Source organism: Eurypyga helias, unplaced genomic scaffold (genome assembly GCF_000690775.1).
Source record: "Eurypyga helias isolate BGI_N326 unplaced genomic scaffold, ASM69077v1 scaffold12162, whole genome shotgun sequence".
NCBI lineage: Eukaryota > Metazoa > Chordata > Aves > Eurypygiformes > Eurypygidae > Eurypyga > Eurypyga helias.
The window spans coordinates 54,510-117,118 of NW_010235348.1; the positions used below are offsets into that span (position 1 = coordinate 54,510).

Here is a 62,609-nt window from a genome sequence, read left to right on the forward strand (position 1 = left end):
AGTCTGACTTATAGAAATTCCATTCCTACTATTTCAGGTGAATTTTAAATCAACAGTCTGAAAAAAAACATCTAATTAAATCACTCTTATACCAAACAGCAAATTAAATCGACCTTAAACCTATGGCCCTGCTGCCTGGTGGATGAACTTAACATTTTCTTGTATTTTGTTGGAGAAATTGTAAAACATGCCTCCTTTGGAGACAGGAATCTGTACACTCTGTTCTCCAGTGGGTAATCACAGAAAACACCAAACAGCACCTCAACTCCCTCATCAGGGATAGAGGGTTCAGAGGATTCAGTTCTGCCAGGTAAACAAGCACTATCAGTTCCCATTGAGAAATTTCTAGGTGACAAGATGCATTGTTTCAACATGATGGCAACTCACAAGCTGCAGTCTCTCCTCACTGACAATGTCTTTTTATCTGTTTTTTTCCATGGGCAAGTGCTGTTGCACTTGCAGCATTTTAGTGCGTATAAGATTTCACACTAGCATGTAAAATATTTGGCAACTGCAATATATCTTTTTTTTTCAGTTACATTACCACTATGTGCTGGCAGTCACTGCACAATCAGTAACACAAATAAAGCTGGTTAAATAGAATGTAGTAGTTTTTTACTGAAAAAATTAATTTTGTCAACACAGCTTAAGGGTGGGAAAAGAAATATTTGATTGCAACCTTGATTCAACTTCATATGTTGGATTTAAATTGTTGTTGCACGTAATTTATGTGTAATGTGAATTTGTAATGCCAAGTAAATATTAAGAAAAAAAAAAACTTAGACTAGTTAATATTTCTTTCCTAGGAAAAGATGTAGTCGTTTGCTTCTGCAAGTGAAGTTTAATTTTGAAGAACTTCAAAGTCAACTCTGCTATAAGTTACTCTCCTTACTACAGTTCACCCACCATTACAGTTGCACTGATGGTGTATTTGAAAAGTACAAAGATCTGCGATCTTAAATGAGCAGTAATAGCGTTGCTACTATTTGAATAAACTCCTTCTCAGTCCCTACACTTTATGGTTCAGGTAGATGCAAATGATATTGGGATTCAAAAAGCAATAGGGATATATACAGAAATTTCGAGTGGAAGACCAGATTATTTCCTCCCCTCCCCCAGATCCCGGGAACCCATTTCACTGTGAGGGTTGGGTTGTTTGTTTTGGTTTTGGGGGTTTTGTTTGTTTTGGGTTTTTTATTAGTTTCCATCTGATACTGTCTAGTGTTTTGGTCTGCTTTGTTCTAGGAATAGGTACTTTGGTCGTGAAGAAAGCTGCAGTTGTTATTCTAGTATCGACATGATGCACTAATGGCTAGGAAGGCTGGGTTCAAGATCGTTAAACACTGACTTTCTTAAATGGCTTATTACCTGTGCTTATCAATAAGTCTAGGAGATGATTTAGCATCCAAATGCCCAAGTTTTTCTTAGATGCCTCTATGCTCAACTGCATTACAGATTAACTTTTTTTTGTAGCTATAAATATTGTATGCAGTAAAGCATTTTTGCTGTCAGACCAAATACTGTTGTAAAGTGGAAGGTTGATATCTTAGCTGCTCAATTCAGAACCTTTCTGCATAGTGGGAATTCATTTGGCAAGGCAGGTTAAATGGGAGCTATTGCAACTCACCCTTGAGCTGAGTCCATAGAGCTGGGTTCTTCAAATATTGTTTTGTACTCTGAATTCGTAACTGTTACCCAATTTTATGAATACATTTCCTTGTCAGCCTTTATTTGAAATTATTTGGCCAATTAAATCAATTATATAGCTTACAGTGACGGTTCCTTTGTTCATCAGTCTGTACTTGTAGTCTATTATGCAATAGTTCTATCTTTCACTGAACTACTGTAAATTCACTGAAATATAGGATTTTTATTAGTGAACAGTGGGAAAAGGTACCAATATGCTCAAATTTCTTTCTTTCTGACTCACCTAGATCAGGATAAATCTTAACCTTGCATTAGTGGCCCAGTTAACTGCACTGAGATTTTCAAGAGGAACTTTAATATTTGGAAGTCTATGCATTATAAAATCATCTTGGTCTCAACCACATTCAAAGGACAGTAGTTGGTAAATGAGCTTGAACTCTAATTAAATTCACTTGCATCTAAATGTCCTGACATAAAGCTAAATGTTTTCTTATGCTGTTTTACTCATTCAGTTAAGTAGTCCTAAAAGTTAATGTGGTCATGTTCTCTGCAAGAGTAATTAGCCTGAACCCACTCTTGTTAAGTTGTCCATGTAGGAACTGTGGAATCAAACCTAAATGTAGTAAATCCTTTCATCCAGAAGAATAATGACTGTTCTCCATTTGATAGAGTAACTATGTGAGTCACTTGTTTAATTAATGCAGCTTCCTTGATTGCTAGGGATTTTTTTTTTCTTTTGTAGGTTTTTTAATCCTTCTTTTTTAATTCATAGATAACAATGTTTAGAATTAGAATGCTGGTTGGCTGTCCTCAGTTGAACAAGAAGTCAGATAGAGGTTTTCTTTACTGATGAAGACTTGCAGAAACAATGTGGACTTTGAAAAGAACCATTACAAGAACTGGGGAAGTACAATGATGGGATTTATAGCAGACGTAACTACGGTATTAAAGCAAAAACCTTTTTGCCATTTTTTGCTAAATAAGGTCACAGTAAGATTTATCAAGGAAATGCTGAGTTCAATTGTAACATGGTGTCATTACAAACAGTCAGATAACCTGTGTGCATGACTTGATAGCTTTTTTGCTTTAATTATCTCAATTCTAAAACTCTGCCATGCAATATTTAATGAACCTGTCTCTCTGTAACAGGTGGCATGTGATATAAATTTGTTCTGTTTCTTAGGGTGCAATTTTGGGTTATCAGGTCATTGAAAAAGGGCAATGGTGTCTAAAACCCTAAAACAGAAGGTGTGGTTGTCATGGTTTGGTTCAGCTTTTGTTTAATTGTCTTGAGGTTTATGCTATGTGTCTGGCAGAGGTTTTTAGAAACCATGTGAGTCTTCTGTTGATACAATCTCCAATATGTCCCAGTGTTTGAAGCAAATGGAGGCATGCAAGCTTCTAATGTACTTCCTTCAAACTTTCATGTGAAATGGGTCATCTCATCATATAAAATGAGCTTAAAGGAAAAGAAGCATAGTTGAAACAAATATGCTTTTAAATTTAGCTAAAGAGTTGTGGAATACTGCTGTCATATTCATCCATCTCTACTGGCTTCTTGGGACTTCTTGTCCCATCTTTAACAGAAGGTTTTTAAATCATCCTTTACGTATCACACAGAGGCTTAAACATACAACCAAGTGTTTTTATACAAAGCTAATAAACAAATACATAATCTGAATATCTTTATTTTTCGTAGACTCACAGCACTTAAATTTCTGAGCTGAAGAATGCTATTCATGGTTTTGTGAAAATCTGTTCTTCCAGCTTGTATGCAAATTTGTAGCACTTCTCTTGTTGCAAATGTCCTGTACTTTTTAACAGTTCTAAAGGCTCAAAGGTACATATTTCTTGATAGATCATAAATTTAGCTTGGATGTGTTTTCTTGTCTAAATAAAAACCCAAACCAACCAAACAAAAAAAAACCACACAAAAAAACAACCAACAAAAAAAACCACCAAAACAAAACACACAAACCCCACCACCATCCTACCAGTAATTTAGTACTGTCTCCTGATCAATCAACCTGCATAAAATAACGTAATATTCAGGCTGATGTGTTGAAAAAATAATATGGGGTTCAACATCATCTTTATTATTATGGAAGTGTAACAGTCGACAAATAAATGCATACCAGAACATACAGACCAATATTTTTGTATCACTCACAGAAATTTTCCTGTTTTAAGTTTAAAGATAAGCAGAAGTGCTGTATTCCAGTATATAAAAACTTCTAATTATTATTCTAAGCAAAATCTCATTCTTCTTACTCTGGATTTTAAGATCTAGCTAGCTATCACTGACAAACATAGAATTAAAGGCTGGGCTTGTTTTGTGTCACACTGAAGCCTCAATGATATAAATTACAACCTCAGTTCTTGGGTGGTGGGGATTTTTGTTTTGCTTTGGTTTTTTGGTTTTGTTGGTTTTAATTTTTTTTTATATTTTACGATGCTTTATGTGCATTAGGAATATCAAGTGATATTAAAGATTCCAATCTATGAAACAGGTAATTATTGGACAAAATTATGTTGTTTGTTCCTTCAATATTGCAGGGATTATTTTTTTTTTTTAATAGTTAACTATGTCCCTTAGTCTATTAGTTTGGGATTACAGGTGCATCTTTAATAATTTTATTTGAACTTCAAGATCAAGAAAAACAGAATTATGATTATATTTTCCTGAATCAGTTTCTTTACTGTTGTATTCAAAAAGTGCAGCAAAATTAGGCTTAAGAGTCTTATCAGATATATGATGATATTAATGGAAAGATTGCCTCTAATTCTAGCCAGCACTGGATTGAGTTTTACAAGTAAATGAATGTTAAAGTAACCAAAGGTACTTTGGATTTATTTTGAGAAACAGTAGAGTTTGGTCATTTAAAATTTTTCATAAAATCATTATGTACTTGGTAAGGTCCAGTGTATTCCTGTTCATAACGTATCCTGCTTCATGCAATTCACAACAATCAGAATTAAAAAAAAAAATAATTAAAAAAAAAAACCCACCTTTGCATCATGTAATTATATCTTAAACAATAAGAAACCCAGGTATAAATAAATTTGATAGCTACAGATGCATTTGGAATGTATCTGCAGGTCTTACAGTGTAACACTATCATTAAACTGCACTGCAAGCATATGATTTTAATAACTCTGGCAGTGTGGGGATTTAGTTCTGTGTTGACAGGGGGAACAGCATGTCAGTGCATGAATGGCAATGATACATATTCCCTAGTTAGACAAATAATTACTGGCTAAGTCAAGCACTGCACTGAACCAGAACGCATTTTCAAATTGCATTGTTTGGTAAATGAGAGAAGTCTGGTTTAATAATACAATCATTTATAGTAGGACTTTAATTAGAATTAAGCAAAAGGTGAGTTACTGAAACAAAGTCTTAATAAACCTCAGGATTGTCTTTAAAATACTGAAATCTTAGCAGTATCCACCATAGGATTTTATCCTTTGGGTAAATAAAGAGTAATGCAGCTGAAGTTGTTAGAATTTCATGGATGTAGAACCTCGTGACAGTTCAGACTGAAACAAACCTGGTTTTCCTCTATTTTAGTTTATGAATTCTGTTTCTCCCTTCATGAATAATATATACCTGTGTGGGGATTAGGCATATCAACCTGAGTTTTCCATGAAAATAGTTCATTTTTTCTCTTTAAATTTATGAATATTTATCAAGAGATTCTAGGTTAGTTAATGGTATTTTCCCTTAATATATACACATTAATCCACATGCACATAATTCTGAAAAATGAGAGGTATCTCTTGGTACTAGACTGCTCCTAAGCTCCCGCTAGCAAGCTGTAAGGTAAACACTCCTTAATAAGCAACAGGCAAAAAATAGTCTTTCCTTCCTCGATGTGAAATGTAGGCAGATTCCTTCCCCATCCCCCCACCCCCCCCTTCAAGATAAGGAAACAGGCAAAAGAATTGTATGAGAAAAAACTGTATTATGTGGAAAGGTTCTCCATGCTATTTTTAAAAGAGCATAACGTTCTAGAGCTGTTGATATAAGCTGAAGATGGGAGCTTAAGACGTGAAACCTTCAAAGACTTTTCTGCAAGGGATGGAAATGAACTATTAGTCTGCAACATTTGCCCAAGTCTTGAACTCAGATTAGAACATCAATTTCTGTTGATGTCCATGTCAATATACTATTCTTGAATTTATCAAATATAATAGTTGTATCTTACATACATTGAAAAATCATAAAGTGTGCTAAGGTGTAACAGGATGGTGAATCTTTGATGTGCCTGTTTCATATGGGAGAGGTTTGGTGGTGCTCTGGAAGACAGCTGGTAGTGCTTTTGAATGAAGTCTTTTTCCCTCACAACAAAAAAGGAGAATACAAAGGACAAACAATTCCATGTAGCCCAGGAACGTACCTTGATTCTACTTTTATATATTATATAAAAAAAATATAGAAAAAATTAGTTTGAGTGTTGATAAAGGGCAACATTAGGTTATTCAGAGAATAGAGAGATTAGGGTTTGGGGTTGGTTTTTTTTTTTAATATATAGCTATGTCTCTTTAGACTATAGAGTAGTCTGAGTGGCAGCATAACATAGCACCTTTGAAATTTCTCCAAAGCTTCCATGTTTGTCACCAGTTTTGGTCAAGTGGCTGTTTTAATGTGCTAACATCCATTTCAGAGGCAGTTATAAATTATCCTTGGAGGATGCAATGAGGCAAGATGTACATCGCTATGAGGAACTATGGTATGAAGGTGCTCTGTGAACTGTTAGACTTGATTTCATTTCGGACTAATGGTCTAAAACAGAAGATACATTTTTCCTTGCGGGTAGCTGGGACTGCTTTTAAATATATGTCCAGTTGTGTCGTCCTATGAAGCTAAAGGTAGTACTGTGTCAAATGACAGAGTTCGGATAGTAACTAATGTTTTACTTTTGTGTTCTTCTACAGATAGTAACTTCATCCTTGCAAATGCTCAGGTGGCTAAGGGATTCCCTATTGTTTACTGCTCAGATGGCTTCTGTGAGCTTGCTGGATTTGCACGAACTGAAGTCATGCAGAAGAGCTGCAGCTGTAAATTTTTACTTGGTGCTGAAACAAATGAGCAGATGATTCTTCAAATTGAGAAATCGTTGGAGGAAAAGGTAGAATTCAAAGGAGAAATCATGTTCTATAAGAAGAACGGTAAGTTTTTCTTCCTGTTTTGTTAGTCTCAAAGAATGAAACTTAGCATTAATGCATGTAATATATAGTATATATTTCTATGTAATGATTTTGTATGTCTATAATCAGACCTGCAAGAATAGATTTGAATAAAGACAGTTGGTTACACATTGAGACTACTTTTATATTATTGTTACTGATTTTATTTTATACATGACAAGTTATAAAGCTGCATAGAAGACATTCAAGGTCCTAAACTGCATTGTGAGGTACTGTGTTATCTGCAGTCAGTATGACACTACATTTTCTGCTTTCTTACATTGAAATTCCTACCCTGTATTGCTGAAACTCTAATTAAAAAATTAATACTCACCATATTGTAGGCAGTGGCTGTATAAAAATTTTCAGTCCCATCAACAAAATGCTTAGAACTTTGAATGATCTAAGTGACTAATTCTCTACAGTCCCTCTATATAAATAAAATAATAATATTTTTCAGAAAGGGGTAAGTGCTCTAAGTAAAATTTATATTTAAGTATGCATTGTCACATAAAAATTTTCCAGACATTAAGCAATTCCATAGACTTTAGTAAATTTCAAGTTGCACTACCAAAGCTTTCACTCCTATGGTAGAGCAGTTATACGTACCGATTCAGTCAAGATGAGTGAGCCATGGAAGAAAGCACCCCATGATGTACATTTACTGGCTTGTTTCATTTATATCTGGCTCCTTGAATGTACTTATTCTGTAAGAATTTGTACTGTCCTTGTTCATGTGATCTTCAAACAGGTGACACCAAGTGTGAGATACTGATAGGATTGCACCCATCCCCGTGCTACAGGAGCCTTCACATGTGCTTAGTAATTCATGGGTGCCTGTTGAGTACCACCTTCGGGTTTATTACACAGCTAGATTTTCCAGACATATGGTTAGGGCACATGGTGTTCTAATAGCTACTACTTACATCTTTACTAATGAAATGCTTTCCCCTCAAACATTATTACTATTATATTAAATACTTTAAAAATTAATAATCATGATTTAGAGGGTTAGGAGGCAGCAGTTTCACTTTCCCTGACATACATAAAAGAGGACTGTTGTTTAGTTGGCTTATGTTCATGACTGCTATTTTCACAGTATGTAATTCTGAAGTTATTCTAGAAATACTTCCTCCTTCTTGTCTTTCTAGGGAGGCTTAGGGGTGGGCATGTGTGGTTTTGTTGTTTGATTTTGGCCTTTAGAAGAGACTCCTATCGGGTTTTTTTCAACTCATTTTTAGGAAGATTATTCAAAGTAGTAGTTTCAGTTTTTCAAATTATGTCCAAATATAGGGAAAAAATTATCTTAATCTGGAAGAGTAAGAGCTGGTTTTCTCCAGTATTGTACGGTGATGAGTGGGCACAGTGAGAAGAGATTTCCCTGTATGTAAATGAAAGAAGTAAAGCAAACTTATTCATCTCGCTGTCTGGGTCCTGAATGATAAATTGTGATTCTTTTCCTCTATGAAGGAGTGCTTCAAAACTATAAAAAATGTAATTAGTGTAAGAAAGAGATTCTAGGTCAATTTGCTTATCAGTGAAGTAACTAAACCACAGAAAAACAGATAAAGAAAAAATGTTTAGGATAAAAGAATTGCCACAATCCATTCTATTTGCATCCCTGTGTATAATTTGATTGGAAGCCATTTCAAGACACTTTATGAATAAATTTCCCACACTGCCTATTATATTTTTCATTTTCATGTATTTCTGTACCACTGGGAAAAAGAAATGAATAGGTATTAAAATAACATGAGACTGTTCTTGAATAAAAGCAAAATTTATCTTAAAAAATAATCTTGTTTTTTCAACAGAGCTGCAAAATGCAGACTCCAAATTTGGTAAATCATTTGTCTTAGTGAAATGGTTTGGATTTTTTTTTTTCTTTTTCAGAAGAAAAATTGAACTTCAGAAGTTGTAAGGCTTATTCATCATTGGCAGATAAAAGAAGAAAAAGTCTTTGCAGAAAAATGCTTTTAAAATATTTTAAGATGTAAGAACTTTAGGAATAGTGGCCCCAAAGTGGCTGTATGGATACCTTCAGGCTTACCCAATACTGAAAATAATTGTCAGTCAGGTTAGTGACCAGTGTAAGACAAGGAACATAGGTCAGTGGGAGACAAGTAACTCACAATGTCTAGTTGCCATCAAATTATAGAATGGTTTGGACTGGAAGGGAACTTAAAGACCATCTAGTTCCAACCCCCCTGCCATGGGCAGGGACACCTTCCACTAGGCCAACTTGCTCAAAGCCTCATCCAGCCTTGCCTTGAAGAACAGCTGGGAATTAGGGCATCCACAGCTTCTCTAGGCAACCTGTTCCAGTGCCTCACCACCCTCTTTCTCATAGGGTTACATTTCAGTGTCACATTAGGATTTTGGGGTGTCAGAGTGAACATAGGTATCTGGCTTTAGTCCACTATTCAGAGATGGAGCCTGTAGGTCTAGTTACAAGACCAAATGAACACTTTAAGGGATAACTTCAAAGAGAGAAGTTCAGCTTCAGGAATAATTCTGAGGTCACAGAATAGACTGATGTCCCTCAGCATACTTCTTAAAAGCTTAATAATGAGTACAAGATTAGGATAAGAAGTTACTATGAGGGAAGTGGATCTATGAACAAAGAAATATATTTTTGGTTGTTCTTCAGGATTTGATCTAAAATGCAGAAGCTTGAAATTTGTAATTTTTATTGTCTCCCACTTCCCCCCCATGTTTGTCTCATCTTTCTGGAAAGAAATTCGAGATTCCAAAACTGACTATGATTGGATTTCTGAATTGCCACATTTTTTGATATTTTAATTTTGATTTAATCTCAGTTAAAATGAGTTACTGATTTAGTTTTAATAATTAAATTAGGTTGTTCATTCTAAACAAGTAGTGATTCAAGCTTGGGAATTAAATTGCTTATTAATTTTGATGTGAATTTAGTAAGCTTGAATATGAGGCCTTTCACAGTTACTTAACCATCATTTAAGAACTCGCATAGCACTTCTGATCAGTAAGTGTTAGTTAAGAGAATGATTGTTACAACTAAAGCAACTTCAGCAACCCAGATGCAATTTCATGGAAGTTCCAGGCTGCTCTGATCTGACACTGCAGCATGAAAGCAGTTGGGTAGGGAGCTGAGTAAGATGAATTGCCTGTCTGCAGGATTTCATTGTCTTTTGAGTTGTCATTTGGGTTTGGATCTTAACAGAAGGATGATCTTCGGTGGTTGTATTCTGACCAAACTAGAAAAAAATACTCCTGGAATAAGTAGAAGTGGATAGGAACTTTTCTTTATTTTGACTTTTTAATGAATCCATCGAATGGGATAAACTGGCTGTACCTTCTCATCCAGGATAATTTCTGCTATGTTATCACGGAGTGGAATTAGAACTGTGGTAGCAGCAACAAGCAGCTTCAGAGAGAGATGTCTTTTTCAAAATCCCACACAAAATACACTTTTAATCATTGTTTCAGTATTTATTTTGGTTCCTCAGTCAGTTTCTAACTTTTTATTCCTCAGAGCTATTTTTTTTAAGGACAAACAGAAAACTGTTAAAAGGCAAGGAGCTGTATGATTGTTGTCTTCTTCAAAAAGCTTTAAAATTATACAGATTAGGAACTGATTTTTTAAGTGTTTTTTGGTTTTGGGTTTCTTTTTTTTTTTTTTTACTATTTCATCACTTTCTTTAAAACATCTGCAACAAATTATGTTGTCAGTTATGATAATGTAAATGCAAAGTAACCTTTTTGAATTCAAGTAAGTTCTGAGGAAGAAAAACCCCACACTCCATGGATGTCCTATTTAGAGCAATCTAAAAGCATATGGACACTGTACTGAGGAACTACATTTAGACAAACGCTTCTTTGTCCCCCTAGCAGACCACTGCAGAAATTTATCAAGAGCAAGTACATGTAGTTAAATGAGGTTTTCAGAATCCCCTGGAGTACAAATAAGCAGCAGTGTGGATTTTTTCCTTTACTGTTACAGCCTAAGATGATGCTACAATAAGCCCTATAATCATTGACTTAGTCCAGTCTAAGTTCTCTATTTTCAGCTGCTGAGAATTCCATCCCTTGGTTCCCTTATGATCCCATCAGCCTCATTTCTTGTGTCTCGGAAAACTGGTTTTAGTATTTAAATAGAGGTCTGTTCTTAACACACACCCTCTTAAGTCCTGCAGTAGTCGTACAATCTTCTTAAAGGAAATTGCCCTCTTTCTGTGTTCATGTAACTTGTGTGAAACACTCTGTAATCAGTGATGGCCACTTCTGACTTACGGACATTTGAGAGGCTTTACTATGGTGTTTGTAGTATCTGTGCACTCCGGCAACAGGGCTGTTTGTGCAGGCTTTCGTGGACAAATGCAAATCCTTGCTGTAAGAGGACTGGAGAGAGTGGATGTTGCTGGGGCCACCATTACAGGTTGGCTTAGGACTCAGCTGCAAGCAGAGTTTGCTTCATCTGTGGGAGACCAGGGGACTCAGGCAACAGTTTGTCGTCTTCTATGTGTAAACAGATTTAAACACTTTCTGAGGCATGTGCCTTGTAGTTCTTGCCCCATAAATATTAGGTTAGTAACTTGTAAGGTCAGGAAGGCATGATATAGTTATTTTTTAAATATTTTTAATTTTAAGAGTCATTTGCTTGTCCAAAAATATGCTGTAACAATTTGAAGCATGGGAGTTGTATGGCACCTTTAAAATATGAACTGACTCCCTGCTTCAACAATCTTCTGAAATCCACTATGTCTTTGCAAAATATTAAGCCCAACAGTTAGAGACATTTATTAGAAATTTTTCATTGAAAAAAAGTATTTCCATTCAGAGCCATCAATTTTCTAGTGACGTCAAGGGACTTCCTCTACATTAGTAGCTATACAAGTTGCTTGTCAGGGTAGTTTATAGTAATGTGATCTCACTGCTGTCCCACCGCTGTTCTGCCCTAAAAATGTGGACTAAAAATAAGACAGCTAAAAAGATTTTGTGGTTGGTTTGCTCACATTATCTAAATTATAGTACAAAATACAGCAGGAGGGGAATAAAAACAGCAAGCAACACTGAAAAATGAATCTGATGGTAATATGTAATTACAATTACATGAGCCATAAACAATAATTTGTATCTTTATAAAAGCTTCTTTTTTTTTTTTTAATCTTTTTAACTGTGGGGTTTTTTTTCCCTTTTTCTTCCCTCCTTTCATATAGCTCAGTAGGTATTAGGAAATTTTGTTGATCTTGGGTCTTTCTCTTAGAAAGCAGCATAGTTGTGGATGTAGACAGAAGGCATGTCGTCGTTTTCCTCTGTTTCACAGAGGAGGGAATTTTTTGGCTCCTTTCCTCTCCAGACACTTCATTTGATTTGACCCATGGTCTCTGATGAAAGGTAATGTGTAGCATTGAACTGTGTAGGTGCTTTAGAGACAGTCCCAGCTTCTGAAGCAGCAGAGGAAGATGGGGCAGACTGCTGCTCCTCTGAAGAGCCCTGGCTTAAACTCTGCAGAGCTGAAGCAGTCAGTGAAAGCCTGTGAGGAGATAAAACAAAGGGATGAACTTCACATAGAGGGGAAAAAAAAAAAATCCCGTTTGTAACGTGATCTAAAACATCAGAGGTCTTCTGCTGTAATTTAATAAGACTTCAAAACTGCTACTTACTGACAGTGCTGATACTTTGTTCTGATGGCACTCATGGTGATTTTGGCTAATAGCTTCTTTCAATAGCAACACGATTTATTAAAAGCATAATTCACTGAGAAAAGATTTGCTCTTCTAGAAGCATGTTGTTAAGTAAATAAATCTGTATGAGGGTTTCCTGCTGCTTACTGCACTGTTGCAGTGATGAGCCCTTCATTGCTTACAGATGCTTACAGATTAGTCTTTGCACACAGGCACCTTGGGTTTCCAGCTGCACTTCATATGAATGGCTCTTAGTAATGCTGTATGTACTTTTGAATTTTTTAAAGATATATTTCATTATGTAACTTTTTACACATCTGTTCTTTAGGAAGACATGTAGGTATTTGTTTTGCAAGGGGATGATTGTATGACATCAGACCAGTCACTCTTCTAGTTTTCTCAAAATTCTGTGGGCACACTGAGCCTGCTGATAGGCTGCCCTTTATTTTTATGAGTTTTAAATCAAGATTTAGCCGAAAGCTGACTTGTGTCCCCACATTTCACCATGAGTTAAGCTGTTCTTTGGTTAAAGAAGGATTAAAGTACCATTTTTTCCGATGACTACCTGCATCCCTTCTGCTGACAATTCCTTATTTTATTCATGATCCCCAAATGCACTTACTGGATCATGGTGCAGACTAATTGCTACCTGCTATGCTGACAATTGCAGTGCATTCTTGCATTAGCTCCATGGCTTTTTTGAAAGAGTGACAGGAGACTCATGTTAGCACTGTTTATTGAACCCTCTTACTGATTTGGCTAGGGAATTGCAAAAGCAGCCTGATTTTATAGAGCAGCTAAGTAATTAAAAGGTTAACAACTAGCCGGGTTACTATAAATCTTTTCAGTGGGCAGGCTCAGAATCTGTTTACAGCATGTGCTTACATGGATTCAAGTGGTGAAATGGGAAGATTAATCCTCTCTACAGTGTTACGTAATTCCTCAGTGTGTGTTTCAAAATCCTTCTGTACATACAAATATAAATCTGGCAGGATGGAGGTATCAAACCAGACCCACAAGTCGAGTTCTTCTCTGGTCCCAGCTTTAGCCCCTTCCTTCCAGAAAGGTAACAGTGGTCAACATGTCAAGTGCAAGTTAAAGTTCTTGAATACAGGACTCAACAGAAAATCCTCAAACTTGCTGAAAACTGCTGATTAATATTAGATAAAACTAAAACAGCAGACAGGAACTATAGAGGCACTGATATTCTTGTTAAGCAAAAAACTTTTCTGACCTAACCTTGTGGAACAAGCAACAGAAAATACCACAATGGAGATTTGCAGTGTAAGTGGACAACTAACCAGCAGGATCCCCTCTTTCTCCATGTAATGCCTGTTAAAAGCTTTATCAATAACCATATATATCAATGAGGCTGTGACCAGCACCTTTACCAGAACTGGGAGACATCCCATTTTGCAGACTTCAGACCTTCTGTTTCTAGGGGCTGCCACAGCCAGAGACACCAGAATCAGGGTCACAAAAATATCTTGCACGATGATATACTATAATCACTTGTTATTTGAAACTGAAAAAGTGGTTAATTTTCTTTCTAAGTGTAGTGGTCTGTTTTGGTGTTGGTGCACTTTTGCTAATAGGAAACTGTGTGTCATCTTTGAAGCTTCTTTTTAAGAGAATAAAATAATGAGCTTAAAGGCACAATAACATCATTTGAAAACATGGTTGTGTTCAGACAAATATGGGCTGCACCTCTTCCTGGTGGCAAAATATCAGACACAGTTTCAAGAAGACCAGGTAGCCTACAGGGAGAAACTGAAAGAAAAGAAAAAACGTGTATATATACTTGATTTATATATGTATGTGTATGAATATAAATATATATTGCACCCATACATACAAATGTACAGATGTACCCGTAAATATGAGAGAGCATTCTGGCTTAAGAAAATTTCTTGCCTGTTTTTTTTTTCCCCAAGGCACAAAAGTACATTCCTCAGTAGACTGACATATTTCCTGTTGTGCTTGCATCTACATGTTTGATTAGGAGCTCTGAAAATCCAAAAGGAATAAGGAACATAGTTAATAAATACAGTTCTAATAATAGATTTAAAAAATACAGTAATCAAGAGAAAGCAAAATTGCTCATTTTGTTTTACTTGAGCAAACCCAGTGACAAAAAGTCAGAATTCAAGGGAAGAAAATAAGACTAGATCAGACTGCTCAGGAAGGATTGACCCCCACTATTTCCGAAACAGACCATGCAAAAATATTGAAAAACAGTGTTTAGTTTTGTTTGTTGGGTTTGGTTGATTTCTACTTTAATGATAGATATTGGATGTTTATTTATATAAGTAGACTGTCGCAATTAGTACTTTCCCAGAAGTTAGCTGACAAGTGTTGAATGCCTTGTCCTATCACAACTGTAACAGAGTAATGGTCATCGGAGGTGAAGGAAACGTAAGTTGCAGACTGATAATATTTCTGAATCTGCCCTGAAGCTTTTTGCATTTAAACAGAATGCAGTTCATTAAATTAACTGAGTTTTTTAGATAATCCTCCTGTATTTTGCTAATTGTTATAAATGAAACCTGGTAAATGTATTACATCAGGGAATTATTTATCTCCTTAAATGCAGTTTTCTTTTCTAATCTGGATGGAGATAGGAAAGGAAATTGGAGCAGACAAAAAGTAGTACACATAAGGTTAATGAATGTCACATGGCTTTAACAGGCATTGCTTAGCTTCTCTGCTTTTGCTCAATGAAAACTCATGTAACTAGAGGATTTTGAAACAGAGTTTCATTAAGTAGGAAAGATCATGGAATTACAAAAGGAGAGACAGGAAAGCTGAGTAAACAAAGCTGAAATGTAGATGTTCTGGAGCTCATAAATTAGTTTGCATAAAATGTGCACTGCAGACTATACTAGCTGTTGCGTACATAAAATGTGAAATACACTAAGGTTGGAAAAGTCACACTCAAAGGAGGAGCTGCTGTAACAGAGACAGCCTGTATCCACACAGCAACAAATGGACACTTCGAGGTGGTGAGTTAAGCCTCTCTCTGCTTAACACTGCCAGTTTGTAGGAGAGGCAAGGATAGGTTCCTGTGCTCAAAAGTGTTTCCTCTTTGAAAGGAGATGCTTTTTGCTCTCCCTCTCTCCACCGTGATGGCTGTGATGGCAGAAGTTAGACATGCTTGGCAACATGACATAGAAGTCACTGAGTTACCTGGCAGTAGAGGGAGGAGAACACAGGGGCACAGAAAAGAGGGTGGAAACACATGGAGGGGAGATTTGCACATTCTCTAATGAGATGTGGTAGATCTGAGTAATTTCATGTGGTACTCTGTTGCCTATACAGAAGGATACAGGGATATTTTTTATGGAAGTTTCTAAATCAGTTCCACAGGATTAATACTTACCTACTTACTCATTCTGAAACGCCTATCACCTTTCCTCTTCCAAGTTCTTGGGATACCACTGTGTTCTGGTTTAAGATATTTTGGAATAGATTTACATTGACTGTTAATACTTGTAGGGATAGATATTTGCAGGATACATGCATGACCTGTTGGCCATACAGAACTGGTGTAAACAAGTTCTTGAGCCTTTACTACTGCTATGAAAGTGTTAGCACAACTGCCAGTGACCATATAAATTACCAGGTAGCCTATATGTGTTCTTGTTAGTTTTCTTGCAATATCATTAGAAAAAAGGCTGTCTCTAGGATGCAGTACACAGGTTGTCATCTACAGTAGCAGAATTCAAGGAAAAAAAAGATTTTGTTAATACATGCATGTGGTTTCTGCAGAGATGAAGAAGAATAAGTAAATGCTTATTTGCTTAAAGTAGCAAAACCTTGCATTAGCTGTGTTAATTCATCATTGTCAAAGATGTGATATTGACAAGAGAGAAAGTATTCTATTATAGCTACTTTTTCTTCCAGCTCCATTCCCTTTCCAATTAGTTCAGTTGCATTTTTTTAAAGCATGGTTTTCTTCTTTGCACTTTGCTCTCCTCAACAAAATGTTGACACCTTGTCAAAACCACAGAACATTCAAACCCAAATGTTATCAGTGACACCAGAAATCTTTGGATAAGCTAATAAAAGAGGCAGTTTGGTTTCCCCAGGCAAAATCTCTGGCAACCTGATCTGTCAGTCTTGGGGTCCACACTTTCAGCAGCGAAAAAGTGGAAATGACCAGACTAAAACTTTTCTGGCAATATCAAGTATTCAGCATCAGATTTACTTAGCTAACAATTAGTAACTCTGTAAATGAGACTGTATCATAATGCTGAAGACTGATCATCAACCTTATTGACAAGGTATTACAGTTATCTATATGAAAATATTTTTAGCTTTGTCTTTTACGTTTCAAATCCCTGGAAATAGGGTGGTGTGCTTTAAAAAAGTTTTTTAAAGGTTTCATTTGCATCTCTTTAAAAGAACATTTAGTTCATTAAATCAAGTACTGAAATGTGAAGAAATGTTCCAGATTATGATCTCTTGTGCAGCCTAATTCTGCCCTCTTATCCATATATATCATGATAATTATTACTTAGAGTGATTGGTTTGTGTCACAAGGTTGTATATCTAATATGCATTTACACTTTCTATTTTTTTCCTCAACTACTTGGTTTCTCAGACTATGAAACATTTTATTTGGTAATCTTGTATGTTATGTGCAGTTGTAGAGCTTCATGAAAGAGGTCTGCATCTTAATCCCTCTTCCTCTTACTACAGAGAGGCGAAGATGAAGGACAGGAATTTGTTCACTTATTATTTCCTGCCCCTGAGTGATGGAAGGGGCAATACAAATTGTCTCTGTCTGGAGAGTGGTGTTACAAGTGAAGTCCTGAGGAAGTGAAGGTGTGGAAGTAGATATAAGCTGTGATGGTTGACACATGGCAAAAAAAGGAAGACATAAGTTGTCTGTCTGGGCACATCTACTCACAGGCTGCTAAGAGCAAAAAGGGAACATAGCTTTGCATCAGTATTATTCATTGTAGTAACTCATAGGAATACATGTGGCTAAGAAGATAATTACTGCAGAAAAGTTCAACTAAAATTTTGAGGAGATGGATGCAGAATTTAATTATTTTATTAAAGAATTAAGCTGGTGGTCAATAATCCCATTCCATTCCTATATTGTGATATGTCTGAATTACCCAAATATCCAGCAAAGATTTCCATTCTGAGTATTTCACTGAGCATTGTCCTAGGGTAGGTATGAATAATGATTGAGTGAGTATCATTGTAAATTAAGTACACATAGCTCACCAATAGGACTAATGATCTGAATCTGTTCCTTGGTTTAAGCAGGCCTTATTTTCTGGTGAAAGGAATGCTTGTCTCTAAAGTCTATTTTCCTCTAATGGCAGGGTTTTGTATAAAACCTCCTTTCTAAATTCCTTGGTCTGTTGACTGTTGTTTTGATTTCAGTCTGAGGACAGACTTCTTAGCTGTCAGAGTGAGGAAAGGTAGAAAGACTGGTTGAGAGAGTGACCATAAAGTGTTCTTTTTTATGTATATATAAAAGGTGAACTATAGCCAAATAGCTTTGTGATAAGATTATGCTTCATTTGGTCTCTTCTCTTTCTGTGATGTGCTTATATAAGCCTTGAGGATATTAAAATATATTTTGAACTTTTAGTTCATAATGCAAGAGAAAGATTAGACTCCTTCTCTGAGAGTGGTGGCTTGGAGCAATAAAGAGAGTCTGTATATAAATAAACCTCCAAAAGAAATTTCTTTGATAGAAAACTCTTGACAATACAGAAGACCTTTGTATGTACCATCTGAGGCAGGGAAGAAATTTCTGTCTCATAGATAATTGCACTCAAAAGAACTGTAACAAAAGACAGCATTACTTTTTTGATGAGTAGAAAGTTCTTCTTTTGGCTTATAGATTTATATGATGCTGGCTTTCAGTAAAACCTATGTAATGGATTGCATTGGATCAGTATATTTTCTGAAGAATGCTTATCAATAATGAAAGATAACACACTTCTGTTCTTGACAGAGTGCAAGCACATATTGACTTAGTCCTGACCTACACTGAATCATCTCCTCTAGTCCTGAGGAGTGCTTCATATTAGAATCATATAATCATAGAATCTTTTATGTTGGAAAAGACCTTTAAGAACATCAAGTCCAACCGTTAACCCAGCACTGCCAAATCCACCACTAAACCATGTCCCTGAGTGCCTCATCCACATCTCTTTTAAATACCTCCAGGAATGGTGACTCAACCACCTCTCTGGGCAGCGCATTCTGATGTCTGACAGCCTTTTAACCAAAGAAGTTTTCCCTGATATCCAATGTAAACCTTTCCTGGTGAAACTTTAGGTGGTTTCCTCTTGTCCTCTTGCTTGTCAGTTGGGACAAGAGAACCCCCAACTCGCTGCAACCTTCTTTCAGGTAGTTTTAGAGAGCGATAAGGTCTCCCCTGAGTCTCCTCTTCTCCAGGCTGAACATCCCCAGTCCCCTCAGCCGCTCCACATGGGACCTGTGCTCCAGACCCTTCACCAGCTTCACTGACCTTCTCTGGACACACTCCAGCACCTCAGTGTCTTTCTTGCAGTGAGAAACCCAAAGCTGCAAATGAACAATGATACAATAACTTCCCTAAAACTAAAAATATGTTATTTCAAGTAATATTACCAGGTGCGCTTCTTAGCATAACTGAGTTATATTTGTTTTAACACAGCTGAAGTCTACAACTTTCTTCCAGGAGCAACGTTAATGGCTAATTTGTGTGTGTGTAGAAAAGACATGAAACAATTGACAAGAGTAAGATGATACGCTTCTACTTCTGGAGGAGGTTAAAACATCTGTTTAAAAGAGATTGCAGCTTTTGGTTTTGTTTAGAAGGAGCTGAGTGTGACTTCTCGTCAAACTGAAAGTACTGTTAGAATGTAGCCAGACAGATTGTAATTGTACAAGAAAGAATTTGGCCAGTTTCAGAGCTGTAATGATATTCTATAGAGATCTGTTATTCTGGTTTTAAGCAGGAAAGTAAACATGCTTAATTCCTCTTCCCTTTCAGAGCACCGCTTCATATTGATAGTTGTGGCTCTCTATAACATTTCTGATAGTAACAGCACTGAGCAGATTTTCCCAGAAGTTTTGATAAAAGAGTCAAATCTGTACAAAAATTAAATAAGGACAGAAAATTAAATTGGGAAAAGGAACAGTAGAAATATCTTGCTACTGACTTCTTTAGTTATACTTTCTTTTAAGAGAGATTCTTTGTTTGGTCTGTCTTCAGCATCAAAATGAGAATATTTAAATGCCAGTCTGCTTCTTCCCATGATTTTTCTCTTCTTCTCCAGTCTTCTAACCTGCTGATCCCAATTCTCCTTGTCCCTTCTTTAAATACCTTAAGTGGAAGCCTTACCTGATGACTGGACTAGTAATGTTACTCTCAAAGCTTGCCTGTCTGCCTCTTGGAAAGTTTGATCAGGATGGAGAGGGCTAGATGAATTAATTTCCTTTGAAGCATACTTCTGGACCTTCAACAGTGCTGGCTATTCAAAAGGAAAGCTGCTGTTTCACTTCCCATGCTTGCCTATAACCTTCAACAGGCAAGCAGGGGACATCTAGTTGAAAATTTAAACTAGAAAGCTGAATTTTGATCTTGATGCATCCAGTTCTTTTTTATGACTGCCAAGTCCAGAAGACAGAGAACAGAGTGGGGAGTGACTATCTGCTTGCTCATCCAGAGGACCCATCCAAAGCTCAGATGATCATTTGACAGTAGTCAGATGTGACAGTAGTGGTCCAGGGAACTACTCCTGTTTCCTTTTATGAATGAAAGTAGACTTGTGCTTGTAAATGATGCCAAAAATGGTATGCTGTGAAGGGACTTGATTATAGAAGTGTAAAGACATGTACAGAAAAGAAATTTAAAACTAAAACAAATATTGCTGTTAGCAGTACTTATATATCCTATTTATAATATTAGGCTGATGGTAGGTGGAGGTAGTTAATGTTGATAACCAAAAACTGAAAAGCCTAGTGCCAGGCTGAGTTAGGCATTCATTTTCTTCTGTTCGAAGTGGTTTGCATTAATAGCAAACTTATGAATGGTGTCATTGGAATTGAACAACATACCTTTCAAACATGACATGTGACAATCAGTGACAATAACAATTTATTTTAAGCAGCATAATTATGTAGCAGGTGTGGGTAGAGAAAGGTTGACAGGAATTAAAAATATTGCCAAACTCAGTGTTGTCTAAGTTTTAACAAGGTGAACATTACAAACAGTAAGGAAAATAGGTGATACTAATTTTACAGATGATGTGTGGTATTATAAATCTCATAATCTGTAAAATACAAGGAATTAATTCTGTTCCTATTCTAAGTCTTATATCTGATTAGTTTAAATATCTTTGAATTAGTGGAATGATTCTCTATCAGGTCTTCTGTCAAGAGAGTTTAATGAGTATCAAGTCAGATGATTAAGGTAGAATGATCTTATAGTAAACATGGAACTTTCAGATGTCAAGTTAACAAAGTGAAAGTTATTGCAGTAAAATAAGCAACATCAGTTGAGAGTTCAAAGGAAAGCATGGCTTCAGAGGAGTATGCAGCTTCATTAAACTATTAACGATCCCTGTAGATAAATTTTGTATTCAAATTAATGCCTTGCTTCTACAGAAAGTAGTATTACTGAGCTTCAACCAATGATGCAGAGATTTATGCGAGCTGAACATCTGTGATTCTCTAACTACTGACCTCCTAAATAAGATTTTTTTTTTTTTTTTTTTTTAGAATTACATTAGTTGTAGATTTAGTCGTTCACTTTTCCCCTCCCCTCCCCCCACTGCTAAAACACAGCTGTTTGAATTAAATTCATTCTTTATCCTTGCAGGGTCTTCATTCTGGTGCCTACTGGACATTGTTCCTATAAAGAATGAAAAAGGAGATGTAGTACTCTTTCTGGCCTCTTTCAAAGATATAACAGACACAAAAGTGAAGATTGCTGCAGAAGACAAGAAGGAAGGTTTGTTTGAATTACAACAACATTGATAAGAAACAACACTGATAAGTTTTTTGAGAGTTTCACCTACATGAACTCTCTCTCATGTACACTTTTCAGTAAAGAAAACTCCTAGCTTTCCAAAGAATAAATGAATATATGGCATAGAAGGATAAATAATTTTTTTTAAGTTCTTATTTTTAATTTTTTTTTTTTTTAATTTAGATGTTGTTCCACATTCTCTAAACATGGAATCTAGGAGACAGAGTACCTTGTCCTCAAAATTAAATTTGTTTTAATGTACCATGACTTAATTTATTTAGTTTCTGGATTTTCAGAGGTACATTTTCAAACCTTTTAAAACATTCCTTAGGTGAATATGATTTCAATGTGGTTGAGAAATGAATGAATGCATTTGTTCATGTTTTTCTCTAAGTAGAGCATACATATTTGGAAATTATTTTGCATATTGAGATGCATGACTATTTTTGTGTCATCTAATATTCATTACATTATATGACATTGTAAGATCTATTATGTCTTTAAGAGAGTATCCTAAAGTGTAAGAAATGTGTTTTCACATGTATTTGTTTCTGAAAGGAAACAATGCAAGGATTCTTTCATTAACTTGGAAAAAAGATTCAGTTATGCTAATGATTCACAACTGCCATAAAATAATTTTGACTGCATAGTGCCGTCATGTTTTGCTAAATGCTGTTAGCCCAAAGCAAACACAACGTGGGAAGGGATGGAGGTTACGCGATCAGCACTGACCTATATTGTTTATCAAAGGTATACTGAACTAAGACTTTAGGTTGGCAATTTTCCAGCATCAAAGGAACGGTCTAGAAAAAATTTTCTGTGGAGGAGAAATAAATTCTGTAAGAATTTCATGGTGGTTTAATTTTCTGATCTGGTACTATTATGGGATTACTTTAACTTTTTCGCCCTGTGATAGACATATCTCAGAAACAACATAGATATGGCCTTAGGACTCCTTTTCTCCTTATGTGTTTCTGAAGTAGGGGAACAATTAGTATTAACTTTTTTCTGATTTTAAATATTAGCTTTTCAGTAAAGTAGTTATATTTCAGTTACAGAGAAGTGTAATACGGCGTTCTTTTACAACATTTTTGTACTTAGAAATTGAAAATATTATGTTTCCCTGTGCTACTGAATATTCTTAAATCATAATTTATGCTAACAATGTCTGCCTCTTGTGTACATTTTGTAAATAATTTCACTTCTGTCTTACTTTTCAAGCCCTGAATAATCAAGGGAATTCTTTGTATCCTTCAATTTTTGCCCCAGATATATTTGAGAAATTCTGATCTGGAAGGCTGAAGAAAGGCTTTGAAGTACACAAGTACATTTTGCAGCTTTTCCTTACATCCAGTTTCAACTACTGGCTTCACCTGGAAGTAACGTAGTTAAAGAATAAACCATATTTTATCTAGTTTCTCCTTAAACTTTAGGAAACCTTATGCTTACAAAAGTTTTAGACAAGTAGATTATTCAAAGATTATAGTTGGGGTCATGTAGAAGATAGATTGTCAGAACATCTGTGCTCTAAAGGCTAATGATTTACCTTATGAGACATGTAAATTTTCAGAATACACTCGATGAGAAATCACATTTAGTAGGCCAGTGATGACTTGAAATAGGTATATCATCGGTTAATTGTAAAATGACAGCTATTATTCATCTGATAGCTGTATGCTTTTTTTAAGATGGATTAAAATGATCTTCAGTGAGTTCATGTCAAATTGTAAGTCTAAGCAGATTTTAACACGTTTGCGGTTGCACAGAGGAACACACATGCAGAGCTACATTACACCTGTAAATACCCATTCAACTGCTATAAGCTTAAGAATATTGACATTTGGCTGTCTTGTGTGATGTATACTCTTTAAAGCACAAACCTGAAACTTAGTTGACCCTTTCCTTTATACTAATTTTGAAATCATGACAATCACTTTATACTATGGTGACACTTGTTTGCGTCATGGAAACAGAAAGTAGTCTTTCTGTGGGGCCTTCCCAAATAAACTGTTTTATATAAAATGGTGAGATAAAAAAGAGGATTTAACCATTTATTCAAAATATTTTCTAACAATTCCAGCATCTTAGTTTTATGTAAATCTACTTAGTTATATAAAAAGAAAATTCATGTTATGTTAGCTGTTTGAGTAACATTCAGATTTGTCCTAAGCGGAGTGATTCACTAGGTCCTGCAGTGGTGAACATCATCTCATCATTGCTAGAAAAGATTTCCCAGTACAATCTATGCATCTGATTCAGTATCTGAAACTTCAGAATGTTTGACTTTATGTTATGAATGTTTAACTGTAGTTTGTTCTTCTTTACTTTAGACCACAACTGTTAGCAGGCATGTTGTATGCACTCGTATTAACTGAAAATTGAATTTGCATTTTGTTTAAAGGTATTAAATATCTTTTTTAATGTTCAGGGATTAACATGCATTGCAAAGCGATTGATGCACATTGCCGGATGTTATTTTCAAAGTTAATGCTGCTAAAAAGTTAATTTTATTATTCCAAAGATTACTGAATCTGTCCTTTCAAAAATCAGGTAACTTATAAACTTGGAGTTGAAAGCCAGCTCTTGTTATAAGATAATTGCCACTATGCACAGTTTCCTCTGCCTTTTTGTCATACCTCTTGTGGTTAGAATGTGTATAGGAAGGAGACCTTAGATATAAACATGCTCAGTGTGAAACTCTTCTGCATGACTGTTGTGCTCATGTTTTTGTTTAAGTCTTTCTACTCTCTCTTCTGCCCAGAATAGACCTTTATAACTTGTATGTAACATTAATAGACACATACCATCTTCCTGTAATTTCTAAATTCCTTAGAAACTTATCCAACAAAATTCCTTCATGTTCCTTTTATCCTGTCTGTCCTGGACCTATTGGCATTCCACCAACACGCTCTGGTAATACACTCTCAGCATTCCCATACACCAAGAATCTTCTCCAGACTCATTCTTCCTCGCATCTTTGATACCATGTGCTTCTTCTGAAAAATCTTGTACTTTCACAATGACACCTTCCTGAGTTTTCACTCCTGGTTTTATGGGCTCTCTTTTCTTGAGGATTGGTTTTTTAGTTTTTCAGAGCTCAGGAGATTATACCCTCTTCGATTTTTTGCAGACCTTTTCTTATCTGTTTTATCTCATCTGTTCACACAACTTCAGTTGCTCCTTTGTGCCAATGAGTCTTGCAAAAGTCCACTTTCTTGCCTGATTTCCCTTTACTCAGCCCAAATGTCAGGTGTCATCTGTGACCTTTTCTTTTGAATGTCTCATTCTAAATAGAAATTTAACAGTGGGTTCTTTCCCCTCCCCCCCAACCCCCCCCGTTCTTCTGTATAAAAGTTCCCAGCAAAATCACCTTTATCAGCCAATGGGAAGAACAGACTTTGTGTGAAGTCTTTCATATAAGAAAAAGGCAAAAGCATGTGCCTGAGAAGTCTGGCAGACTTTACAAGTGCTGTGATGTTCAGCAGCTCTCATGTGGCTTCTTTGGTTTGGGTTTTAAGTTAATTTACCATCCTCCTCTCCCACCTCTACACCCTTTTTAATTGCAGTGTCTACAGGCCTTAACTTTTCAATACTAATAATTTGCTTTCAACAATTCATGTTCCCCTACCTGTAAATTTATTGTGGAAATATACTCTGCTTTTCACCTGCTTAATAATACCTTTAATCATTTACTGTTGTGAAAAGCAGCTCAACAGGGTTTTTTTCCCAAACTTGACCTCTTTAATCAAATTGATGATCTTTCTCTTATTCAGGAAAAGAGTGTTTGGTGGGTTTTAGGGGGTGATTTTGGGGTGTAGGTGGGTTTTGTTTGGTTGGTTGTTTTTTTTAAACACGATTCCTTCAGAAACTGGTTCTTAGTTTTATGGGAAACTTATTTTAGCATCCTAACTTACAAGGAGCTACATTTTAGTAAAGTGGTTAAGAGTTCTATTGTCCTTTTGGGCGAAAACTGATTAAACTGAAAATATCAGACTCCCAGTCTGGACTCCAATATGGTATGGTAGGGTCAGTGTTTTTTTTCATTTCTTCATATGAAATTTCTGTAATACACTTGGACACATGCTGGATATTAGTGAGGTTGCAGGAATCCAGATAGGGAAATAAGAAATTTAATTGGCCTTTGACTACTTTTAGATCTCTAATCTGTATATAAATATGTAATAATTTGGTTTATATAGGTGTAAGGTTCTACTGTTCTAATCACTGCTAAAATTCCCCTGTTCAATTTGACTTATTCCAGAAAGTTTTCTTTAGCCTTCATTGTTAAAGTATTAGTTGTATTTTTCTTTGAGAAACATTTGATCTCTTTGAAAACAATTATCTTAGGACAGATTTTTTTTCCAACCTTATTCCAGCATCATCATAACAATGTATTTAACAGATAGTAACCACAAAATCACATGGTAGTTGAGGTGGCAAGACATCTCTGGAAGATTGTTCCTCCAGTGTCTTCTACTCTAAGCAGGGTTAGCTACAACAGGTTGCCCAGTACCATGTCCAGATTCGTGCTGAATATCATGAAGGATGGAGACTGCACAACCTCTCAGGGCAGCCTGTTCCAGTGTTTGACTGCCCACAAGGTAAAAAAGCTTTTTCTTATATTTAAACAGAATTTCATACGTTTAATTTTTGTCCACATTCTCACTTATCCTTTCACTGGGCATCACTGAGAAGATTCTTTGTCTCCTTGACCTCCACCCATCATTCATATATATATATATATATGTATACACAGATTGATCACTCCTTTGATCCCTCCTGAGACTTCTCTGCTCCATGCTGAACAGTCTCAACTCACTCAGCCTCTCCTCCTATGTCAGATGCTTCAAACACCTGTTCATCTTTGTGGCCCCTTTACTGCATTTTCTCTTGTATGTCCCTATTTCTCTTGTACTAAGGAGCCCAGACCTGGACCCATCACTGCAGATGTTTCATCAGTGTAGTAGAGGGGAAGGATCACCTCCCTGAACCTTCTGTCAGTGCTCTTACCATTGCAGACTGCAATGCTGTTGACCAACTTTGCTACAAGAGCACATTGCTGGCTCACCTTAAACTTGGTGTTTACTGGGACCTTTGGGTCCTTGCCTGCCAATCTGCTTGCAAGCTGGTTCGCGCCGCCTGGCCTAGTGTGTATGGGTTTGTTCCTCTCAGGTGAAGGACTTTGCACCTTCTTTTGTTAAACTCGATGACATTCCTGTTGGCTCATTTCTCGAGTCTGTCAAGGTCCCTCTGAACCTTCTTGCAGCACAAACATCTGATGTAACAAGTCCTCACTCCCACATTGTATCATCTGCAAACTTGCCAAGAGTGCACTCTTTCCCATTTTTCTAGGTCATTAATGAAGAAGTTAAACAGTATTTTCAATCAATCCCCCAGTCATCATGCCTTTGAGTGGCTTCCAGCTGGACTTCATGCTGTGGATCAAAACACTCTGAGCCCAGCAGTTCACCCAACTGTCGGTCCACCTCACTTCTTCACTTGTTTTTTGTCCCTACATCATCTTGTCCCTACATTGTTCCTAGTTTGAAGGCTTCCTTGTCAGGTTGGCCTGCCTTTTGGAAAAGACACTTTTACCCTAGTTATAATGTAATTTAAAAGCTGGAATACACCCTTTCCCACCACAGACTAAACTAAACTGCAGTTTTATGGTTTAACTGGCTAGCTTTTTCTGGCTTCCTATTAATCCTTGGGTCTATATGAATTTCTAGAGAAAACAGATTTATTTTGATTATGCATCATTTGTTGGAGGGAGGGGTTGCTCTTTTCAGTGTGCCAGAAGTGAAATACCGTGTACCAAACATTTTGCTTTCCAGATTTTTTTATGTAAAAAATGTCTGTTGGAGGCAGGGATAGGCTTTTCTAAGAAATTCTGCAATGTGCACTTTGATTTAATCTGCTTAATTACTGTCTCAGCTACTTCATGATTGCTCAAGCTACAGCAGTGAATATTCAGGGCACAACTTTTCATTTTAGAGGTCCTTAAGCCTGTCAGGAGGCAGAATAGTGAGGGGAGGTACAGTCACCTAGATGTACAGTATTCAAAGCAGATAAAATTGTTTCAGGTTGCTTAGGGAACCATGGAGTTCTGTTGATGGAGGAGTTGTGATAGAAGCATGATTTTACACCAACATTCTGACTGCCCAAAGGAAGAATGAATTGGGGGAGTCTTTATTCTGCAATGACTCAGTTGTGTTCTTTCTAGGATGACTCTTCTAGCCGACCATCAGAGTAGGAAGGGTCTGTGTGTCTTCTGCCCTCAGTAAAGAGAAGCTGCTTTCCTTCTGGTCAGTGCATGAGAGTGTAAACACTTAGGCAACAAAAATAGAGCTGCCTTTCTACGCCGTGTTCCTGCAGACAGATGTGAGCATAGATGCTCTCCCCCTCCTTTTCCCACCTTCTTATGCAAGCAGATAAATTGCATTTGAGCCTTGAACATTTAGAAGCATAACAATCCATTGCTTTAGCTTTTTACCAAGTGATAAATGTGAGTGGCAGTTCCATTCCAGCAACTCTCAGAGAGGCACAGGGTATGTTCTGGAGGTGAGGTGCCCTTTGTGGTATTTGTGGAGTGAAAATGAGAAAAAGAAAAGCAAACTCTGATTCGTGAGCAAATGCAGAGGAGCAGGCTGTATTCTGGGATATCCTGGAGGGGTGAGAGATTACATGCATTAGCAACCAAATAGTTCATTGACTCATCAATTCCTGGACAAACTCATGCAATCACTTATAGATTTTTCTTAGAAGCCAGGTTATCAAACTGGGGTGTGAGGGAAGCTGGTTTTTTGGATTTGCTTTGGTTCTCATTTTGGTGCTTTTCTGTTTGTTGGATTAGGTTTGTGGCAGACTTGGTGGAAAATATCTTCGGATTTTTCTTTTAGAGTTTGCTAGCTCAACTGTGCGAGACTGACGACAAACTACGGAAGAAACATGGAATATGTTTAGTTATGTGTGTTGCCAATTAGAAGAGCTTTTTGTAGTTGTGTGTGTGGTAGGTGGGGTTTTTTTTGAGGGGCAAAGGGTGGGGTTTTTGAGGAGCTAGAGGGTTTTCAAACCTTTGTACATAAATGTCTTCCTTTTCAGAATTTTTTTTCTGTAGAAATAAGTGTGTTTATAGACTTTCACAGACCTAGAGAGAGCCTGGTGTCTTACATTTTGTTAAGAGACCATGAGGGCTAGAATGCGTATTGCATATGTACTTTGTGCTCAGAAACACAAATAAGGGAACTTGGACCATTTGCAGAATTCACCTGTAATTGCAGTTATGCTGAATGGAGCTCATGCTGTAGCTCCTCACAGGTACTCCTGAGGTCCTACAAAGACTCAGCAAGTAAGGCCTATTACAGATTAGTTTTGTCTAGCTGTAGCAAAACTGGATTTACAACTGTTAAGCATCCAACCTACTTTGTATAATTAAGGTTGTAAAACAGTTTTGGTTTATGACCAGTCATTTTCATAGTCTGAAAATCTCATTCCTTGAGAGAGAAACAGAGATACTTTCCGAGTATTTCAGTGACTACACACAACATATATACAGACATAGTTTTTGGAACTTATCTATTTCTTAGCTCTGGATATTGTGGAGGACAAAATATCATTCAAGTATGTGATTGAATTAATGAAATTAAATGAAAAAACAAAAAGCCTTTATGTTTAGTGAGATTATGTCCTTAAATACTACATCTTTGCACAGAAATACAGACATTAACACTTGCTGAAGTCAATGAAAGGTTTCTCACTGACGGATGAAATAATTGCAAATATTGAATCTCAAAGCTTTTATTGGTTTTGGTTGGGTTTTTTTTTAATATTTCAAATATTCTCTGTATTAGTACAGTTATGTTTTTGTTCATAATGATAAATGAGCTGGTAAGTAAATTTTTAATGTAATTATGAAATAGTTATTTTTGAGCTGGAATATTTTACTTTATAAGAGATTCTCTAACTTCTTTTGTGTAAAACCTGGGAGAAGGCAGTAGTATTAATAAGGGGGACATAGCTTGAAGACAATTCACCTTCAGAGTTGTTCTACTGAAACTCAGTCTATCAGAAGTAGTTGAAGAAAGGTGTGCACACTTGGATTTTTTTTTTTAATTCTGAATTTTATGACATGGGCCCAAATACTGGCATCCTAAAGAGAAGATTGATTTATTTAGGAGTGTATACTCATCAACAACCAAAACTGAGGTGGAGAAAGATCCCTTCTTTTGGTCTTTGTGTGTCTTTTCCCACTTTTTTTTTTTTTCTTAATGATGTAAGAATCAGCAGCTCAAGATATTTTTAAGGATTTCTGATCTCGTAAGCATACCACTGTTTAAAGGGCTTTGTGATCCATGAAACAGTAGGAGTAACGTATAGTAGTACTTCATTTCTCTGCCTGTTCAAAACTGAATTTTCTCTCAAGGCACAATATTAAAATGATGAAAACCGCACATTTGATTCTGTGTAAAATTGGTCCTTTAAAAAAATATTTTGTAATAATGTTTACAGTTTTTCAGCTAGTATGTGCATTAAGTACATTTTCTTATTGAATCAGTTAATCACTTAACAGAATAAAAAAGCAACTAGAGGCTAGCCTCAATCTACCATAAAGCTAATAGTTTTGGGAATATTTGGTTGCTGTTGACAAAAAGAATGTCACACGGCAACAGACCTCTTGCAGCCTATTGCCCATGGTAGTGTTTTTATTCTGTCATTAATAGCAAGGCAGACTTTTATCAGTTTTCTCTTTATTGACAAGTCCTGGTGTACTGTCCTGGAGAGGATAATATATGAAAGTTAGCTGTTGAGGACTACATATGAAATGTATTTTGCATTAATTGTACTGGATATGATTAAGTACCATTGTGACATACCATTCTGGTGGACGTCACTGTATTTATTTTATGGCATGGGGGCTACTCATGAATGCCTATACAACAATTACACTTTCTGGTGTGGTATTCCTTACCTTATGATGCACGTGATGAGGGTTTCTCAAGACTTGTATTAAAAGGACAAAAAAAATCTTGAATGCACTTCTTTCAAGAAAGCTTTTATAGAGTTGCAAGATTAATAAATGCTGGAGAAATTCTTTAATAAATGGTTTGTTGAACTGAGGATCAAAAAGGAACTGTTCAGTACTTATAAGATATCCCACATAACAACTTCTCACTGTGAGGTGGGGCTGAGTGGCTGGGTTATGACATCCCAGAGAAATACACAGGCAAGGAAATGGGGGAGGTTTACTTCCCTGCCTGATTTCAGAACACAACACTAGGAGAGATCATCCAGGTACATGAATGCACCACTCCCTCTGTGTTTAGAGGTGGGAAGTGTCCAACCGGCAGTAGTTTGAAGGCACAGTGTTAGCTCAGTTCCTACCCCTTTTCATGGTGTTCCAGGGTGTAGATGGAGCAGCATCATGAATATCTAGATACTTCTTAGCAATGAAGAAAGTGCATTTGTCCTGTTCTACCTTTTGTTTGTTGGTCAAAGTAAATCTAGTTCATACATTCAGAAGGACTGTATTTCTGTGATGTTTTCTTAGATGTGAGCTGGCATTATCTGCTGTTTCACCTCATGATTGACTTTAGCTTTGTAAACAACAAAATAAATAAAAATGTTCTTAACTACTCTGACAGCTTATCCAGCTGTCTGAGTAAAACGTTAGTAGAATAAAAACTTCATTTACTCCTAATATGCACTCCCAAACCTCAAAGGTCTAAGAAGTTGTCATCTCATTATTTTATGCAAACCTATTTATAAAAGTATAAACTATACTATTAAAAGCAGGCACTGTAGGTCTGACTATCCATGTAAATCTGGAGCCATGTGATTGTAGCTCACTGCTTTTCTTCAGAACTCTTCCTTGCAAAGTGTTTAAAAATATCTACGTCTATACTACTTTTTGTATTTTTGCCCACGTGGACATTGAGGTTTGCTGCATGTCATGACTTGGTATGGTCATATTTATACCGTTCGAAGAGGATAGTCAATGTGTCTGAATCATTCTTACCCTAAGCCTCGCAGCCCCACCTAGCAAACATGACAGCAGTGTCAGTCAAGTAGTTGGGGTTAGAATATAACCCTGAGCATGGAGCTAATGTGGTTGTGAAGATGTAAAAGAGCAGTAAACAGTTACGGTCTAGTCCCTAGTGGTGAAGTCTATCTTTTCAATGACTAATATACTCAAAGGAGTGATAATTGGTTTAATACTGCTAAGAGGGCCAAGTCTGCAGCCTCACAGCCTTTAGGATAACTCTGTCCCACTGGTTTTTGGTAGAACTACATTCTGTGAATGAAGTTACTCGGGTGTGTATTCAGAACTCAACCCTCACACTACTTTACCTTACCCCTCTCTATCTCATTCACATATTAACAGTATATTGTGTTCTGGGTTAAATTGGAGAGGACCTGGTTGCTTTTATTTGTTCTCTAACTTTGATTGCTTAGGTAGAAATGGACAAATCTCTTGGATTTTCCTGTGTAATAGGAATGGAAAGCTAGATGTTAATTTTTGTCTTTTGTGTGTATGCACACTCGTATAGAAAACTTTCTGTGGTAATGATCCATGATCAGACGAGGAGATGATTCTGTACAGGAGCATGTTGGGCATTTAATTACACCGAAGGAAAATCTAGGTAATGGTTTTAATTAATGAATTTTCTGTTGTGATAATGTATAACATGAGGAAAAAGTGAAGACAGTTCTTTCAAAGGGATATAAATTCATGCTGTGAAAAGTGAGGAAAAATACCAAGGTTGAGACAGTTTTTGTCAATAATATACAAGCTTTCTGGCCAGAGCAGGTTAACTTATTTCAGTATCTGGAAAGAGATGCATTTCACAGTCTCTCTCATGCTACAGCTTGTCCTCTGTGGAGTGAGCATAATGCTTCTGGGTCACATCAGAGTTAGTGTCAACAGCTTCAGTCCACTGCACAAGATGATTATGGGCATCCTGCTTGTATGCGATGGATTTACTTTCCAAGGAACTCCTATACCTGTGCAATTACAGCCTAGCACAGGGCTGGAGATGCAGAACAAGAGCAGGGTGGTGTTCGAGTGCATCCAATTGTTCCTCGGCCATGAGCCAGTTCCTGTCAGACTCTCAGCTGTCCTGTGAAGGAAGGTCCCTGGGAGCTGGCAGGCTGCAGTGGCCTCCCTTGGCCATGTGTTGAGCATCCAACTTCAGGTCTGGCTGAGCCTCAGGAAGGACTTGGGATATCTTTTATTTCTTACTATCTGAGCTTCATAACTGAAAGGACAGTATGAGTCTTATCTCCCATTTGATGGTTAAACCTAAATGTGTCATACTTTATCTGGGGAACGAGAACATTATTAAAGTATTCTGGACTATCCAATGCTTGGTCTGACTATTCTGAAGTGCTTTGAAGGAGAGCAGACATAGACCTGGTTTAAATTTGGTCGGTAAAGCTGAGTTTACTGTTCTTTTACATTGCTAGGGCAGTATATACCAGTAGAGCTTATCAGAAATTGCCACATTTTATTTTTCTGATTTCTACCTAAGGATTAGATTTATTTTGTTTTACAAAGAGACAAGAAAAGAGTATGCCTCCAATTTCTATTATCTTTAACTTGAAGATTGATGCTTCCTGTTCTTATAACGCACAAGAAGTCAACAGTTGCAAAGGTGTTTGTGTCTGATTTGTGCTTACTTTACTGCAACCTTCCCTTACAAGATTGTAAGAAGGCTTAAGTTGTTATGAGACTGATGTTAAGGTTGGCAAAGAGGTGGTGTTCTTAGCTTGTTTTCTTAGAAAGATTTCTGAAATAGTCATGTGTGGTGGTTGTGGTGCTATACCTGATCTTGTCTGAAAGAAAAAACAATGCAAAAGGGCAGTAAGTAGAGTTAAAAAACACATGCTACCACTTTTCTAATTAAAAAAAAAAAAAAAAAGGAGGTTAAGACTAAATTGCAAAGCATGCTATTTAAGAACTATTTTTGGAGGGGGGGAGGGGATTATCTTCACATAGGAAGGGGTGTGTAGAAGCACTGAGAAATAGACTCCCAAATCCAAGTTTTCTTTAGAACAATGATTTCTCACAGGATTTGAGGAGAGGAAAGTCCTTTGGGTTTTAAGCACAGAGGAAAAATAAAAGAATATTTAGACTGACTTTCTGCTTATGGTTTGATTTATTATTGTATCTTTTTGTAAAGACCAGCCATGGAAAGACAAAAGCAAGTCTGTCAGGTACCTAAATATGTTTAAGAATTGGAAAGTAACAGCTGGGTGTTTAGAAAAAATAAACTGTTTCCTTCAGAACAGTGATGTGTAAACTGAGCGTGACAGGAAAAGAATGACTATTACAGACAATCTTCGCACAAATACAGAGGCACACCTGGTGAACAGCACAGTTTACTAAGGGTCAGGATTGCCTCTTCCTAAAGGCACTGGGAAGATTAGAAAGCAGGAGAATTCACACATCATTCACTGATTTATGTTATAGGCCCATTGACAGGTGCTCTGTAGGTAGTATTGTCTGATGGCATCTTATTTGCACAGACACCTCATTTTTTTCACTGGTAAGAACTACAATAAAAATTCTTCACCATTTTTGTTTAAAAAGAAAAATATTATTATTTCATAATAGATGTCACACTTCTTTTATCTGTGCTTTGCTGTCTCTAGGAGTTGAATAAATTCCAATATTAACATAGAGGTAACATTAATCCTTTCCAAATAGTAGAATCGGCATGTGATTGAAGTCACTTGTGCTGCAAATATGCAATTAGTATGACTCTAAGTGTCATATGAAGCCCCACAGCCTGCACAGGTTAATGAGTACAGAATACTTAGTGGATGAAATGCTAACCCTGCATAGGAGAGATGAGATTCATCTAAAGCAAAACATTATCATGCCACTGGCACATAAAATTTAAATCATATAAGAAACTTCTTTTTATTTAGAGAAGACAGAAAATGAAAAATCAATAAATATATAAGAAAAAGAAACAAACTTAGCCAAATATCTATACATTGACTGCCTCCATAATAATTATTGCTATTCTGTAAAGAGATGGAGTTACGGACAACTTTCAACTCAGTGTTCAGCATGTAAGAAAAAAATCTGAGGTTAGGAGTTACTAATAAAAAAAAAAGGCAATATTACACTATTGGATCAGGTAATTGTGTATGTATATTTTGAAGGCTGCGTATTATTCTGGAAAAAGGAGCTACTAAAAGAATATCTTAAAAAACACAGGAGATCTATGGGGGAAAAAAGAGAAGGCCTTCAAGGTTGACCAGAACTACAGAGCTCTACCTCCACAGCGGAAGAGCCTTGTATTGCTAGGGATGCTTGAAGTACTCAAAGGAACTCCACCTGAAGGGGCAGCTTGCCTGAATTCTGCAACACGGTTCAGTGTGGGTCTCTCAACATATCACTTCACCTAGGCTGAAGCCACCTATCTGTCACCTCCCATGATGGACTGTCTTGTGCTTTGTAGGCTAAGGACATGGAGAGGTATTAGATATGAAACATCATGAAGACACGAAGCCTTTAGCTAAAGAGTCCTGAAAGCGTTGCTGGCCAGAAACTTGGGAAAGGTATTTGACCACTTTCTCAGCTTGATTCATAGTAGATTTGAAACATTTTATCAACTACTTTGGGAGGCAGTAAACTAAATGGCCTCACCCAACATGGCAGTTTAGGTTGAGACAGGGAAGAGACAGAGCTTGTAAATAGTTTTAAAGAGAATACAAAGTCATATGACAAAGAGACTCCCACAACCATCCAATACTACTGTGGACACCCTATTCAATAGATATAAATTCCTTTTATCTCAGAGAAACAGATAAGCACTCTATTCTCATCCCAAATTTAAGAACGCTTTTAAAATTTAGTTTGTTTTAAATTGTTCAGTGGTTGAAAGGTGAAAATTTAAAATGCCCACATTTAGTTGAGTATTTTGTGAAACAGTCCCTTTTGTTTTACCTTTCTTCATTGTAGCTGGCACATGTATGTGCCGTAGCTCTTTAAGCCACCTGCAGGCACCACCCAAGCTGGAGAAGGGGAAGTATGGGGTTGATTCACCTGTTTCTTACAGCTTTCAAGGAGCTGGTTTTGCAGTGCAGTATTTTTTCCTTCTTCCCACTCCTCCTTACCAACATATTAAAAATCTTCACCTGGAGAGCCCTCTTGTATGAATTACATGAAACTGAGAAGCTTAGAAAGTTTAGCTTCCTATATTTTTTGTTATATATAGTTTTGTGTTGTAGAGCCAAAAATACATCAGTCTTCTATAATTCAAATCTTTCTTGCTTTTGTAGGCAGGTTTCAAAATGTAGCTATTTTGCTTGATGTTAATTTCTGTCTCTGCTAATTGGTTTTTCAGGTTTTTTTCTCCCTTAATTTGTATGCATTGAACTGACTTTAATTAAACCTGCTTGAGAGACAGCTTCTTTCTTTATTCCCATAATTCCTTTTTTCTTAATTCTGACATATCCCAAAATGTCTGCTTTCATTTACCCTGGCATGAATTCACTGTAATTCCATCAGTCACTGGAGTTACTTTGAATTTACTGCTGTATAAGCAAGAACAAAATTTGATCCCATGATTGACAACTACAGACATCTGAATGGAGGGAAACCACACAAACCTTTCCAAAACAGTGTTCAGTCTTTACTCTTCATGGATTTCATGTCACCAAGGAATGTGTCAAGTGACTATGCCAGTGACCATATGATGGGAAAAGAAATCTAAACATATGAATATAAGAATTAGATATTACTAATGAGCAAGCCTGCAAATTAGCATATTCTGACGTAAGGGAAGGGAAGCCTAGTACAAGTCAGATGCTTTGTTTTTAAAAAGTAGACCACAAGAATTTCTCCCCTCCCCTCCCCCCCAAAAAATTAGAGAGTAGGAACACCTTAAGAACACCTCAAACGGTTACTAGCCATGCTTGCTTCTGGTCAGTAATCACTATTTTATTTTCTGAAATGGTAATGAGTACCTTGTCTTACCTATCAAATCATATGTTGTGTTTAATTGCTTCTGAGTTGCATGAAGGCATTTCACAATTAAAAATTTACAATAATTTTTATTTGTCCTTCAGGAGAGGAATTTTGTTTTCTTAACTGCAAAAAAATTAAGCAAAAGTAAGAAAAGGCAGGTATAATATTTACATCTAGTCCTATTTCTACCAAAGTCTAAAATTTCAGTAGTCCACGTCCCAAAGGTTAAAGTACTATTTCCTGATGTTTAATGACTCTCACCTATGTTCTACAGAAAAATGGAAAGGAAGAGGAAGAGCAGGGTCACATTTTGAATCAGCACGAAGACGGAGTAGAGCGGTCCTTTATCATATATCTGGACATCTACAAAGAAGAGAGAAGAACAAATTAAAAATTAATAATGTAGGTGTAATTCTTCTGTTTTTCAAAAATGTACTCTTTGTACTGTCTTTTTTTTTTTTTATTAAAAGCTGTAAAAGGTCACTGGGTACCTAATATTATGACTAGGACATTTCTTATGGTTACAAAAGGAATAAAGTGCAGTTCATTTAAGTGCAGTTCTGACTACTATGGTATTTGTTACACTTCATATATCAAGACAGTGTACTTAGCCGTACTGTAAACAGACATTTATTTAACCCCAGGAAAGAGACATTTTAAAATATCCTAGAACTTAATTTTGGGTTCCAATTTGCCTTACTGTCCCAATTATTTTATTTCAGTGATTACTGTTTGCCAAAAAATTAATGAAGAATATCAAAGTATTGCGCTAGCTGAAAATCTCTATACTGCATATGTTCCAGGAGGTCACATTTCATTTAGGCAACTTTTCGTGGGAATGTCTCCAACTTTGTGCTGAGTAAATTTATCTTTTCATTTCAAAATTGAAATAGTAATATTTCTTTCCTTAAATTACTTCTATGTTTCCTTATTAAGTATAACAAAAAAGTAAGTTCATAAACCACCATGTGAATGTTGTAAAAACCATATTAAACAATAGGCAAAACAAAAAATATAGCAGCAGAAAGATTTCTAAAGAAATACACTCCGGAATAAAAATAACCCTTCTTTTCTATGGAACTACGTTTCAGGAGAAAAGTTAATGCAGAGGAAAAGTAGAGATGTATATGAAATCAGTATGTACATATAAAAAATTGCTAGAATAATATCTGAGAGCCTGTTCCAACAGTGAGAGCCTATAGTTATTATAAGAAGGGGTAGTAAAAAGAAGTATTTTTTCTTAAAATCTCAGAACAGTATTTAGTTTTTTGTTTGTAACATTAGAAAGATCAACTCTGACAGAGCCACAAGAAGAAAATGGTCTTTTTTTTTTTTTCTTTGTTATGGTTATGAGGAAAATGGAAGACAAACAATGGAAAAAGTAACCAAAGGATATAGATTATGAAAACCCTGAAAAAATGATCTGCCACTGGGCATGTTCCTTTTGTTGGTTACCAAAAGTGAGCAGCAGCAGTGCAGACATATTCTCCAAGTTATTATGTTAGAAATTAAAAGCAGAAAAAACTTGGTATAGATTAAGGATGTGAAAATACACAGCTGGTATATACCTCAAAGGGCATACAGTCACTTCCATTGAATCTAAATGTTAAGTGTTAAACAAAAAGGTTAAAAAGCTAGAAACGTTAAAAATGTTAAATGTTGAAAAAGTGTAAAATAAAAAAAAAGTCTGCAAATTATGATCTTTCCGTAATATTTTCGTAACACAGTAATATTTTTTAGAAACATGACTTTTAAATAGCTTTTGGTGTGACTTTCTTGTACTGTCAAAAGCCTAGTGCAGATGATATACTGGTTGAAAACCTTTGTTGTCAGGCTAATTTACTGCCTTTAGGGCATAGGTTTTTACAGCTATGAATTGGAAGTCATAAGAGGAACATTTCTTCTCTGTGATTCCAAATGGGCTGATGCTAACAGTAAGAATTCAGCCCCTAAGATTCATGAATGAGAACCAAGAATGGAGAAGGCAAGGAGGCAGGGACATCACTATTTCAAAAGAAATGCACAGAGAAGAGCTGTGACAGGCAAGGCAAATGGAATTATGTCTGCGGTCACAGAGTTGTTGTCTTTTTATATTCATAGTGAATAACTTCAAGATCAGAAGTAATCCTAGCTTGCTGAATACACAGTGTTGTTTTGTGAGGCTTTTCATTACTGGAACAGCATTAACCGGGGACATAATGACAGCGAGCAAGAATTTTGTCAGTAGATAATACAAGACAGTTCATGTAGCGCATGCTGCTTTCCAGGAGGGTAGGTGTTTTTGTTACAACTCTGGAGGATGAAAGCTAAGAATTTAGAAAACTGGTATGTGAGACTGAAGTCTGTTGCAAAGACCTTTGATGGTTACATGGTGAAGACTCAAGACACATGATAAAAGTAGTACGGTCTAATGATGAAAGTAGTTGATTCTGAAGCAGTATTATGGTGGGTTTACATTAGTATTTTGGTTTAGATAAGGAGTACAATTTTAAAGAGAATCCAAAATTATTCCTATTAACTGTGGTTTGGTTCAGTCTCAGCCACCCAAATTGGATTCCCTCAGATGAAACTAAAACAAGGAGAGGTGCTGTAACTACTTAAAGCTGTTCAGTCCACAGGACCAGGCTAGAGCTGGTCTGAAACAACCTCCTTCCAGCTCTAAAATATATGTAGGAAGGATGTTTGGTCTTCAACACCACCTATTCCCTTCTATATGATTATTCAGATTTGCATTAGTATGTGCTCAAGTATTCAAAGCTTTAGCCTATCTCTCCAGCAGAAAAACATTACTCTTCAGTCAGAATTTGCCCAACAGAGGAAGAAATAGTTTGACAGATTCAGTCCTCTTCTCATTCTATCTAATCTGTTCCTTATTAGTCCTCTTCTTGTCCCAACAGCCACAAAAGTTATTCCATCAACAGAACCATCTGTCTAAGTAAGTGTGAGGACTACATTAGAGAAAAAAAAATAGTATTAGTTCTTGCCTGCATATGAGTGTGTCATATTTCTTTGTTTTTTAAAAAAACAAGTGGCTGCACTGAAATTTGTCTGTGTGATCAAATTATTGTTTTGTCTCATGTCATCTTTTTCTCTCTTTTTCAGAATGTTTTTGTAGATAAACCAGCATTTCCAGAATATAAAGTTTCAGATGCAAAAAAATCCAAATTCATATTGTTGCATTTTAGCACTTTTAAAGCTGGCTGGGACTGGCTTATTTTACTGGCAACGTTTTATGTTGCTGTGACTGTACCTTACAATGTTTGCTTTATTGGCCATGATGAGCTGTCTACAACTCGAAGCACAACTGTCAGTGACATTGCAGTGGAAATTCTTTTTATCATAGGTAAGATATATTTGGGATTTGTCTGGGGTCTCTTTTTTGACATTTAAAGTTTTCATAGCATGTATAATGTAGAACAGAAAATAATCATGACTCATGATTTTAAAGAAAATCCATTTTAGCTGTGTACTTTGAGATTTTATTTGCACTTTAGATCAACTTTTTTTTTCTTTTTTACTTTACATTGATTCAGATAGTCATGCTTTTACTCAAAAGGTACCTTTTACCTTAAGAAAGGTTGAAAACCATTGTTTTAATATGCGGGTGCCTAAAATCTTCCCAGTCTAGGAATGTGCCCTGCAATTACTCCAGTGTTGTTCATAATGTAACTTTTTTTTAACTACCTTTCACAGACACCTAGAAGACTCATGGACCATAAACTGAAAATCACTAGGTTTTAAAAACTAATGATATAAGATTAAAACTCATACTGCAATAATGGAAATGTATAATATCAATATGCTATACTGCCAACTGGGATAGAATTTGAAAGGTTGCAACTTGTCATTTGGTCTGTTCTCTAAACTTTTGATGCAATGATCCATTTAACCCTTGTACCTTCAATAATTAAAATGAAAACAAGGTCATGTCTAATAGTGGCCTTGTAGCAAAGGAATTTCTTTTTTGTATTATCTTATTCATTTCTATGTGAATATAGGAAAGAATCCCTGACTAAGGTCACACAGATTTTATCCCAAGTTTTTATTATTGTGACACCATTCAGTGCTGTCACACGGGCTAACTATACCTCAGAACCGTTGATAACATGCAGGTAGAGAAACTATTATTTTAAAGAAATAAGCAAAGTTGAGTAAGTGATTCCTTGAATATGAAAAGGTTTAGGCTGGTTTCTAAGAGAGAAATAATAATGAACAAAGGATAAAATTTTCCTCAGATTTGAAACTTCTTTTCTAATGTACTTTTTTTCTATTTTTTCCTGAAAAAAATTTAGCTTAACTCGGACATTGAAAGCAATGCTTTGTTCTTCTTTAGGAAAACAAAAGACTACTGAAACACTTCTAAATGTAATTTTTAACATTTTAACATTTCTTAGTGTTTAAGAAGTGTGAACTTCTTAAACACTAAGAAATAACTCAGAATGTCTTCATTTTAACAGATTTTTTTTTTTTTAATTTGAAAAGTTCATTCCATTTCTTTGACATCTTTACTGTAGACAATAAGACTAGTAGGTAATGTGACTGATGGAAGAATCAGATATCATGATGGATAAATATTTGTGTTTCCTCTTTTGGACATTGATTTGACATTATATTTGAGGTCTGATTTTCCCCTTTTATGCTCAGTATTAGATCTTGGTGAACTCATTGATGTTAATCCAGACAACTCACATTGAACGACATTCAAGCACTGCAGTAAGAAACCTCTGTTTTGCTATCCAGATCATCTTTTGTCTTGTGTCAAAAGAGCAAGGCTATGACTCTAGTCAGTCATAAAGGACTACACATTCCATTTTCAGGAATGCAAAATGAAATAATTCCACTTGATCTACCTGGATATCTTCATAAAAAAAGTAGACATAGGTTAAGATATTTTGATAATGGTTTTACCCTTCACATCACACCAGTATAGATAACTGGTTTGTGTTATGAAGGCGTTTAATAGCATCTAGACACCCGAGAGTATAATACGTATCTAACTGATTTATGTGTTGTAGTATCCATTTGAAGCAAGACAGATGGTGTAATGCTCAGTGCTGATTTTCTGTTTATATTTTTTTCTGGAAATATACATTTCTTAGGAAGATAAAAGCAAGGGTACGTCTATGATTATTAAAGTAGCTGGGTTAGAAAAATAGAAGGAATAAGATTTTCTGTAAATTTTACTTCATATTTTCTGGTTAGACTTTTAGATTTGTCATCCAAGAAGTCAAACTATGGTTGTAACTAAATACATTCTAAGAAAGGTGTATAAAGTACTAGAAAAGACTTCTTTGCATGGTTATGTTACTGGTAACCACAAACACTGTACAGCAGCATGTCACTATTCCTCCTCCACAGTTTCAATAATGGCTCCATTTCCTCCAAAATAATTATTTCCAAAGTTATTATCTGTTTTAAATTTATGGCTCTGGGGAAAAGTTTATGGAGTATTTTTATTCTCATAGTGGATTTAAATCTCTGCAATGAATTTAAAGAAAACAGTATTTTTATAGTCACCTCTCAATGATCTCTTGACCGTTAAAATGTTGAGTGAATATGTCTTAGAACATGTGTGAGATTGATAACATACATAAATTTAAGCATAAGTTTCAGGCATTGTCACACTGTGGTTCTCGCAGTCTTTGATAGATGATCTGTCTGCTTTGAGAAAAGTCAATGAGAAGTGTTGAGTAAAATTCTTTTTACGATGCTGCTGCCTCAGAACATCAGTGGGGACATGTGGCTGACTTGGGGCCTTCAGCTGTATTACAGCTCTGTAATCATGGATTGAGATATTACAACTCTGTAATCATGGGTTGGAGAAAAAGAGTCTAACTATCTGCTTTGAGTTTATACAGATTTCTCAGAACATAGAACAATATATACCTTTTATGCACGTAACTTGCATAAACTATTTATACTTAACAACGTTTTTGTTTTTAGCTGTGTTATCAAAGGGAGCAGAAACATGACAATAAATGGGTGTCTGCTCATCAGTTCAAGCAAAATAATAGGATAGAGACAGGGTTTTCTTTAAGCAGAACAGTTTGAATAAATTTAGTGGCATAAAAAAAACCTTTTAGGTTTATCCAATTTGTGATTCAGCGTATGCTTAAGCATGATAAAAATACATGTGAAAGTGTCCTCCTGACTTGCGGTGCTTTTAAGTAGAAGTGTTGATCTGAATTAAAGCACTTATGAGGAAAGAGTACATGTAGCTAGAGGTTTAACTGCTCCAACCTTTCAAGTTCTTTAAAACAAACAGAAGCTAAACCATAATAACAACAACCCATTTTGTCCTGTCTCTGGGGAAAAGGTCAGAGAGGGAACATAATTAAGTTTTCTCAAATTAAGATAAAATTATTTTCACTTAATGTTTACTGTATATCCTAGTGCTTTCATACCTTGTGTGATGTGATGTTTGAGTGTACTTGCAGATCTCTTACTCTTTAATGAGTGCAACTTTCTCTTTCTCCTGTAAATAAATCTTTTGCTTCTTCTATCCAATGATAGCTTAAATATTTCTAAGAAGTATAATGAATCTCGGTTACTTTTCAATAATACCTGTAAAATAAATTTTTCTCTCTTTTGGAGAGAAAAGCTGGGAACCCAGTTAATCCCATTTTATTAGTAATAACCTCCTGATTGCAAAACTTCTACTCTTCTGTAACTGTCCAGTGTATGCTTTTTTCCCTCTAACAGTTTCTTTCAAGTTTTCAGATGTTGTCTGTCGGGGGAGGGGGGGGATTTTTTGTTTGGTTGTTGTTGTTTTGTTGTGGGGTGGTTTTGTTGGGTTTTGGTGGGTGGTTGTTGTTGTGTTGGGTTTTTTTTTTCCATTTTGAAAATGTTATTAAACATCTTAATTGAAGTAAGTAACATTACCAAAAAAAATATCAATACTTTACTGCTAAATGGTCAGACCCACTCACAGGACTATTTGAATAGGATGTCTTCAAGAGGAGTTGAGATTAATGTGATGATTCAGAGGAAAGATGTACAGGCTTTCGGGGTAATGATAATGTATTATTTGCTAAATAAGATCAAAGGTGTCTGAGTATTTTGTCTTCTAACGTGGCAAGGAACAACTACGGAGAGAAGAGCTATAAAAATAAATTACCTTTAACTTTTAATTTTAGGTTTGTATTTGTGGGTCATCCAGTTTGTAGTGGAAGATAGATAACCCTGGATACTAATTATAGCTATGAAATTATACCATTTATAGATGTACTGGCATGGTAATTCTAAGTGTTTTTTCCACAACGTAATCCTTTGCCTATCTGTGGAAAAATGACAGCATATGCATCCTTTCCTCCACTCTCCCTACACACATTCTCATCTGAAGACTTTACCTATGGCTTGTATTTTCAAGAGAGAAAATTAATCATGGTTACAAAGATCTCTTCTCTTTGTAAGTGTATCTCTCTCGTTAAACACTATTTAACAAAGTGCATTATTAGCAATTTCAGTTTTTAAAAGCAGCATGTTTATAAGCTGTAAAGCTGTGATTTGTATTGCATAGTACAGACTTGCTGGCCCATTAGTGTCTATCACAAATGTAAATGACTCAAAATCTTTCCAAAACTGTCTCAAATCATATGAAGTCCTTGAGTCTCAGATCTTCAATATGAAGAGATTTTTAAATATGGTACAAACCCACTAGAAATGTATATCATCATTCATGACTTATACTCTCATTCAAGTGTGTCTATTGTATTAAAAATAATATATGTTAAAATTTGTTGGAATCATATGAGATAGTATGAAATACTATAGATTAGGTTGCTTTAAATTAGAAGGTTTGTTTTCTTTTTTCTCTCAGTCCTTTTCATTATGATCATGATTATAATTTCATATCTTTGCAAGTGCATGGAAGATCACATAAAAAACAGTATCTGTCAGACGACCTTACGCTAGGAGAACTTGTGGATTTTGAAAGAAAATGGCAGTGTTTCGAACTGTATTTTCTAAGTATGCTTTCACAACCTAATATGCTGGAATTCATGGAGAGGTTTGAATTTATGTCTGAGCATAGGATGGTCTCATCTGTGACTACATAGGAACAAAACATGAAACCAGATAGAGTGACACTGTTGATACAACTAATGTTAGGGAGGGAAGGCCACACTAGATTGTTCATGGACTATGGATTGCCTAGTAATTGGAATAAACAGTACAAAATGTTTATGATGAAAAGCAATAATAAATTTCCTGAAGATTCTCACTTAAACCGTTAAACTGAAGATGGCAAAATCGCTATATTGTTAGATTTTTTCCAATAGCCTTTCTTACATAACCTTGTAAGGAGGACAGATGCTAGTCTGCACACAGGATATTGTTTCCATGCACAAAAACATCCCCCTCAACATAAAGGAGACAAGCATAAACCACTCATCAAAATGTCACTTACTACTTCTGAAGCTGGGGAGATACCTTACAGCTGGGAGAAGAAAATTGCTTATCTGAGTATTCCTGCTTTTCCTGAAGCCAAGATGAATGACATTGCCTTAAACAACTGGTGAACTGGTTACAAGAGGGGATCCTTATGTAGTGTGCCATGTACCATCAAAGATAAAGGTAAAACCCAAGAAAGAAGTAATGAAGTGCAGAACAGGCTCCGTTCTGAAATCTGATTTCATGAAGAAATTCCTAAATCAAACCGAGGAGGTTATACAGGATAAAGGCCTTTGAAAAAAACACATGCAAGATGGTAAGAACCTCATGAGTATAGGCTGAAATATGCAGCATTTAACATATGTAATTCCTTACTATTCTGGGGAGAGCTCCGTAGGCAGCTTATAGCTGGGTCAAGATATTTTGCGTCTGTGCTTCTGGTAAATATAGTTACTGTTCCACTTCTCAGCTGTCCTAAATTAATCTGTTCAGACAGATTATTTTTCTTTCCTACTCTCTATTTCACAATGAGATTTGTAATGTCAGAGTGACAGGCTTCTGGCACTTAAGAGTGCTAAGAGAACTTAAGAACTGACTCTTAGTCTTTTTTTTCTAAGCTGTGGTGCTATTCAAAAACAAACAAACAAAAAAAGGCAGTGTGACAAATCATTTGTTTCACTTACAGTCAATCCACATATTGGGGAATGATGTAGCAATAGTTTTGTAAGTAATTTTCACTCTACTATGTTTCCTTTGAAAAGATAAATGAAGTTAAATCTACCCTGTATACAGAATATGACTGATTTTTTTTATAGCTACAGTCAATGTTTGTGTTTACGTTTAGTATCCTATATCACAATGGTAAAACAACACTATATTTTTTCAATGACTAGAAGTTTTTAATTGACTAAGTAATTTCCAGGGGAATTCTTAGATGCTTAATAGTTTACCGTATTTTTTGTGCACTTACATGGGGTCTTTTGAATATTTTTTTATGATTTATGGATAATGTCTTACATCTGTGAATTGTTGTCAAGTTTCATGAGGTAATTTCTGAAAAAAATATTTCAGGATTCTCCCTTGGAATTTTTCAAAAAATTTTAAGTGCACAAAATAGTTGCCCTATTTCCCACTGAATGTTTTACTTGTTTGATCTTTTCATTGTGTTTCCAGCATTTGGGTATAAAGTTAACTGAGTTCATGAAATACCTAACAAGTGCATTTGCTTTGCAGACATTGAATTTGGTGAAAAGTTAAGTCATATGATTGATATTTCTTCACTCTTTGGAACTGCTTCTTTCTGACATATGTCTGTGGGTTCTATTAAGAAAATTACCCATGTAGAAACTTTCATAGTTTTGTGATCACAAATACTAGCTTATTTTGAAAGCAGAGCTAGAGGTTCATTTTTCAGAAATATTTTTAGTTCTTTTCTTTCAAGACTCCAAAGCCTGTATCTTCCTTTGTAGAAAAGTGAATGTAATATATTTTAGTTACTCAATAATATTCATGGATTGAGTATGTTTTTAATAGGTAGAGCATAGGCTATAAAAAAGAAAATCTTATTATTGAAAATCATATATTATTGAAAAGGTAACAATATTTGATGTTTTTCTGGCACATCAGACACTGTAGGACTGAGATTAGCTAATCCTGTATAACACCCTCATAGTTGAGGAAAACTTAGACTGAAAGTCAAGGAAGCAGATAAAATAATGTGACACTCTATTTTTATGTTTATAGTCTTCTGTTCAGTTTCATGATATTGGGATTCATGGGCTCTGAACACAGTAAAAAGTTGCAGTTAAAATCGCTTTTTTAACTTTGGTGTGCTGGTGATTTTATGTGTCCCAGCACACCCACTGTAATGGGTACAGCACATGAAGTATTGTGTTTGGTAGAGCATACCATGCTAGCGCATTAATACTGGCCATACTCTACTCCTGGGGAGAGTGATATTCATTACCACAATAGCCATTCAAACCACTACTGTCTTCCTATTTCATTTTTTTATATTAAGGGATAATTTGCCCAAGTAAACAGTACTCCCACTTGGGTATGACTTCAATATCCCATTACCTTCCATTGCAAGAACAAATAGTAAGGAAGAGCAAATCAGTGTATCCGTTATAGATGGATATTGGGAGTTAGTTCTGATATGATCCATCATATCTCAGAATAGATCATGCCCCATTAAAATAACTAAAAATATTCATTTGTCAAACAGTAATGGAGCAAGGCTCAGAACATATGTCACAGCACTGCTTTAAAGGAAGGACCATGCCAACTCCTCGTGTGGTGTAGAGTGACAAGTATTGTGATGACCAATCATCAATGAGCTATTTCCATCAGAGAAATCTTACTGGCAAAACAGCTTAGTGTATTCAGTGGTGACTTTAACAGAACAAAGCCTATGAATTATATTCATTCCACATTAACAGAAGCTTTCTTTGGAAGTTCTGTCATATTTCATGAATGCAATAGTCTGGTGCTGAGGATTTTAAGAATTTGTAGCTTTAAAATATATTTCTATTATTCATCTGAATGCTAGTCAGCCAACTAAAGCCACAAGACCTCTAAGAAGGTACTTCTTTTAATTCAGGGATGAAACAATGTGCCCAACCTCTGTGACTGCCTGAACAAATCAAATAGGGTTGTTTCCACAATATTCTGGAGTGTTAATGGCCTGGAGAAAATATTATTGGGGGTTGAATTACTGGGGAAAATAAGAGGAAGAGGTATTGCTTGAGAGCCAGATTTTCCATTTTAAATATATATTTAATCTCGGTATTAATATTAATTCCAACAAACTCTGTTTGGTTAAAGCATGTTTTCCTGAAGGGCATCAGCTCTTGTACAAAGACCTCAGAGAAAGGAGAATACACAGCTCCCCTCACCTATGGCTTACACATAACATTTATTTTTTGCAGTTTTTCATCCACCTGCAGAAGTGACATCTTGTTAAGCCTTTAATGCTATTGGTTTAAAACATCACTTGCCACTGATTCTTAGTTAGGATATCCTGGATTGTAATTTATCATCCAATACGATAAAACCATATTTTGTCATTCCATTCCAAAAGTAGAAAAGAATTATTTATTGAATACATGTTTTTTTCTACAAGATTACTAATAGCTTCCCTTAAATGAGATGCCACTAGCACAAAGGTACTGAAGTTGCAGATTAGTTGTATTAGGAAAGAAACACTAAAACTGTAATTTTCCTTAATTCTGCGTTACCAGTGATTTCTTTCTCTTTCCCAAACGGGTCTAGATTTTCATGTCAAAAGAAAAAGAAATCAGAATTTCTTATAACTTTCATAAAAAAGAAGAAGATTTTCCTTCAACAGCTGCAACAGCCTGTTATAAGTACTTATTATTTTGTTGCACATTCTTATTTATATACTATATATTTTATTATATATTACCTTTTTATCATATAAACCCCCTATTTTAAGACTTCTACTACTTAATCCCTGGTTTGTTTGGGTTTTTTTCTTGTAAACTTTATTTGACTTCATAGTAGCCCAGATTCCTAAGCGACAGCTGTAAAGTAACCATTACTTTCCATTCCTATTTAAAACCAATATGAACTCCACCACCTTATCATGTCAGTGTCTAAATGAAAATCATCAAACTAGTTCTGGTAATAGACATTTTGAGGTGACGTGTTTATAGCATCCTTCCAGTACCTGAAGGGGGCCTACAAAGGGGGGGGGGTACTTTTTACAAGAGCCTGTAGTGATAGGACGAGGGGTAATGGGTTTAAATTGAAAGTGGGGAGGTTTAGATTAGATATCAGGAAGAAGTTCTTCACGGAGAGGGTGGTGGGGCACTGGCACAGGTTGCCCACAGAAGTGGTGGATGGCTCATTCCTCGAAGTGCTCAAGGCTAGGTTGAATGGGGCTTTGACCTAGTGGAAGGTGTCCGTGCTCTCTCAGGGCAGGGTAGTTGGAACTAGATGACCTTTAAAGTCCCTTCCAATGCATTCTATGTTTCTATGCTGAGTTGAAAAATCACACTTCCATTTGAATAAGTTATGCCCAGGAGATTTACTAGGAACATGTATGCATTCCTCGAAGTGCTCAAGGCTAGGTTGAATGGGGCTTTGACCTAGTGGAAGGTGTCCGTGCTCTCTCAGGGCAGGGTAGTTGGAACTAGATGACCTTTAAAGTCCCTTCCAATGCATTCTATGTTTCTATGCTGAGTTGAAAAATCACACTTCCATTTGAATAAGTTATGCCCAGGAGATTTACTAGGAACATGTATGTTTACAGCAGCAGTAGAACAGAAAAAATAAGAGTTTATATAGGGACAGATAAATTGTTCTTCAAGCAATATAGCACCAGTATTTCCCGGAATGTTTCTTAAAAAGTCTCTGGCCAAATTCTAATACCATTATCCATATCTAGTTAAATAACATTGGCTCAAATAATCAGATAGATCAAAAGCTTGGATTTTGAGGCAAGTATTGCTAGCTTAAGACAGTCAATGTAAAATCTCATAAAGGAAGATGAAAAAAATAAAAGAAATAAGAGCCATTCATAACATCTAGGAGAAGGGAGGTGGTGTAGGAAAATGCTCTGAAAATCAATGAGGTTAATATACCTAAATCATCTGGGTCTCAAGCACGGGATGAAATTACTGTAGTCTAATAAGAAATCATGCATCACCCAATCCCCTGGTACTGCTTATATGAATAATACTTGCAGTAAAGGTGCAGGATTTTTCAATTTCATTTTCATAGTTCACAGTAAAAGAGAAGTAAGCAGTTATATTACCTAGCATTTTCTGGTCTAAAAGAGTGCCATGGGCAGCTACTGAATCATCTGACTAATCCTAAATTGTTGTTCTACTGTAACTTGATCATATGTCTAATCCCAGTAGGATTTATTTTTTTTTTTAAATCAAGCCTAAAGAGAAAAAAAAAAAGTTGGCACAGGAAAATCAACTGCTTCAGGTAATATAATCCTGTTTATGGGTAAAGAGGTTCAGCTGGCTAACAGATAATTTTTTACTTCTGTATTATGGCTGCTTTTTTTGTCTTTTTGTTGGTGTGTTTTTCTGTTGGGGGGGGGTGTGTGTGTGTGTGTGTTTGGTTTTTGGTTTTGTTTGGTTTTAACAGGGTTTACAAATTGAGATTATACAAAACACTCTGCTTTCGAAATTGGAAAAGGGGTATTATCCTTGAAAATATCATAAAGATTAATAGGATAGTTTGAATATGCTTTTCACTTCTTTTATATCATTTAGGTTTGCAACCTGCATTATGCACCAAGTTGAACCCCCATTTTTTTAATGTAATATTTTTTTCTTTTTATTGAGCACCAGTTTAAACTGGTATTTTCATACCATTCACTGAGTGGGTGGGTCTCTGTGTGTGAATGTGATCACGACAGGTATCTAGAAAGGGATGGCTTGGTAAAGAATGTGATGTAATTGAGAGGTCACCAGATAGTTCCCAAACCCTACAGACTTGCTCAGGGTTCCCAGCTCATTTATGCCCAACTAAGAAATAAATTGTCTTTGCACAGGAACTGGGTATAGCTAGGGCATGGGTTTTCATGCTGGAAGCTCGTGAAAAGGAAAAGGGTCACCAACAGTGAGTAAAAGTCATTAGATCCAAGGGAAGGAATAAGTTAGAGCTTTTTTGTTAAATCATGATATTTGCTTTAGAAATTTTGAATGAAAATATCACAAAAGCATGTATCCATGGTAATTGAAACCTTGGAAGATATTAGGGTAATGTTGGTCCCAGCCTTCTGATGTTTACTGCTGTGAATACTGTGTAAGAGCTTACTTGGAGCAAAATGTATAAATTAGGAACTGCAACTGCTTGTAGACTAATATATTTTTAATGCAGACATTTTCATATCTGCCAAAATTGGGATTTTTTTTTTGTACAAATTAATTTTGTTTAATCTTTCAATGTAACTTCATAACAATTTGAGATTAAAAAAAAAATCTTGTAAGAAATGTGTTATGGAGTGTGTGCCTATATCTTATCAGCATAATATAATATATGGAGTGAATCCATGCAGATTGAGCTAGTTAGCCATGGGTTCCAACCAGGAGATAAATCAGATTCAAGGTTTAAGTTTGAGGTTGATTTTACCAAATGGTTTTATGAGATTAGTCAATCTCTGCATATATTTTAGAGATTTGGTGCCTAACAGGGTTTCTGGTTTACCTTGTGTGGGGTAGGTAGGGGAAGGTGGTGTGTCTGCAGGCTAGAAAGAAAGAGAAGCAGCACTGGAAAAACAGAAAGGAACTGTGTCAACTGGCTTGTGTTCAGAGGGTGTCAGGAGCAGAAGCCCGAGTTCAGACACCACAGCTCAGCAGTGCTGGAGGATATGAGGTAAAAGCAGCCCGCATGCAAAAGAGAAGGTGAGGGGATCGGGAGGGCAGAGATTTGCCTAGAGGGGACTAGGCAGAGCAGTCTTCCTGGGGGTGATTGGCCATTGGTCTGCCACTGAATTTTTCTTTATATATAGTGATTCTGCATGACCTATGTATGGAAATTAGAGCTGAAAACAATGAAAAATATGCTGTTTAAATCTGTGGGAGGGAGAAATGCATAGGTGTTATGATTGCTTGTTCTAAAGTTGTTGAAACTGGAGATCTTGGGTTCCCCCAACTGAGTGCTGCCAGGTCAAGTTCACCTTTGTGTCTGACAGCAGCAAAATTACTTGCTGCTTTGTGGACTGATGCACTTTGCTTCTGTTAAGCTCACAGGCTCACCTGTACAGCAGTAAGTGAGGATTAAGCAACACAGGTCACGGCTGGATGAAAACGCATGGGTGTTCATTAACAAAACAGGTGTATCTACACTAAAACGGGGCAAAAATATGTGGAAAAAAAGGCACCTTATAGTTTATACATAATTTAAGTGCCTTTCTTAAAGTCTAACCTATCCTACTGACTTAATCTTGATCATTAATTCACTTGAACTCTTTTTACTTTTAATTGAAACGGAATTATCTAAGTTGCAATAAGAGCCCAGTGTTTTTCATAGTGAAGAAAAGAATACAGAAGCTTCACCCTTTACTTCTTCATAAAGTATGAAGATGATATTTTTCATACGTGTGAGTCAACCAATTTGATACTACCTGCTGTTATTCCTGCTTTAGTTCTAGGTAACTTTTTTATGACATTGCTCATGTCAGAGGCATTATTTATATCCCATATTCTGCTTTTCTGAGTGCATGAAATGATATATGTAACTTGCAAGATCATTCAAAATTATGTTTTTCAAGCTTACATAGAAAAAATTTACAATAATGTGACTTTAGACTTTTTTTTAAAAAGTAATAATGCTTATTATTAATGATTTGTGTTACAAGAGCTGCTGAAACAGAAAATAGACTGGAGTTCTTCTCCCAGCCTGAAACAAACATATCAAATGCAGCTTTAAGTATGAAGCTTGCACAGGCTAAAGTGTGTTCCTTGATCATACTTAAAGATAATATAGTCAAACAAAAACTTAGCAAAAACTTTTGCCCAAAGATATTAAAGTCACTTCATGTATGCTTTAACAATCAGCTCAGAGATTAAATATCTCTCCTGACAATTTAACAGCTGTAATCTGTAAAATTTTTGCCCTCCCTGCTGTAGAAAATGCTGAAAACTCACCATATCTCAGGACATTTGGAACACAAATTCAGCACTAAAGAAAACCAATAGTTCTGATGCTGTGGAGTTGTCTGGAATCTTCAAAGCTTTACAGTATTGATGCTTGTGTGGAATTTTCAAAAAATTTTTTTAAGTTAGCATCATTGGCACATAGAAGCTAGTGCACAGTAAAACTCACAAACTATTTATATTAAATATTCTATTAGTACTTTCACAATAGATTTTACATCTTTTTGCTGTTTAAATAGTCTTTTTTGCCTCAATTCACTTACAATTCTAGTCTAAATGATGAGAAAACATATTTTTAAAAAATTTTTAAAGAGTTCACCTTCCACTTGGTATCATAATTCCCAAAAAGGCTGTTGAACATGTAATTCCTAAAAACAATAAACTCTCTTGGGAAGAATGGTCGTTTCTCAATTTGTGTTAAAGATTTTGTTGTGCTTTTAGATGTTTCTTATCTCAGGAGTTGTGGTGTGGTTGGTTGGTTGTTTTTTTCCCTTCACAGCTTTCTTGGTAAGTACTTTAGCACAGCAGTTAATCTGTAAATAAGGTTGTCCAGATGAAGAAAATGTTCACACCCAAGTATAGCTCAGAAAGCTGTCAAGAAATAAAAGATGGATCACAATCACCTACCTCCCTCTGGATTTTTATCTGAGTTGGATGCAGGAGCATTTACCATTTCCTATTTAGTTTTTTATATATAAATGTTATCTGAAGCTGTTTTCCTAAATTGCTTTGATAAGAGAGAAGGTGGTGCAGTGCAGAAAAACCTCTAATCTCTTCAATCTTGAACAGTGTATTCCATATGCACATTGATAAGCCTTTGGTGTACTGTATGGCTTAGGGGAATTTGAAGCAAGCATTTATCTCTTTTTCAGTTAAACCTTTAGTTGTTTCACAAATGTTAATGTGCAATAAATAAGCAAATCCTTTTTCTAACTTTGATAACTACACACTGGAGATTTCTGAGACAAAGGAGAAGTCTTAAAGAACTTGTGATGTAAATATCCTGATCTTTCTTTTTTATCTGTATCAAGCAAATCTGTGTGGAGTAGTTATGCATATGGCTGGTGCTACCATACACATCTGTAAATGTGAAAAGTAACCAACTAGCTCTACTAAGCACCCTTGTTCATTATGAACCATATGAAATCATTTCATATCTTGTATTACTGAAAGTTTTAGAACATTTTTGTAACTTTAAGAATGCAGGACTAGCTGACATTACTTGTCGATCTAATCTAAGATCTTTATATCTCTGATTTTATGTGTATGTTCTGTTCAGCCTGATGATTTTGTTGAATGAAAACAGTAGTTCTTAAAGCATGAACCAATTAAAACCTGCAAAACCACAGTCCATGGAACTAGATAGCCTCGGATATGTGTCTAGGTCACATTGTGTTAAGGTTTTGAACTAAATCTTGAAAAATATTCTGCAACAATCATCTAGTTTGACAGCTGTATCAGACATAATTTTCTTAGCAAAAGACACTGTTGATTTCACATCCTCCATTGATTTATGGTAATAGTTATATTTTAACATGTATTGTCATTACTACACGTTTAACATATATGTAAGAATTATCTGCTTTTCTTGTGATTAGCGAATATATTGTTTTCTGGATCACCATTTTTAGCATGGTTTTTATTTTCCATGAATAATTAAAATTATCATTGCAAATTCCATTTCCTTGGAATTTTTCCATTTTTCTGAGATTTTATTAGAAGTTAATACTGGTGTTTCAGACAATGTCTCTCAGTATGTTCCACTTAGAATATTAGGTAGAACTTTGTCTTCAAAAATCTCTTTGAAATGTCTCCTATCTCCTTTGTTATATGATAAGCTTCTGTACCATCTGCAGCATCATTTAGAGTGATAAATCTTCTTGCTTCATTCCAGAATCAAAGTTTTATTTTTTTTCTTTTTAGAAAATGAGACAACTGTAATATTCTATACACATCTTCAGTTTTGTTAGCCATTTAAACTTAGTTATGTTTTCTCACTTTCAAACTTGTGATTTAGATTGTTGCTGATTTTTGCATTTCAGTGGAATTTTCTTGGTTATTTTGTATTTTATAATTTTGTAACTTTTTGTGTTGGTGGTTTTGTTTTTTAACTAGAAAAGCTTGTTGTTTCTCCTTAATGTCCTGAATATTAATTCATACTCAAAATTTGTTCCAAACATATACTTTGTTAGGGCACTTGGAGCCTTCAAAAATGTTTTTTACATTTGCAAGTGCACATCTTAGATTATGTCATGTTTTCCTAGTGTCAGTGTATGTATGGTAAGATCATATTTTCTAGATCCAAACAGTAGCTCATTTTAGCCAAAAAATAATGGGGTTTTCTCCCATTAGTTTGCAACACTAATTTACCCCAAATTATGACAGAACATTTAATCCCATATTAGGTAGGTATTATTTCTAAGAAACTTAGGAATTTTTACTACTAAACATATAGAACAACCAGTATATATCTGAAACTGAAGGGATCTATGATGCTGTGTTTATCATCCTACATAATATTAATAGACTATGATGTTCAGTAACTGCTTCTCTTTTAGTGGGCATAAGTTGCTCTTGCAAAAAAAGCATACATTGATTATTTGTGTCTGGTTTTCTCTGGCAAAGTAGAACAGCCATAAAAGTGAGAGGATGAAATATAAATGAAAAATAATTTCTATTACCCACACTGAAGAACTTGAAAATATTACAAAGAATAGAAAAATGTTTTAGAACTTGAGTTTTTAGCATTTATTTGTAATAAAATTGCAAAGATACACAGCAGAATTATGCTTTCTTTAAGGGGGCAGAATAAGTATATGAAAAATATGCATATGACAATGAAATTGATTGTCTTCATTTGTCTTATTACATATTAAATGAAAGTCTAATTAATATTTTATAGAAACTGATCTGTCATAGAAGTGCTTCTCTGATTATGTTACAAGAACTTTAAGAAAAACTCCAGGGAGATGAAACTTTGAGACATGGTTGGGGTTTTTTTCATTTAAGAGAAAAAAATAATCAAGCATATGTAATGATACATGACTGGTTTATAGTAGCTATGAATATCATCAGATCCTTTTATGGTTCAGAGAATAATCAAACATAACGTAAATCCACAAAATGGGTGTATCAACGAAAATAGGAGTAGAATTAAATGAGGTGTTAAAATTGACACTTTAAACATATTATACCAATGTTTGTCAGTGCTTTGAGCAAACATCCTCATACCTTGTGCCCCAGAAATGTTGCGGTCTTTAGCTCCAGTTCTTCATAGCTTCCATCATCACAATGTCCAAGTAACACATCACAGGAAACATGGAGGGAAAGCATCTCTAGAAATATGCTAAAGGAAAAAAAATCTTGATATTGCTGTTCTTAAGATGGAAATGCTGTCAAAGATACTGAGTGACCACAACAGATCTCCTACCCAAACCTGGGTAAGAGTTAATTCATCTGTCAGCTAATCCATTATATTTTAAATTATATGTAAGCAACTGGGTAAATTTAGCAGGTGGATGGATTTAATTTTCAAACTCCTTTGCAAGAACAATAGGGTCAATTCTGTTGTAGAATTTCAGCCGTAATTTCTACATGGATTATGTGGCTGGTCTGAGTACCTGTGTTCATATGACATGAAAATGTAGTTGTTAAAAAATACTGAATCTGACTGGTCCAAATGCAGACAATGCTAGCCCTAAGCATTTAATTCCTGCAGGTTCTGCTCTCTGATGCTGTCCTGCGATAGTGAGAGTCAAAGAATTTTAAATATTCTTTTATTACCAAAAGATTCTAAAATAAAATTCTGAAAAAAAAAAGTTGCTTTTACATACACTCGTGGCAATCCATACCCCCTCAATGAGGCAGCATTTCCCACTGAGTTTCTGTAACATGTCAGATTGGTTTATATCAAGTTGGTTTACTCAGTTAAGATTGAACCTGGTCAGATACTTTTTCTCATTTGCTTTATAGTGCTCTCCTTTACTGTAAGTCTATGTGTTGGCTGTCCTCATTATATTAACAACATTGTTGAAAAGTGTAGCTTCCAAAGCTTTTTTATTCAGAAGTAATATCACAGAAAACAAGAACTACAATTAAAAAAGGAAAAAAAACCCCACATGGGGAAAAGTGAAAAACAGTGTTTTGGATGAATGAGAAATATCAGGAAAGGAGAAAAATACCTAACAACCAGAACATCATAAAATCTGGCTCATTTAAAGAGCACAGCATAAGTGTTTATTTATTCCATTTTTAGTGTACATGTTATATATAAGCATAAGATTTTTTTTTTAATTTTGGTTTTCACATAAATCATAGGGGTAAAAAAATCTTTTAATGCCTCTTTTTGCATTTTGCTGCCTAGATTGTACGAAAGCTTGCAAATGGGACAAAGCTGACCTCCACTAATCTCTTTATAGTTTCAGTGGTAGCACTGCTTTGTGTGTCATATTCTGAAAAATCTATCCTTCAATTTTTCTGTCTGAGAGGAGTCTGTTTGTTCATGCATGCAGGTCTTTGCAGACATTTCTTATGCACTGGGTGAAAAATGCAGGATAAAAGGTGTATCAGAAATTGGACATTTGTTCTTGTATGTATATCAGGAAGAAAAGTTCTTAGGCCCTAGAAACTGTCGACAAGACCTAGAGTAGATGAATCTACTACTCCTACTAGTAATCTTACTACTACCCTCTTTTAAGGTCTAACATGATTTGCATTAAACCAAAGTTACAATATTAGTACTGTTAGTGTTCATTATGTTTTGATTATGAAGAGACAAAAGTTGAGATATGCTTAATTTTTAGGAAAAAAATCTTTCTTATTTTCCAGGAATGTGCTGATTTGGAGCAGGTTTACATAGCACACAAGAAACTAGCTGTGAGGAAAGGAAATATCTGCACCTTAAGGGAAAAAAAATGCCTTGAATAGACTGAATCTATGAAATACTCATGTGTTTATTTCTGTTTGCAAGGCATAAAACATCTTCCTATGCCTTCACCCAACATAATGGTGGGCAGAAATCTGGATTTCACTTGTAGGTGCTTCCATTTGGCATTTCTACCTCCCCTGCTCCACAGGCTGTAAGAAATATCTGTTTGGGCATCATGCGCACACTCCATGCTGTATATGGTGTGGAGCCAACCCCCAGAAGCTGCTGCTGCCACCTCCCTACAAGGGCAGTGTGTAGAAGAGGCAGTTGAAGGCATATCTTCTTGAGCATCATCTAGCAGATAAAAAGGAGTCAGTGCTGCCATTGCTGTCACAGAGGCAGAGGGCACGGGGATTGCAGTTCCCTCTTTGTAGCACTCAATAATGGCCTGCCTAAATTACAAATAACACAGTTGACAAGTCTATTACACAATGGACTATCAACTAGAAAGCTGCCTCTCATAACTTGGACATTAAAGAAAGTCCACTGGCTTTCAGTCTGCCAAGACCATTACCCTAAAGTCATTTTTAATGAGAAAAAGTCAATCACACTCTGAATATCTTCCTAACACTTGGGATCTCTTTTCTCTCTTTTATGAGATGGTCTTCAACATGAGGCATTAGAATGTTCAAGGCAGCAGGTTAATTATCTTGCTGTAAAACACCAGCCTTGATGGTTGACTGCACTCTTTCTGACATTGTAAAAGTTACACAAGTAGTTCTCACTAATGTTGGTAGAAACCGGGTGCATAGCTCGAGGACAGATTATAGTCTTTGTCTTGTAGGACATGAAAATAATTGAGACTCTGTTGTCAAGACCTGGGTTTTTCTTTGAGTGTTAATGTGTTTTGGCAAGGCATGTCAAAACTATATCTCATATTGAAGGACACTCATCTTGGAATGTTAGATAGGAACATGCAAAATGCACAAGTCACCAAGCAATTCTTATCTCCACTGCAGCCCAAACCCCATGTTTTTTTAAGTGAGTTCAGCACTTCTCTGTGGATAAACAAGTGATTGTCCTTGAGGATATTTGTTCTTCGTGCTGGACAGTTATCACTAAAAGAAAGTTTCACCTATACATTTTAAATAAAGTAATTAATGAACTTTTATCTCCAAAGAAATATAAGTAGGTTATAGGCACAACAATCATACCCTCATTTTTAATTAGGAAAAAATACGGTACCAATATTTAGCACTTTTTAAGAGCCATGTGGGTTGGTTTGGGGTTTTTGGGGGTCTTTGTTTGTTTTAATTCAGCTCCCTTTGAAATCACTGAGTTTAAAATACTTTAAATGTTCATTTTACTATTTACACAGAATGATGTTGTGCATCAATTGTTTTAAATTTCTGTATGTGTATCTCTTACCACTATATTTTATTTGTTTCTGTATTAAATTCTTTATCCAGTTTTCACCACACATAAGAAAAATAATCAGAATTATGGTGGATTACTGGTGTTATCCCCAGGAATCAAGAAATCATTGTCTCTGATTCTGTTCATTCTTTGTCAAGCAGATATTATTTTAAATTTCCGAACAACATATGTCAGCAAGTCTGGCCAAGTTATATTTGAAGCAAGATCTATTTGTATCCACTATGTGACTACCTGGTTTATCATTGACTTAATTGCTGCACTTCCTTTTGATCTTCTTTATGCTTTCAACGTCACTGTGGTAAGTAATAACCTGTCTTTTTTAATCGCTCTTTATTTCAAGAGGGTTCTTTTGGGATTTTCCCCCCCAAGATCTTGAGACTAAAACTGAATGAAATCAAAGACTGTCTTTTTCAGCTCTGTAGTGTACTTTCACATTGGATGCTAAAGGATGGAATACAACGTAATTGTGCATGTGGATTAAAAGTATGAAAAGATTGGGTGTCAAAGTGGCCATTCATTATCATGAAAGACACATGTACAGGGTTTTTTTAATTCAATTATTCTTACTTTGGAAACAGTCACACCTATGCTGGCTTTGTTTTTACTTCTTGTACTCAAATACATGGTTCTGTGGCTTTTGCTCTCATGCTGCATAAGTTCAATTAATTTTTTAAGACCCATAAGATGGTTACTGTGGTAAAGTAATTGCATTGGGTCAGTATAGTCAGCATTCTTCACTCAGCAAGGAATCTTCTTTCTCTTTACTTCTGTATTGCAGTGCAAAAGTTACAGCATGATCACCAATTTTTGAGTTCTAATATCTATTACTTGTGAGTGTCATTAACTTTGCCTTTGGTTTCAACTCATCTTTCTTAGGAATATAATGACAATATGCTTAAGCAGCTTTGAAAAATGTGTGAGTCTAATGATTGGTGATGTCACAATCACTATGGGTTACACTTGTATTGTTTTACTTATGCTAAGACTAAGGTTCTTCTTCTGATAGGCATAATAGATTTGATAAAGTAAGAATTTGCTAAACAAAAAAAAAACAACCTCCAAATACCGTTAGGCTTTTAAGCTGTCCACTTTCTAAATCTCAGAATTTTTATCGTTTGTGAACAGATGCAGTCAATCTCATTTTCATTAAATGTGAGTTACAGACAAGTACATAGATGATAGGATAGACACATAACAGAAAAACAAAAAAATCACAAACAGAATAGCACTAGTCAGGAAGCCTCCCACTGTGAAGTATCTTCTTTGGTTTTATCATTTAGTTCCATTTCCTTTCTTTATCTCTCTTTTCACTCCACTTGTTAAATCAAGAACCATCAGTCTGATACTAGTGCAGTAGCTTTTAAAACCAGACAGTTAATAGTTCCACACTCTTCAATCACTGTTTTTTTATAACCGTTGGGTAATCTATTCAAATAGACAATTACCTCAGTTTATTCCTTACTTTGAAACCAAACAGCCAGCATAACTGTGTTGCTTAAATTTCCATTAAGAATTTTACATTGAATGAAGTAGCTCTGTTGTTTTCCTTTGAGGAGAAAATTTAAAAAAAATAAAATTGATCCCCCCCCCCCCATTAGGAAGACTGTTATGCTTTCTGTATTGAATTCTGGAAAAGAAAGTATTATCTAATAATTAATTTTAAAGTTAATACATCACAATATTAAAAATGCTACTCTAATAAGATTAGTACACATCTCCTGTATGCTGTACTTTCAAATTTTTTCCCCTAATAAGATCACTAATATGGTAACTAAGAATATCCAGGAACACTGAAATGTCCCTCTGTTAGTATTGGTCCCTAATGAGAGGATTCATGATAGATTAAGTCCTAACACTAAACCCCAAATAATAAACAATATATAGCCATGTTGATCTTATAATTAACATTGACAGGCATAGCTCGCTGCATGCTGCAAGACTTAAATATTTTGTTAAAATCTTTTACAAGTCCCATCTGTTTCCTACATTGCTTTGGCCCAACTTTGGTAGCTAGCTACTATGAGGTAAAGACCACTACATAGTAGGGTCAATGGCCAACCCTCTCTTCTCTTTGGTAACTGAGAGCAAGTCCACAATCTGGGGGTCTGCACCCAGCATTCACCCCAGCAAACTCAGTCATTTTGTTCTCTGTATGACTCCTTGATGGGAACACAGTGCCTTACTAGATCATATTTCCTATTGTGGCAAGACTTGGCAACTCTTAATATAATCTTCAAGATAACATGACTATCAGCTGTTTCAAGACTGGGGGGAGGTGTTAATCACATTCCACTGTTTTTAGACTTTATGATTTAATAAGCCATTTCCTCATGTCTGTTCTCAGATTTTCACTCCATCGACTCTCAGATGTTGCCTCAACAGAACGGTGAGAAGGGGCATCAGGGAGCATCTCACTCCTTTCCTGTTCAGGCCCCGGCACAAAGGCCAAACCTTTAGGGATGCTCTAAATTCTGCAAGCTATAGGTATAGTGCCATACATACATAAGTATGTATGGCACATAAATGTCATCCTCCAGTCGTACAGTTAGTGTGTGAAAAATCTGTGGAGTCTCTCACCATCCTTGGATATATTTCAAAAGAAAAAAAGTGAAACTGTATGAGTTGGCTCTACTGCCTTTACACCTTACAGGGATTCTGCCCTACCCCTAAATGGATGATTCCGGAGGTCTGAGACCTTAGGCACATTCCAGCCTAACTTCAGTGTCAGCTGAGACCCCAGCTCCTTCCATTCTTGTATTCATCTGACAGGAAGGATCGCTTCACCTGTGGAAATGTGGTGTGAAATGCTGCCAACGTAAAAAAAAAAAAAAAATACCATTAAGCACTACTTACAATAATTAAATTTGCTCCTCTCTGAGTAACTATTGGTGATTATAGAGCAAGAGTATAATTTTTTGAGGAAAACCGACTAACCAAGCACACAAAAAGGATTAAAGATCCCTGCCACTAGTCATTTCTTAAAATATATCATGTTTCCTTGTTAATTCCTTTTTGCCTTAGGAGATGATTTGTCCAAGCAGAGAATTTCATTGCTAGTTTGTAACAACCTTATTTCTCAGTACTATGCTATGATTGAGTTTGTGTTAGTTTTAGATAAAATTCTGTCTCTGTCATTTTGACAGAAAAAGGTTAACCCAGGCAGTCTAAAATGATTAACCAAATGAAAAATTTAGATGGTTTTATATCTGTGGGCAAAGCAAAATCTATGTAGGCACAAGTATGAGTGCTGACTCCTCATTTTGTCTTTCTAAATTTGTGACATAGAAAAGAAAGCTGCCTGATGGCATTTCAGGTCTTCCAATGACAGATTGGACAAAATACAAGGGGAGCACTTGGCATGACTAATGAGAAAATCCAGTGCAATTACATATGATCAATTACATCTGTGTTCAAATTTATGCAGAAATTATTTTGAAATGAGGTGTTCTTTAGGCCTTAAAATGAAATGTGTCTCCACGTTAAAAAGAATATTATGATATGGGATTCACTGTTTTTATATTGATCAGTGTTCTGTAACGTAATAAAAATGGTCAGAATTTAGTCACAGATTATCATCTCAGATAATCTGTGACTGGTAGATTATTAAACTGGAAGGGCATTTCTTATTGTAATAGCCATTTTGAAATGCCTTATTTGTAAGAAAAAAAATTAAAAAATAATTTCACCTGTTATCATTATTTGGTTGTGATAAGGTAGAACAGAGATACCCGCATAAAGATGAAGGCTCCAATGTGGAGGCCATAGCACATATAGAGTCCATTATATGTACAGTCATAGAATCATAGAA

At 35.7% G+C, this 62,609-nt stretch overlaps 1 protein-coding gene across 1 annotated transcript; it reads left to right on the top strand.

Moving 5' to 3' along the window:
- Positions 1–6,355: 6,355 nt before the first annotated feature.
- LOC104505943 (potassium voltage-gated channel subfamily H member 8-like) lies at positions 6,356–59,099 on the top strand (the record flags this gene model as incomplete). Its single annotated transcript, XM_010146716.1, has 6 exons — positions 6,356–6,380; positions 6,586–6,819; positions 21,337–21,468; positions 36,741–36,868; positions 39,569–39,809; positions 58,942–59,099. Coding segments are annotated over exons 1-6 (918 nt in total), but the record flags the coding sequence as incomplete, so codon positions are not given.
- Positions 59,100–62,609: the final 3,510 nt, after the last annotated feature.